General features: G+C 40.2%; 1 protein-coding gene across 3 annotated transcripts; it reads left to right on the top strand.

The window, feature by feature from the left end:
- The first annotated feature begins 36,034 nt into the window (after window positions 1-36,034).
- On the top strand, window positions 36,035-71,331 carry stard5 (StAR-related lipid transfer (START) domain containing 5). Of its 3 annotated transcripts, none has more exons than XM_036130176.1 (6): window positions 36,035-36,085; window positions 66,182-66,231; window positions 67,797-67,929; window positions 68,254-68,371; window positions 69,565-69,658; window positions 69,760-71,331. In XM_036130176.1, the coding sequence occupies exons 1-6, from the start codon at window positions 36,053-36,055 to the stop codon at window positions 69,908-69,910; spliced, it is 579 nt and encodes a 192-aa protein (XP_035986069.1). In that variant the 5' UTR covers window positions 36,035-36,052; the 3' UTR covers window positions 69,911-71,331. The 3 variants fall into 3 exon arrangements, with proteins under 3 accessions (XP_035986069.1, XP_035986070.1, XP_035986068.1); XM_036130177.1 differs by lacking the exon at window positions 36,035-36,085 and adding an exon at window positions 36,819-37,089 and having other exon boundaries at window positions 69,797-69,887; XM_036130175.1 differs by lacking the exon at window positions 36,035-36,085 and adding an exon at window positions 36,830-37,089 and having other exon boundaries at window positions 69,760-70,996.
- The last annotated feature ends 758 nt before the right edge of the window (window positions 71,332-72,089 follow it).

Below are 72,089 nucleotides of genomic sequence, written 5' to 3'. Positions count from 1 at the left end.
TGAGATCATTTTGTTTTGAGTGAGTGGGGGAGAGACTGCTTGGATCCGCGGAGATTGATGTCTGTGCGCTAATGGGTTTTTGTGTGTAAGTCTGTTGTGTAGATGATTTGTGCGTATGACAGAGCTGAGAATAGCAACTGAAGCGTAAGAGAATTACGGTGCATTTGATCAGGATATTAGTGTGAAAATAAATGGAATTGTGCAGCATGGATATCAATGGATTCATGACAGCTGTAAAAAAATAATAGAGTAGGTCTTTTTATATTGTATGTTTATAACTTTATAAACTTGGCAAACAGCATATGGGGAGATTAATATGGAGAAGGGAGCTGGATGGAATATGGACTTTTTATTTTACACTGAGCTGAGGCAAACCTCGGGGGGACAGTTGACCTAAAGCAGGACAATAGATATGATAAACAAACCTGACCATGATGAAAACATCTGATGTGTTGGGCGGAGAATTAACGGTTCCTGGTGACACCCCCAGGAACAACACATTATTAGAAAACACCCATCAACTATGCGCGTCATCTGTTACTACACCTACAGCCCCAAACATCGCTGAAAACAGCCGAGGATTGGTCACTGATAGTTGATATGTCCCGCCTGCTGCTCAGAGCGCAGCCCTCCCCTCTAGAGGAGACTTGCTGTCTCTGCATTTGACAAACTTAGGGACCGCTCAGAATATGTGTTTGAGAAAGAGAGTAAATAATAAATGAATAATAAACTTATATCTGTGTTTGTATAAAGCATAATTTACTAGTGTGGTTTATTGCAAAAGTGCATATTAAAATTCCAAATGAGTTTTATACTTTCAGAAATATAAAAGATAGAATACGAGATTAATTGAAATTAAAATTTTAATAGTTTGAAAGGCCTAGTTTGAATATAATACACTAGACTTAAAACTGGTTGATCTAAGGAAAGCAGGAATTAGCTCATTAACAACTTCTGCTAATTGTAGGTCTAGGAATCACCAGTTAGCAGAAACAAAAGTTAAAAGTTAAAATGGAACTTAAAGCTGTTTGGTAAAAGTACAACCCGTTGATTAGATAGATTTTATCAGCCCTACGTCTAGTCATGTATCAGTTTTAACAGTTATCCTCAGATGGAGTTGCTGATGTTTAAGAATTTATGAAGAATGTTACTGGTTTAAATTGTTTTACCACAGAAGTTAAACTTTGCAGAGCGACAGAAATCAACAGAACAAAAAAGGATTTGGAAAAAATTAAGGCAGATCCCAAAGTATTTCTTAATGTAAACACACATTCTCTAAATTAGATAATTGTTGATGGCGAGCATCATGACTGTCAAGCTTTAGCCGAACAGACAGCCAAAAGCAGGGCTGATCTGAAGGACGTTCCCCTGACTGAGGAGAAACATTGTTTGTAGATGGCTCATCCAAAAAGGATGACAAAGGCAAAAACAGAACTGGCTACTCTGTAGTGACCGCTGACACAGTACTAAAAGCTTTTTCTTTGCCACAAACTACTCTGCCCAAGCTGCAGAATTAGTGGCCTTGACTGAGGCCTGTAAACTCATGAAAGAAAAAAAAATAAAACAAAGTAACCATTTACACTGACAGCCTGTATGCCTTTGCAACCACACACCATTTGCCCAACATTGGAAAAATAGAGACATGATAATATCGACTGGAAAACCAGTAACTCATGCAAATTTGTTAAAAGAACTCCTTCGAGCCGTACACACACAAATAAAACTGACCCTATTTCTAAAGAAATGCTTTTGCAGACGTACTGCCAAACAGCTGCAATGACAGACACTTTCGTGTGCACACTTTCTATGGACCCTGGCCTTTAACTCATGATGTTAAGGGAATGCAAAACCAGGCCCCACAACAAGAAATAAAACTGTGGCAGCGCAATGGTGCTGTACGGACAGATGGCTTGTACACCTGACCAGCAAATAACCCATTCTGCCTAAAAATCTCTATAAATGGGCAGCAATTTTGAGTCATGGGAAGTCCCATGTTCACACGAGGGATGGTGGGGCTAATAAACAAAGTATACACACCTATGGGTTTAACTCTTATGGGGTTTATAAACAAGTATACACCACCTATGGGTTTAATTCTTATTCAAAAATTTTTTGTAGATCATTTCTGATATGTGCAAAACCAATGCTCAGGGGAACCTGAGACCAAAAAGAGGTCAGTTTCCAAAACCTGATTATCCTTTCAACATCTACACATGGACTTTATTGAATTAAGTCCTAGTGAAGGGAAAAATTTTGTCTGGTAATAGTTGATTCATTTTCCAAATGGATAGAACTATTTCCCACAAAACATCCAGATGCGTTAACAGTGGCAACAGCTTTATGTAAAGACATTATCCCTCGCTATGGGATACCAAAAAAAAATCTACAGTGATAATGGATCACATTTTGTGAACCAAATCATTGTTAAAATAGGCCGCCTTTCATATAGACTTAAAAAACCATTGTTCATATCATCCTCAGAGTGCGGCTTAGTTGATAGAACTAACGGAACAATAAAGAACAGACTAAGAGTGCATGGAAGAAACAGGAAGGCCGTGGACTCAGTGCCTAGACCTTGTTAAACTGCACATAACATTACTAAGCCACAAATGGCCTGAAACACCCTATGAAAGGGTGTTTGTAAACCATATAACTGCCCTATTTTGAGAACAAATGGGAAACTGATGATGAAAGCACTCTAGCAGACTATATGAGAAAAATGCTGGAAAAACACAAACAAGTGACAGAAACAAACTGACAGTGTTACAACTTCTGTGTCTCCACGGGAAAACCATTAGTTGAACCAGAGGGACTGGGTTCTGATAAAAAGCATAAAGAAGAAACATTGGCATTCACCTAAGTGGGAAGGACCTTTCCAGGTTTTGCTGAACCACTGGAACTGCTGTAAAGATTGCAGAGCGGAGCACATGGATTCACTTAAACACATTGCAAAAGAATCATTAAACATAACTTAAGTCACAATTTCCATTATTGCATTCAATTTGACTATATTAGTCTGCCTCCTAGTGATTGCTTTGTGGTATCTGTTGTAGTATTGTAATTCTTCAACGACCCTCAGAGTAGTCCGTTGTACAAAGGGGGTTGTATTTCTAGTATACATCGTCTCAAATCGGTGAAGATTGTCCACACCTCTGCCGAGGGGTCTTTAGGAAGGATTTCAATCTGCAAACAGAATGCTAACTGAAAAGGGGAAAAGACTTGTGTGGTTGGGGATAGCCATCCTAACCGTGGCAGCAGTAGTTATATGGCTATGGGAAGCTCAAATTCCTCATGGAACTAAAAGAGCCAGAGAACCAAGAAGAGTGGGCCACTACAATCCTAATCCTTCCCAAATTATGAAACTATTACAAAATCCATGTAAAGAGTCGAAAGATGACAAAAGAACTGAAGAGCTATATTTTTGTTATCAGAATAATAAGATCCGGACTGTGATTAGTTTTAATAAAGACTAATTCAAGATAGGAGGTTACAAAGCTTCTGATTGGAAAGGTTACAAATGGTATTTAGATGGCACAGGAATGAAACAGACAGGGCACAATTGGGAAAATGTGTTTGAGACAACAGATCATACGTGGAGACAAAACACATATGGTACGAGTAACATTGCCAGACAGTGGAAAGGAAAGGTGAAACTAACTGATGCCAGTAATACTATTTTCCTGACGAAAAATACCACCCATAAACCTTTCGGAAAACCAGCCAGTTTCAGAAAATTTAAAGATCCTCCCTGTCATGGTTTAGCCCTGTGTATTTGGCGCCCTCACCAGACAGATCCGTGCATTACCCTTGTTTTCTGCCCAAACCTGACAACAATAATGATGCCTGAAGTTACTTTAGGACAAAAAAAACTGTCTCTCCAATAACTCCACACATATATGTAGATCCTACTGCAGATGATTGGTTCAAAAATTACCACAGGAATGTCCGGAAAAAGCAATAATTGGCTTTTAATGGTGGAACAAGCTGCTCATACTGTATCACAGGTTTGTTTAGTTTGTATGGGTCCCAGAACCCTTGCTACAGGTTGTACCAGCAACAATGACTCCTGAATGTCTGACTGAAATAATGAATAACACAGTGCCTTCTGGAAACTGTACATTCTGGGACACTATTTACCCTCTAACTACTGAAGATAAAGGAAAACCGCTGTTTTCACAAAACATGTGGCTCCAGGTAACTTCACATGTGTAAATAGAACTGGATCAGGCAAAAAATTAGGAAAGTTAAATGAGACCCAGTGTACAGAAATACTTTCAGTAAACATAACTTTCAAACCTGTAGCACGTAGTGACAATCTGGTGGTGGTGTGGGGATAATAGATTGTTTGACAAACTCCCTTATAACACCATTGGCCTTTGTGCATCTGTGACATTGATTTTGCCAGTTTCTATAACTCCACTTACAGTACGGGAATTATTGACCGCGGGGAAAAGTGTTTTTCCACAGCGCTTGGCAAAAAAGAAACAAGAGAGCAGTACAAGGTTGGAGTGAGGACGATCCAACTTATATTGATAGCATAGGAGTTCCCCGCGGAGTTCCAGATGAGTACAAAATCGTAAATCAGATTGCAGCAGGATTTGAATCTTTTATTTGTTGGTGGTGCACTATAAATAAAAACATAGACAGAATCAACTACAATCCATTATAACGTTCAGAGATTAGGTAATAAAACAGAACAAGGTTTTGCAGCCATCCATGAACAACTGTCAGCTACCTCTTATAATGGCTTTCCAGAACAGAATTGCTGTTGATATGCTCCTAGCAGAAAAAGGAGGTGTCTGTGCCATCTTTGGAGAACAGTGTTGTACCTTTATTCCAAATAACACACTGCGGCAGATGGCAGCTTGACAAAGGCCCTAGAAGGCCTCCGTTCCTTAAACAGCAAAATGAAAGACCATTCTGGAGTTGATACATCTATGTGGGATGGCTTTGGAGAAGTGTTTGGAAAATACAAACAGCTAGTGGTATCAATTTTAATGTCTATTGCTGTGTTTGCAGCTATTCTGACCTTATGTGGATGTTGCTGTATTCCGTTTATAAAAGCATTGTGCACTAGAGTGATAACAACAGCCATACAGCCCGTAAAAGAGGAAATGTATGCGCTGCTTGCAACTGAAAAAATCATCAGCTGATTCTGAAAATGAAGACGAAGAGACATCTCTTAATTTTCCAGACCTGTATCCTGATCCCGACGACTGTGACGACCTCTGGGTGTAACCTTTAAGTTGTGAATGAATTTATGGTTGAAAATCTGACAAGAAGAGACCAATAAAGGATGAAACATAGCTTAAAGTGAATAAACAGGAGGGTAATGTTGGATTTATTATAGTTATTCTACTTTTAATCTATATTCTAGTTATATTATGTTTCACTTATAACAACTAAATCACTATGCAATCTTATATTTATACTTATTACTGAAGTGTTATTTCTCCTTGTATCAGAACACAAGCATGCGAGCAGTTGCAGGTTGCACCCAATTGTATCTTGCAGCTGCCTGTGGAAGATAAAGAAGTTACTCCCATAACAATGAATGCTGTTGTTGTGTATTGGTTCCCTGCCTAATAGATTTCAACTGGTTTGTTCCCCTTCCCTCAGCAGTTGAAATCCTGTGTAACTAGGGCGTTCCAATTTTCAATAAAAAGCCTGGCGAGCGGAGACTGCTTCAGAGTGGTTTGGAGGATTGTAAACTGAACGGTCTCCGAGCACTCTCCTTGCAAGATCAATTTAACTGATTCTCTGTGTCTTCTTTGTGCAGGTTGCTGAATAAGATGTTTGGTGTTTAAACCTAACAGTGGAAACACTGCTTACACCTTGTGGGGAGACCTAATTTGGTCCCTCTTACACCTAAATAAGTCATTTTTGCTTCTCTAATGCAAAAGGCCACTGAAAGAATGTAATGGTTATAATTCACTTCTCACAGCTCAGAAAGGCAGAAATTTGATGCCAAATATGCTGCAAACTTACATTCTATGTGCCCGGTCATTAGTAACATCAGAACACTGTTTAAACTCACTGAAATTAATATTTAACATGATTCAGACGGTTTGGGCGCTAAAACAGAAAGGAGCTGTTAAACAGCTAAGGTGTGTGGAAACACTGCTTAGACCTTGTGGGGAGACCTAATTTGGTCCCTCTGACACCTAAATAAGTCATTTTTGCTTCTCTAATGCAAAAGGCCACTCAAAGAATGTAATGGTTATAATTCACTTCTCACAGCTCAGAAAGGCAGAAATTTGATGCCAAATATGCTGCAAACTAACATTCTATGTGCCCGGTCATTAGTAACAGCAGAACACTGTTTAAACTCAGTGAAATTCATATTTAACATGATTCAGACGAATTTGGGCGCTAAAACAGAAGAGAGCTGTCCAACAGCTAAGGTGTGTGGAAACACTGCTTACACCTTGTGGGGAGACCTAATTTGGTCCCTCTGACACCTAAATAAGTCATTTTGGCTTGCTCTAATGCAAAAGGCCACTGAAAGAATGTAATGGTTATAATTCACTTCTCACAGCTCAGAAAGGCAGAAATTTGATGCCAAATATGCTGCAAATGAACATTCTATGTGCCCGGTCATTAGTAACAGCAGAACACTGTTTAAACTCACTGAAATTCATATTTAACATGATTCAGACGGTTTGGGCGCTAAAACAGAAGAGAGCTGTCCAACAGCTAAGGTGTGTGGAAACACTGCTTACACCTTGTGGGGAGACCTAATTTGGTCCCTCTGACACCTAAATAAGTCATTTTGGCTTCTCTAATGCAAAAGGCCACTGAAAGAATGTAATGGTTATAATTCACTTCTCACAGCTCAGAAAGGCAGAAATTTGATGCCAAATATGCTGCAAATGAACATTCTATGTGCCCGGTCATTAGTAACAGCAGAACACTGTTTAAACTCAGCTGAAATTCATATTTAACATGATTCAGACGAATTTGGGCGCTAAAACAGAAGAGAGCTGTCCAACAGCTAAGGTGTGTGGAAACACTGCTTACACCTTGTGGGGAGACCTAATTTGGTCCCTCTGACACCTAAATAAGTCATTTTGGCTTCTGTAATGCAAAAGGCCACTGAAAGAATGTAATGGTTATAATTCACTTCTCACAGCTCAGAAAGGCAGAAATTTGATGCCAAATATGCTGCAAACTAACATTCTATGTGCCCGGTCATTAGTAACAGCAGAACACTGTTTAAACTCAGTGAAATTCATATTTAACATGATTCAGACGAATTTGGGCGCTAAAACAGAAGAGAGCTGTCCAACAGCTAAGGTGTGTGGAAACACTGCTTACACCTTGTGGGGAGACCTAATTTGGTCCCTCTGACACCTAAATAAGTCATTTTGGCTTCTCTAATGCAAAAGGCCACTGAAAGAATGTAATGGTTATAATTCACTTCTCACAGCTCAGAAAGGCAGAAATTTGATGCCAAGATATGCTGCAAATGAACATTCTATGTGCCCGGTCATTAGTAACAGCAGAACACTGTTTAAACTCACTGAAATTCATATTTAACATGATTCAGACGGTTTGGGCGCTAAAACAGATAGGAGCTGTCCAACAGCTAAGGTGTGTGGAAACACTGCTTACACCTTGTGGGGAGACCTAATTTGGTCCCTCTGACACCTAAATAAGTCATTTTGGCTTCTCTAATGCAAAAGGCCACTGAAAGAATGTAATGGTTATAATTCACTTCTCACAGCTCAGAAAGGCAGAAATTTGATGCCAAATATGCTGCAAATGAACATTCTATGTGCCCGGTCATTAGTAACAGCAGAACACTGTTTAAACTCACTGAAATTCATATTTAACATGATTCAGACGAATTTGGGCGCTAAAACACAAGAAAGCTGTCCAACAGCTAAGGTGTGTGGAAACACTGCTTACACCTTGTGGGGAGACCTAATTTGGTCCCTCTGACACCTAAATAAGTCATTTTGGCTTCTCTAATGTAAAAGGCCACTGAAAGAATGTAATGGTTATAATTCACTTCTCACAGCTCAGAAAGGCAGAAATTTGATGCCAAATATGCTGCAAATGAACATTCTATGTGCCCGGTCATTAGTAACAGCAGAACACTGTTTAAACTCACTGAAATTCATATTTAACATGATTTAGACGAGTTTGGGGGCTAAAACAGATAGGAGCTGTCCAACAGCTAAGGTGTGTGGAAACACTGCTTACACCTTGTGGGGAGACCTAATTTGGTCCCTCTGACACCTAAATAAGTCATTTTGGCTTCTCTAATGCAAAAGGCCACTGAAAGAATGTAATGGTTATAATTCACTTCTCACAGCTCAGAAAGGCAGAAATTTGATGCCAAATATGCTGCAAATGAACATTCTATGTGCCCGGTCATTAGTAACAGCAGAACACTGTTTAAACTCACTGAAATTCATATTTAACATGATTCAGACGAATTTGGGCGCTAAAACAGATAGAGAGCTGTCCAACAGCTAAGGTGTGTGGAAACACTGCTTACACCTTGTGGGGAGACCTAATTTGGTCCCTCTGACACCTAAATAAGTCATTTTGGCTTCTCTAATGCAAAAGGCCACTGAAAGAATGTAATGGTTATAATTCACTTCTCACAGCTCAGAAAGGCAGAAATTTGATGCCAAATATGCTGCAAATGAACATTCTATGTGCCCGGTCATTAGTAACAGCAGAACACTGTTTAAACTCACTGAAATTCATATTTAACATGATTCAGACGAATTTGGGCGCTAAAACAGAAGAGAGCTGTCCAACAGCTAAGGTGTGTGGAAACACTGCTTACACCTTGTGGGGAGACCTAATTTGGTCCCTCTGACACCTAAATAAGTCATTTTGGCTTCTCTAATGCAAAAGGCCACTGAAAGAATGTAATGGTTATAATTCACTTCTCACAGCTCAGAAAGGCAGAAATTTGATGCCAAATATGCTGCAAATGAACATTCTATGTGCCCGGTCATTAGTAACAGCAGAACACTGTTTAAACTCACTGAAATTCATATTTAACATGATTCAGACGAATTTGGGCGCTAAAACAGATAGAGAGCTGTCCAACAGCTAAGGTGTGTGGAAACACTGCTTACACCTTGTGGGGAGACCTAATTTGGTCCCTCTGACACCTAAATAAGTCATTTTGGCTTCTCTAATGCAAAAGGCCACTGAAAGAATGTAATGGTTATAATTCACTTCTCACAGCTCAGAAAGGCAGAAATTTGATGCCAAATATGCTGCAAATGAACATTCTATGTGCCCGGTCATTAGTAACAGCAGAACACTGTTTAAACTCACTGAAATTCATATTTAACATGATTCAGACGAATTTGGGCGCTAAAACAGAAGAGAGCTGTCCAACAGCTAAGGTGTGTGGAAACACTGCTTACACCTTGTGGGGAGACCTAATTTGGTCCCTCTGACACCTAAATAAGTCATTTTGGCTTCTCTAATGCAAAAGGCCACTGAAAGAATGTAATGGTTATAATTCACTTCTCACAGCTCAGAAAGGCAGAAATTTGATGCCAAATATGCTGCAAATGAACATTCTATGTGCCCGGTCATTAGTAACAGCAGAACACTGTTTAAACTCACTGAAATTCATATTTAACATGATTCAAACGATTTGGGCGCTAAAACAGATAGGAGCTGTCCAACAGCTAAGGTGTGTGGAAACACTGCTTACACCTTGTGGGGAGACCTAATTTGGTCCCTCTGACACCTAAATAAGTCATTTTGGCTTCTCTAATGCAAAAGGCCACTGAAAGAATGTAATGGTTATAATTCACTTCTCACAGCTCAGAAAGGCAGAAATTTGATGCCAAATATGCTGCAAATGAACATTCTATGTGCCCGGTCATTAGTAACAGCAGAACACTGTTTAAACTCACTGAAATTCATATTTAACATGATTCAGACGAATTTGGGCGCTAAAACAGATAGAGAGCTGTCCAACAGCTAAGGTGTGTGGAAACACTGCTTACACCTTGTGGGGAGACCTAATTTGGTCCCTCTGACACCTAAATAAGTCATTTTGGCTTCTCTAATGCAAAAGGCCACTGAAAGAATGTAATGGTTATAATTCACTTCTCACAGCTCAGAAAGGCAGAAATTTGATGCCAAATATGCTGCAAATGAACATTCTATGTGCCCGGTCATTAGTAACAGCAGAACACTGTTTAAACTCACTGAAATTCATATTTAACATGATTCAGACGAATTTGGGCGCTAAAACAGAAGAGAGCTGTCCAACAGCTAAGGTGTGTGGAAACACTGCTTACACCTTGTGGGGAGACCTAATTTGGTCCCTCTGACACCTAAATAAGTCATTTTGGCTTCTCTAATGCAAAAGGCCACTGAAAGAATGTAATGGTTATAATTCACTTCTCACAGCTCAGAAAGGCAGAAATTTGATGCCAAATATGCTGCAAATGAACATTCTATGTGCCCGGTCATTAGTAACAGCAGAACACTGTTTAAACTCACTGAAATTCATATTTAACATGATTCAGACGAATTTGGGCGCTAAAACAGAAGAGAGCTGTCCAACAGCTAAGGTGTGTGGAAACACTGCTTACACCTTGTGGGGAGACCTAATTTGGTCCCTCTGACACCTAAATAAGTCATTTTGGCTTCTCTAATGCAAAAGGCCACTGAAAGAATGTAATGGTTATAATTCACTTCTCACAGCTCAGAAAGGCAGAAATTTGATGCCAAATATGCTGCAAATGAACATTCTATGTGCCCGGTCATTAGTAACAGCAGAACACTGTTTAAACTCACTGAAATTCATATTTAACATGATTCAGACGAATTTGGGCGCTAAAACAGAAGAGAGCTGTCCAACAGCTAAGGTGTGTGGAAACACTGCTTACACCTTGTGGGGAGACCTAATTTGGTCCCTCTGACACCTAAATAAGTCATTTTGGCTTCTCTAATGCAAAAGGCCACTGAAAGAATGTAATGGTTATAATTCACTTCTCACAGCTCAGAAAGGCAGAAATTTGATGCCAAATATGCTGCAAATGAACATTCTATGTGCCCGGTCATTAGTAACAGCAGAACACTGTTTAAACTCACTGAAATTCATATTTAACATGATTCAGACGGTTTGGGCGCTAAAACAGATAGGAGCTGTCCAACAGCTAAGGTGTGTGGAAACACTGCTTACACCTTGTGGGGAGACCTAATTTGGTCCCTCTGACACCTAAATAAGTCATTTTGGCTTCTCTAATGCAAAAGGCCACTGAAAGAATGTAATGGTTATAATTCACTTCTCACAGCTCAGAAAGGCAGAAATTTGATGTCAAATATGCTGCAAATGAACATTCTATGTGCCCGGTCATTAGTAACAGCAGAACACTGTTTAAACTCACTGAAATTCATATTTAACATGATTCAGACGAATTTGGGCGCTAAAACAGAAGAGAGCTGTCCAACAGCTAAGGTGTGTGGAAACACTGCTTACACCTTGTGGGGAGACCTAATTTGGTCCCTCTGACACCTAAATAAGTCATTTTGGCTTCTCTAATGCAAAAGGCCACTGAAAGAATGTAATGGTTATAATTCACTTCTCACAGCTCAGAAAGGCAGAAATTTGATGCCAAATATGCTGCAAATGAACATTCTATGTGCCCGGTCATTAGTAACAGCAGAACACTGTTTAAACTCACTGAAATTCATATTTAACATGATTCAGACGAATTTGGGCGCTAAAACAGAAGAGAGCTGTCCAACAGCTAAGGTGTGTGGAAACACTGCTTACACCTTGTGGGGAGACCTAATTTGGTCCCTCTGACACCTAAATAAGTCATTTTGGCTTCTCTAATGCAAAAGGCCACTGAAAGAATGTAATGGTTATAATTCACTTCTCACAGCTCAGAAAGGCAGAAATTTGATGCCAAATATGCTGCAAATGAACATTCTATGTGCCCGGTCATTAGTAACAGCAGAACACTGTTTAAACTCACTGAAATTCATATTTAACATGATTCAGACGGATTTGGGCGCTAAAACAGATAGGAGCTGTCCAACAGCTAAGGTGTGTGGAAACACTGCTTACACCTTGTGGGGAGACCTAATTTGGTCCCTCTGACACCTAAATAAGTCATTTTGGCTTCTCTAATGCAAAAGGCCACTGAAAGAATGTAATGGTTATAATTCACTTCTCACAGCTCAGAAAGGCAGAAATTTGATGCCAAATATGCTGCAAATGAACATTCTATGTGCCCGGTCATTAGTAACAGCAGAACACTGTTTAAACTCACTGAAATTCATATTTAACATGATTCAGACGAATTTGGGCGCTAAAACAGAAGAGAGCTGTCCAACAGCTAAGGTGTGTGGAAACACTGCTTACACCTTGTGGGGAGACCTAATTTGGTCCCTCTGACACCTAAATAAGTCATTTTGGCTTCTCTAATGCAAAAGGCCACTGAAAGAATGTAATGGTTATAATTCACTTCTCACAGCTCAGAAAGGCAGAAATTTGATGCCAAATATGCTGCAAATGAACATTCTATGTGCCCGGTCATTAGTAACAGCAGAACACTGTTTAAACTCACTGAAATTCATATTTAACATGATTCAGACGGATTTGGGCGCTAAAACAGATAGGAGCTGTCCAACAGCTAAGGTGTGTGGAAACACTGCTTACACCTTGTGGGGAGACCTAATTTGGTCCCTCTGACACCTAAATAAGTCATTTTGGCTTCTCTAATGCAAAAGGCCACTGAAAGAATGTAATGGTTATAATTCACTTCTCACAGCTCAGAAAGGCAGAAATTTGATGCCAAATATGCTGCAAATGAACATTCTATGTGCCCGGTCATTAGTAACAGCAGAACACTGTTTAAACTCACTGAAATTCATATTTAACATGATTCAGACGAATTTGGGCGCTAAAACAGAAGAGAGCTGTCCAACAGCTAAGGTGTGTGGAAACACTGCTTACACCTTGTGGGGAGACCTAATTTGGTCCCTCTGACACCTAAATAAGTCATTTTGGCTTCTCTAATGCAAAAGGCCACTGAAAGAATGTAATGGTTATAATTCACTTCTCACAGCTCAGAAAGGCAGAAATTTGATGCCAAATATGCTGCAAATGAACATTCTATGTGCCCGGTCATTAGTAACAGCAGAACACTGTTTAAACTCACTGAAATTCATATTTAACATGATTCAGACGAGTTTGGGCGCTAAAACAGATAGGAGCTGTCCAACAGCTAAGGTGTGTGGAAACACTGCTTACACCTTGTGGGGAGACCTAATTTGGTCCCTCTGACACCTAAATAAGTCATTTTGGCTTCTCTAATGCAAAAGGCCACTGAAAGAATGTAATGGTTATAATTCACTTCTCACAGCTCAGAAAGGCAGAAATTTGATGCCAAATATGCTGCAAATGAACATTCTATGTGCCCGGTCATTAGTAACAGCAGAACACTGTTTAAACTCAGCTGAAATTCATATTTAACATGATTCAGACGAATTTGGGCGCTAAAACAGAAGAGAGCTGTCCAACAGCTAAGGTGTGTGGAAACACTGCTTACACCTTGTGGGGAGACCTAATTTGGTCCCTCTGACACCTAAATAAGTCATTTTGGCTTCTCTAATGCAAAAGGCCACTGAAAGAATGTAATGGTTATAATTCACTTCTCACAGCTCAGAAAGGCAGAAATTTGATGCCAAATATGCTGCAAATGAACATTCTATGTGCCCGGTCATTAGTAACAGCAGAACACTGTTTAAACTCACTGAAATTCATATTTAACATGATTCAGACGAATTTGGGCGCTAAAACAGAAGAGAGCTGTCCAACAGCTAAGGTGTGTGGAAACACTGCTTACACCTTGTGGGGAGACCTAATTTGGTCCCTCTGACACCTAAATAAGTCATTTTGGCTTCTCTAATGCAAAAGGCCACTGAAAGAATGTAATGGTTATAATTCACTTCTCACAGCTCAGAAAGGCAGAAATTTGATGCCAAATATGCTGCAAATGAACATTCTATGTGCCCGGTCATTAGTAACAGCAGAACACTGTTTAAACTCACTGAAATTCATATTTAACATGATTCAGACGAATTTGGGCGCTAAAACAGAAGAGAGCTGTCCAACAGCTAAGGTGTGTGGAAACACTGCTTACACCTTGTGGGGAGACCTAATTTGGTCCCTCTGACACCTAAATAAGTCATTTTGGCTTCTCTAATGCAAAAGGCCACTGAAAGAATGTAATGGTTATAATTCACTTCTCACAGCTCAGAAAGGCAGAAATTTGATGCCAAATATGCTGCAAATGAACATTCTATGTGCCCGGTCATTAGTAACAGCAGAACACTGTTTAAACTCACTGAAATTCATATTTAACATGATTCAGACGAATTTGGGCGCTAAAACAGATAGAGAGCTGTCCAACAGCTAAGGTGTGTGGAAACACTGCTTACACCTTGTGGGGAGACCTAATTTGGTCCCTCTGACACCTAAATAAGTCATTTTGGCTTCTCTAATGCAAAAGGCCACTGAAAGAATGTAATGGTTATAATTCACTTCTCACAGCTCAGAAAGGCAGAAATTTGATGTCCAAATATGCTGCAAATGAACATTCTATGTGCCCGGTCATTAGTAACAGCAGAACACTGTTTAAACTCACTGAAATTCATATTTAACATGATTCAGACGAATTTGGGCGCTAAAACAGATAGGAGCTGTCCAACAGCTAAGGTGTGTGGAAACACTGCTTACACCTTGTGGGGAGACCTAATTTGGTCCCTCTGACACCTAAATAAGTCATTTTGGCTTCTCTAATGCAAAAGGCCACTGAAAGAATGTAATGGTTATAATTCACTTCTCACAGCTCAGAAAGGCAGAAATTTGATGCCAAATATGCTGCAAATGAACATTCTATGTGCCCGGTCATTAGTAACAGCAGAACACTGTTTAAACTCACTGAAATTCATATTTAACATGATTCAGACGGATTTAGGGCGCTAAAACAGATAGGAGCTGTCCAACAGCTAAGGTGTGTGGAAACACTGCTTACACCTTGTGGGGAGACCTAATTTGGTCCCTCTGACACCTAAATAAGTCATTTTGGCTTCTCTAATGCAAAAGGCCACTGAAAGAATGTAATGGTTATAATTCACTTCTCACAGCTCAGAAAGGCAGAAATTTGATGCCAAATATGCTGCAAACTGAACATTCTATGTGCCCGGTCATTAGTAACAGCAGAACACTGTTTAAACTCACTGAAATTCATATTTAACATGATTCAGACGAATTTGGGCGCTAAAACAGAAGAGAGCTGTCCAACAGCTAAGGTGTGTGGAAACACTGCTTACACCTTGTGGGGAGACCTAATTTGGTCCCTCTGACACCTAAATAAGTCATTTTGGCTGCTGTAATGCAAAAGGCCACTGAAAGAATGTAATGGTTATAATTCACTTCTCACAGCTCAGAAAGGCAGAAATTTGATGCCAAATATGCTGCAAATGAACATTCTATGTGCCCGGTCATTAGTAACAGCAGAACACTGTTTAAACTCACTGAAATTCATATTTAACATGATTCAGACGAATTTGGGCGCTAAAACAGAAGAGAGCTGTCCAACAGCTAAGGTGTGTGGAAACACTGCTTACACCTTGTGGGGAGACCTAATTTGGTCCCTCTGACACCTAAATAAGTCATTTTGGCTTCTCTAATGCAAAAGGCCACTGAAAGAATGTAATGGTTATAATTCACTTCTCACAGCTCAGAAAGGCAGAAATTTGATGCCAAATATGCTGCAAATGAACATTCTATGTGCCCGGTCATTAGTAACAGCAGAACACTGTTTAAACTCACTGAAATTCATATTTAACATGATTCAGACGAATTTGGGCGCTAAAACAGAAGAGAGCTGTCCAACAGCTAAGGTGTGTGGAAACACTGCTTACACCTTGTGGGGAGACCTAATTTGGTCCCTCTGACACCTAAATAAGTCATTTTGGCTTCTCTAATGCAAAAGGCCACTGAAAGAATGTAATGGTTATAATTCACTTCTCACAGCTCAGAAAGGCAGAAATTTGATGCCAAATATGCTGCAAATGAACATTCTATGTGCCCGGTCATTAGTAACAGCAGAACACTGTTTAAACTCACTGAAATTCATATTTAACATGATTCAGACGGATTTGGGCGCTAAAACAGATAGGAGCTGTCCAACAGCTAAGGTGTGTGGAAACACTGCTTACACCTTGTGGGGAGACCTAATTTGGTCCCTCTGACACCTAAATAAGTCATTTTGGCTTCTCTAATGCAAAAGGCCACTGAAAGAATGTAATGGTTATAATTCACTTCTCACAGCTCAGAAAGGCAGAAATTTGATGCCAAATATGCTGCAAATGAACATTCTATGTGCCCGGTCATTAGTAACAGCAGAACACTGTTTAAACTCACTGAAATTCATATTTAACATGATTCAGACGAATTTGGGCGCTAAAACAGATAGGAGCTGTCCAACAGCTAAGGTGTGTGGAAACACTGCTTACACCTTGTGGGGAGACCTAATTTGGTCCCTCTGACACCTAAATAAGTCATTTTGGCTGCTGTAATGCAAAAGGCCACTGAAAGAATGTAATGGTTATAATTCACTTCTCACAGCTCAGAAAGGCAGAAATTTGATGCCAAATATGCTGCAAATGAACATTCTATGTGCCCGGTCATTAGTAACAGCAGAACACTGTTTAAACTCACTGAAATTCATATTTAACATGATTCAGACGGTTTGGGCGCTAAAACAGATAGGAGCTGTCCAACAGCTAAGGTGTGTGGAAACACTGCTTACACCTTGTGGGGAGACCTAATTTGGTCCCTCTGACACCTAAATAAGTCATTTTGGCTGCTGTAATGCAAAAGGCCACTGAAAGAATGTAATGGTTATAATTCACTTCTCACAGCTCAGAAAGGCAGAAATTTGATGCCAAATATGCTGCAAATGAACATTCTATGTGCCCGGTCATTAGTAACAGCAGAACACTGTTTAAACTCACTGAAATTCATATTTAACATGATTCAGACGAATTTGGGCGCTAAAACAGATAGGAGCTGTCCAACAGCTAAGGTGTGTGGAAACACTGCTTACACCTTGTGGGGAGACCTAATTTGGTCCCTCTGACACCTAAATAAGTCATTTTGGCTGCTGTAATGCAAAAGGCCACTGAAAGAATGTAATGGTTATAATTCACTTCTCACAGCTCAGAAAGGCAGAAATTTGATGTCAAATATGCTGCAAATGAACATTCTATGTGCCCGGTCATTAGTAACAGCAGAACACTGTTTAAACTCACTGAAATTCATATTTAACATGATTCAGACGAATTTGGGCGCTAAAACAGAAGAGAGCTGTCCAACAGCTAAGGTGTGTGGAAACACTGCTTACACCTTGTGGGGAGACCTAATTTGGTCCCTCTGACACCTAAATAAGTCATTTTGGCTGCTGTAATGCAAAAGGCCACTTAAAGAATGTAATGGTTATAATTCACTTCTCACAGCTCAGAAAGGCAGAAATTTGATGCCAGATATGCTGCAAATGAACATTCTATGTGCCCGGTCATTAGCAACAGCAGAACACTGTTTAAACTCACTGAAATTCATATTTAACATGATTCAGACGGTTTAAGCGCTAAAACAGATAGGAGCTGTCCAACAGCTAAGGTGTGTGGAAACACTGCTTACACCTTGTGGGGAGACCTAATTTGGTCCCTCTGACACCTAAATAAGTCATTTTGGCTTCTCTAATGCAAAAGGCCACTGAAAGAATGTAATGGTTATAATTCACTTCTCACAGCTCAGAAAGGCAGAAATTTGATGTCAAATATGCTGCAAATGAACATTCTATGTGCCCGGTCATTAGTAACAGCAGAACACTGTTTAAACTCACTGAAATTCATATTTAACATGATTCAGACGGATTTGGGCGCTAAAACAGATAGGAGCTGTCCAACAGCTAAGGTGTGTGGAAACACTGCTTACACCTTGTGGGGAGACCTAATTTGGTCCCTCTGACACCTAAATAAGTCATTTTGGCTTCTGCTAATGCAAAAGGCCACTGAAAGAATGTAATGGTTATAATTCACTTCTCACAGCTCAGAAAGGCAGAAATTTGATGTCAAATATGCTGCAAATGAACATTCTATGTGCCCGGTCATTAGTAACAGCAGAACACTGTTTAAACTCACTGAAATTCATATTTAACATGATTCAGACGAATTTGGGCGCTAAAACAGAAGAGAGCTGTCCAACAGCTAAGGTGTGTGGAAACACTGCTTACACCTTGTGGGGAGACCTAATTTGGTCCCTCTGACACCTAAATAAGTCATTTTGGCTGCTGTAATGCAAAAGGCCACTGAAAGAATGTAATGGTTATAATTCACTTCTCACAGCTCAGAAAGGCAGAAATTTGATGCCAAATATGCTGCAAATGAACATTCTATGTGCCCGGTCATTAGTAACAGCAGAACACTGTTTAAACTCACTGAAATTCATATTTAACATGATTCAGACGGTTTGGGCGCTAAAACAGATAGGAGCTGTCCAACAGCTAAGGTGTGTGGAAACACTGCTTACACCTTGTGGGGAGACCTAATTTGGTCCCTCTGACACCTAAATAAGTCATTTTGGCTTCTCTAATGCAAAAGGCCACTGAAAGAATGTAATGGTTATAATTCACTTCTCACAGCTCAGAAAGGCAGAAATTTGATGCCAAATATGCTGCAAACTAACATTCTATGTGCCCGGTCATTAGTAACATCAGAACACTGTTTAAACTCACTGAAATTCATATTTAACATGATTCAGACGAATTTGGGCGCTAAAACAGAAGAGAGCTGTCCAACAGCTAAGGTGTGTGGAAACACTGCTTACACCTTGTGGGGAGACCTAATTTGGTCCCTCTGACACCTAAATAAGTCATTTTGGCTGCTGTAATGCAAAAGGCCACTGAAAGAATGTAATGGTTATAATTCACTTCTCACAGCTCAGAAAGGCAGAAATTTGATATCAAATATGCTGCAAACTAACATTCTATGTGCCCGGTCATTAGTAACATCAGAACACTGTTTAAACTCACTGAAATTCATATTTAACATGATTCAGACGAATTTGGGCGCTAAAACAGAAGAGAGCTGTCCAACAGCTAAGGTGTGTGGAAACACTGCTTACACCTTGTGGGGAGACCTAATTTGGTCCCTCTGACACCTAAATAAGTCATTTTGGCTGCTGTAATGCAAAAGGCCACTGAAAGAATGTAATGGTTATAATTCACTTATCACAGCTCAGAAAGGCAGAAATTTGATGTCAAATATGCTGCAAATGAACATTCTATGTGCCCGGTCATTAGTAACAGCAGAACACTGTTTAAACTCACTGAAATTCATATTTAACATGATTCAGACGAATTTGGGCGCTAAAACAGATGGGAGCTGTCCAACAGCTAAGGTGTGTGGAAACACTGCTTACACCTTGTGGGGAGACCTAATTTGGTCCCTCTGACACCTAAATAAGTCATTTTGGCTGCTGTAATGCAAAAGGCCACTCAAAGAATGTAATGGTTATAATTCACTTCTCACAGCTCAGAAAGGCAGAAATTTGATGCCAAATATGCTGCAAATGAACATTCTATGTGCCCGGTCATTAGTAACAGCAGAACACTGTTTAAACTCACTGAAATTCATATTTAACATGATTCAGACGAATTTGGGCGCTAAAACAGAAGAGAGCTGTCCAACAGCTAAGGTGTGTGGAAACACTGCTTACACCTTGTGGGGAGACCTAATTTGGTCCCTCTGACACCTAAATAAGTCATTTTGGCTGCTGTAATGCAAAAGCCACTTAAAGAATGTAATGGTTATAATTCACTTCTCACAGCTCAGAAAGGCAGAAATTTGATGCCAGATATGCTGCAAATGAACATTCTATGTGCCCGGTCATTAGCAACAGCAGAACACTGTTTAAACTCACTGAAATTCATATTTAACATGATTCAGACGGTTTAGGCGCTAAAACAGATAGGAGCTGTCCAACAGCTAAGGTGTGTGGAAACACTGCTTACACCTTGTGGGGAGACCTAATTTGGTCCCTCTGACACCTAAATAAGTCATTTTGGCTTCTCTAATGCAAAAGGCCACTGAAAGAATGTAATGGTTATAATTCACTTCTCACAGCTCAGAAAGGCAGAAATTTGATGTCAAATATGCTGCAAATGAACATTCTATGTGCCCGGTCATTAGCAACAGCAGAACACTGTTTAAACTCACTGAAATTCATATTTAACATGATTCAGACGAATTTGGGCGCTAAAACAGAAGAGAGCTGTCCAACAGCTAAGGTGTGTGGAAACACTGCTTACACCTTGTGGGGAGACCTAATTTGGTCCCTCTGACACCTAAATAAGTCATTTTGGCTGCTGTAATGCAAAAGGCCACTTAAAGAATGTAATGGTTATAATTCACTTCTCACAGCTCAGAAAGGCAGAAATTTGATGCCAGATATGCTGCAAATGAACATTCTATGTGCCCGGTCATTAGCAACAGCAGAACACTGTTTAAACTCACTGAAATTCATATTTAACATGATTCAGACGGATTTGGGCGCTAAAACAGATAGAGAGCTGTCCAACAGCTAAGGTGTGTGGAAACACTGCTTACACCTTGTGGGGAGACCTAATTTGGTCCCTCTGACACCTAAATAAGTCATTTTGGCTGCTGTAATGCAAAAGGCCACTGAAAGAATGTAATGGTTATAATTCACTTCTCACAGCTCAGAAAGGCAGAAATTTGATGCCAAATATGCTGCAAACTAACATTCTATGTGCCCGGTCATTAGTAACATCAGAACACTGTTTAAACTCACTGAAATTCATATTTAACATGATTCAGACGAATTTGGGCGCTAAAACTGAAAAGAGCTGTCCAACAGCTAAGGTGTGTGGAAACACTGCTTACACCTTGTGGGGAGACCTAATTTGGTCCCTCTGACACCTAAATAAGTCATTTTGGCTGCTGTAATACAAAAGGCCACTGAAAGAATGTAATGGTTATAATTCACTTCACACAGCTCAGAAAGGCAGAAATTTGATGTCAGATATGCTGCAAACTAACATTCTATGTGCCCGGTCATTAGTAACATCAGAACACAGTTTAAACTCAGTGAAATTCATATTTAACATGATTCAGACGAATTTGGGCGCTAAAACAGAAGAGAGCTGTCCAACAGCTAAGGTGTGTGGAAACACTGCTTACACCTTGTGGGGAGACGTAATTTGGTCCCTCTGACACCTAAATAAGTCATTTTGGCTGCTGTAATGCAAAAGGCCACTGAAAGAATGTAATGGTTATAATTCACTTCTCACAGCTCAGAAAGGCAGAAATTTGATGTCAAATATGCTGCAAACTAACATTCTATGTGCCCGGTCATTAGTAACATCAGAACACTGTTTAAACTCAGTGAAATTCATATTTAACATGATTCAGACGAATTTGGGCGCTAAAACATGAAGAGAGCTGTCCAACAGCTAAGGTGTGTGGAAACACTGCTTACACCTTGTGGGGAGACCTAATTTGGTCCCTCTGACACCTAAATAAGTCATTTTGGCTGCTGTAATGCAAAAGGCCACTCAAAGGATGTAATGGTTATAATTCACTTCTCACAGCTCAGAAAGGTAGAAATTGTATGCCAGATATGCTGCAAATGAACATTCTATGAGCCCGGTCATTAGTAACAGTAGAACACTGTTTAAACTCACTGAAATTCATATTTAACATGATTCAGACGGTTTGGGCGCTAAAACAGATAGGAGCTGTCCAACAGCTAAGGTGTGTGATAACACTGCTTACTCCTTGTGGGGGTCACCTTGCGACCTAATTTGTTCCCTCTGACACCTAAATAAGTCATTTTGGCTGCTGTAATGCAAAAGGCAACTCAAAGAATGTAATGGTTATAATTCACTTCTCACAGCTCAGAAAGGCAGAAATTTGATGCCAAATATGCTGCAAACTAACATTCTATGTGCCCGGTCAATAGTAACATCAGAACACAGTTTAAACTCAGTGAAATTCATATTTAACATGATTCAGACGAATTTGGGCGCTAAAACAGAAGAGAGCTGTCCAACAGCTAAGGTGTGTGGAAACACTGCTTACACCTTGTGGGGAGACCTAATTTGGTCCCTCTGACACCTAAATAAGTCATTTTGGCTGCTGTAATGCAAAAGGCCACTCAAAGGATGTAATGGTTATAATTCACTTCTCACAGCTCAGAAAGGTAGAAATTGTATGCCAGATATGCTGCAAATGAACATTCTATGAGCCCGGTCATTAGTAACAGTAGAACACTGTTTAAACTCACTGAAATTCATATTTAACATGATTCAGACGGTTTGGGCGCTAAAACAGATAGGAGCTGTCCAACAGCTAAGGTGTGTGATAACACTGCTTACACCTTGTGGGGGTCACCTTGCGACCTAATTTGTTCCCTCTGACACCTAAATAAGTCATTTTGGCTGCTGTAATGCAAAAGGCAACTCAAAGAATGTAATGGTTATAATTCACTTCTCACAGCTCAGAAAGGCAGAAATTTGATGCCAAATATGCTGCAAACTAACATTCTATGTGCCCGGTCAATAGTAACATCAGAACACAGTTTAAACTCAGTGAAATTCATATTTAACATGATTCAGACGAATTTGGGCGCTAAAACAGAAGAGAGCTGTCCATGATGCACTTAAGTAAATGTTTAACTGAGTAAAAGTATTGTTTAAATTGCACATACTTTTCTTAAAAACGCTGAGGTTATTCATAATATATTGTGTAAGAGTGAAATTCATTTAATATAAAAACCAACAAAAAGTCCACTTTTATTAGTTCTATTTAATCTTGCAATGAGTTTACTCGTGTGGCCCCGTTGAGATCAGATTAAGCTGTATGCGACCCCTAAACCAAAATGAGTTTGACACCCCTGGTTTAAGGGGTTAAAAAAAATATTTTGGCATGAAAATTTATATTTATTTACAAGAGGATAGATAGGGCATTGGGACTTGCTCTACAGCCGATCCCGCGACCTGACGTCACAAACTGGGAGGTGGCAGTACTGTTCTTCGCCAAGATGGCGGCCCACATAAAAGGACCTTCAAATAAAAATTACTCTTAATTAAAAAAGCTCATCATTTATTGAACAGTTTGTAATCATTTTATATTTAAAGTACTTTCAGCAGTTTGAATTCTGATTTTGACCGGACTTCTCCTTTAAACTAGAAAAAGCTGTTCCTGCGAAACAGAGAGTGAGAATGCTAATCTGCAGAATGATTTGAGCAAAAGATGCAGAACATCCATGCAGAAGAGAAAAACTAGCTGAAAAACGAAATCAAAGAAGAACCAATTTCAACATGAAAGAACAAAAGCTGAAGGATTAAAAGAATTTTATGAAAGAGCTAAACCAGTTAAACAATAGTAGTAGTAGTAGTAGTAGTAGTAGTATCAGTAGTTGTAGCAGTAGTATCTGTCATGCTCGCCTTTATGTGTTTGGCCCACATGCAGAAAACACTCGGGGAAACAGGTCAGATCTCAAGAGCCTTTATTATAACAGAGCCGCGGGGCCACGAGGAAGATCTGTCACCGTAGATCGGGACGCAACGGGGAACCAAAGCCTGGAGATCGGGTCAGTCTGAAGGAGAGGGAGACACGATTAATTGTGGGTGAAGCTAAGGGGAATCTACAGAGAATCGTAAGCTTACCACAAAGCACGGGAACCGAACTGAGGAGGAAGTGGTTTGGACTCAGCCCTGCCTGCGGGTGGAGTGTCAGGCGTCCGGGAGAATTGTGAGCGGAGGCGGATGTGGGTCCGAGCAGCACCGGGGAATCCAGGGATCCAGAGCAGCGGGAGGAACCAGGTGGACGTCCGCGGTTGTCTTGGATCCGGATGGAGGGGAACCGACTCGGAAGGAACCAGAGGGTACTTAACTTCCACCATGAAGGGGAACACGGGAGCACGAGAGAAGACGTCGGAGCACAAGAGGTACCTGGGAAACACAGAGGAGGGTTTTTAGAATCTTTCTTAACCTAGTCAGGTGAGAGGCAGTGGCCGATTACGCATACCACAATGGCAACACTCTGGCATCCTCCCTCTGTTCAAGCACAATAAACAGCAGTGTGTGTAACAACTAAAGAAGTCGAACAATATGAAAAATTTGGACAATCTGAATAATCCGACTGCAACAGAATGATAATAAAGAAAAACAAAAAAACAATAAGTGAGAATGCTATATAGCACTGAAATATCCCGAGTTATAACGCTTCCACAGCAATGACTGTCCTTTTGACATATGAGATCCTGATCTCATAATTATGACATATTATTTAATAATTATTACATATTATCTCGTAATTATGAGAAAAGATATTATAATATTGAGATCAGATCTCGTAATTATGACATCTTATCTCGTAATTATGACATCTTATCTCGTAATTATTAGAAAAGATCTCATAATTACGAGATAAGATGTCATAATTACAAGATCAGGATCTCGTAATTATGAGATAAGCTGTCTGATTTTTTTTCTTTGGTGAAAGCAATACGCTTCTGTACTGAACTGCCTCAAAGGGTCAACAAAAAATTAAAGCAATAATAGCATAGCAAAGGGAAACCCTCACCTTTTCCTTTTCAGGCAGCTGTGGCTAAGAATCTGAATATTTAATAGCCTACAGTCTTTGCTTTTCCATCTTTCCAGCGGTCTTCAGAACTCCTGCCTGGCACAGAATATTTAGTTTTATAAAAGTTTTTTGTTGATAAATGCACAGACCTCTCAACTTTTATCAAATGTTAAGAGTGAGATTATGCTAATTTTGGGGGCTGGGCTTGTTTGGGGGTGGGGCTAACTGGACCCTTGAAGAGCCGGTGGAGTCTCAACTCCATTTCATTTTTATCACACCAGATATTGAAGTAGACATATATTACTTTTGTTAAAAAGAGAAAGAGACGTATTAATACTTTATTGTTCAGTTAATGGATTAAAACATAAAAAATACACAATTGTTCAAATAACACTGAATAAAATAAAGTAGTTTTAAGTTATTGACCGAATTATTACACTGTTACACATTCATCTATGGGTTGTTTATAATTGTAGTTCTATAACCTGATTGGTGGATCAGGCTGAGTTTCATCAAGCCTTTATGATCAACATTTTCCCCTCAGCAGCAACACTGAAGCACACAGAGGTTCCCGCTGCATCTTTACGCATGATCCAGCTGCTGATGTCTTACTCTTTTCAGCTCAATGCACTTCTAGACTGTTACAGTTTATAACCATTATCATCCCCTTTCACAGCGACAGGTTTCTCATCTCAGTCGCAGCGCTGACAAGTCAAATCTCTATTGCTCTCGTCAGTGCGCTCTGGGCGGTGAGGTTGGTGGATTTTACCCCCATTGGTGTGCTGTGGGGAAATTGCATAACTAAATACTGTAAAGGGCTCCTATAAAGGGAACAGGGGTACTGACAGGTCTGAGATGAAGCCCCTGATGTTACAAGTTCTTTAAAATGACCCTTAAAAGTGCGCACCTGAATTAAAGCGCAAGGCAGCACGCCCACCGAAGCGCCACTGATTCTATGTTGTTAAAAACAAGAGCATGAAACACAGCTACTAACTCTCCTATTGACTTTACCTGGCGCATATTGCTACCAATGTGAGGACATTAAATGTAGTGATTCACGTTTTTAATGGTTAATGGTGATAAAACCACCTGCACCGAGGGAAAGGAGGGGGGGAGAGGAGCAAGCGCCGAGGCACAGAAATACGGTGCATGTAGTTAAAAAATGCAGAATTAATAAAAACGAAACTTATAAACAGACTAAGTGTCTTTTTAAACGGCATCTGGATAGCAGAACTGTTTTATGATCCTGCGTGCAGCCATGGAGCAGCTCCACCCCCTCCCCTCCCCTCCCCAGTTCCAGTACAACCGTCCAGAGATAGGGAGGGAATCAAAATATGTTATTTGTTATGAGACAAGCTGCACTGCCTTTCCTGTCAGCTTTTAAGTCTTTTGCTGGCTCCACATAAATCCAATTTTCCAAATTATTGGGCTTTTTCACGCTTCACTTCCAGATTTTATCCCATCTCCCCTTGAGTTCAACCACCAAAGTCAGTCTGCGTTCCAACACAGGCAGCTTTTCGGCTTCGCTCCATTCACCTGCCAGGTTTGTCCGTTCACAGCCACAGTGAGCGCGTCATGCAGCTGGCAGCCTGATCAAGGCCAAATGGCTCCGACATCCGCTGTATTTGCCAATACTTCAAAAATCCACAAAGACCAATAAGTAGAGATCCCAGTATCCTTAATCCAATGTGAAAATTTCAAACGTCCAGGAATGACAAGGTCGAAAGACAGACTGTTTTCCTCCAGGAATTTAGGGTGTATCTTACAAAATAAGTGAAATCACTCTGATCACTCTTCCTGCTGCTCTGTTAACACAAACTGCAGTAGGAATTACGAATGGCCACAAGCTGTGAAAGAAGCCGAAACAGCTCAGCAGAAGGTGGAGTTTTGTCGTCCGCAGCCCAGATAGGCTTTGTGATTTGTATGTGTGAGAAATACCATGTTTGCATGTGAAATGCCATGTGTTGCGTGTGAGCGTGTGAAGTCAGTGCGTGAGAGTTGAGAGCCCTGATTATACTTCAGAATTAGATGCTATTTTGAGATGCTAACATTGGTTACTTACATTTCTGAAGTTCAACAAATCAAAACAGTCTCTCCTGCTTCTTTACAGAACTGCACTCAGCGGCTTTCACCTATTTTAGTGCAGCTAATAGTTAGTTTCTTAACTGGGACTAGTTACGTAGTCTGGTATTAATTGTGTTAACCGCAGTATCACGGTATCTAGTGCATGTATGCACCACTGAGCTATATTATACACTGGAGTGCTAATAGGCCGCTGTTAGAACGAGTCGCTTTGAAGCCACCAGCCACCATATTGGTACTCCCTATTTTCCCCCAGTAACTAGGGAATATGTGCGCTACAGCATCGAATAATGAGGATTTTCTCATGTTCGGGGGGGGGGGGGTTATTCATATTATATATATATAATATGAATAACATGTAAAATATGTCAGCACCTAATTTCCGAGTAGTTGATAGTGTTAGTGCATCCACTGACTGTAGAATTACCTGTGAAACGTTTTCACACAACCAGAAAACTGCTTGTTGTTGCAACCAAATCCTATGGGATTCTGTGAGAGTAGGGAGTGGCAAGATAGCGGCCAGTGACTTCAGTTTTTCGGCAAAATCAGCACTCCAGTGTATTATATGGCTCAGTGGTATGAACGCACACACGCACTAGAAAACAGCCAATCAGAAAGAGGGAAGGCGGAATTTAAGGTAGCACAACCAATGAGAGTGGAGTTAAAAAAAATGCACAGAGCACAGTCATGTGTGCTGCAGATTTAAAGGGACAGCAAAGACCACTGGGCAGGCAGTAAGACGGAGCTGCGAGAGGAGAGTGAGGGCACGTTATTTGGATCATGTAACCGGCCATGGTAGATCTAAATTATTATTATTTTGCACATGCACACACACACACATAAAAAAACACTGATGAAAGGGCATTTTGGACATCAATGGGCAAGGGGGCAGGTGCTCAAGCACCCTCGGCCCCCTCTGCACGTCCCTGCATAGTGCCTCCTTTCCCCTCTTCCCTCCTTTAAATAAGCGATAAGCAGAATTAGTTCCGGTTCAAAAGTCAAACTGTGCAACTGGTACCTACCAAAGCCATAGAGAGAAAGAGTTGCGACATTCCCATTGGACTACGCTTTTTTCCGCCTACTTCCGGGGTACGCAGCCTCGCGCAGTTCCAAAAAGCCATTCTATGGCGTTGGACATCATTCACTTCCATTGCTGACTGTCGAGTAACTTCTGAGGTAAGTTGATTAAATAGCTACCTGTTTTGAATTGTCAACTGTCTATATTGTATCATAGGCCATTTATGATGCATATACTGATGTTTTGTTGTATGTACACAGCGTAATTATATATATATGTTTTATCTTGGTAGACCACCGATGGGCCTGCTAGTTTGTTAGCTTGACTTCGCCCTCTGTAAAGGTAGCACTAACGTTATATCCAGGCGTAAATTGATTAGCTACCTCTTTTGAATTGTCAACTCTGTATATTATATAATTTAATTATTAATATATAAATAATATTTATGGTGCATATGCATATATTTATTTGTATGTGCACAGTGCAATTTATATATATTTTCTTAACTTGGTAGACAACAGATTTTCAGTCATTGCCTGCTACTTAGTTATCTCGATTTTGCCAGCTGTGAAGAAGGTATCGCTTCACCAGAAATTACAAAGTTAATTAGTGAATCTCGGACATCTTTTATTAAGTAAGTTATTGATGTTAGATTACTAGGATCATTAAGGTTGACTAGGACATTTTTTTAGGTTGTCTCTGCTGAACCTGGCAGTGTTAGCCAGTCAGCTGAGTACTGTGTATCTGATGCTAGTAGAAATAAGGTTTGTTTAATTACACCCTTGAAAGGGCTGTTTAGTTGTATTGCATGTAGGAATACAAATTATTCCACACAAAAAATTATCATAAGCCATAATGAGCTTTAAAATGTTTATTACTCAGACAGTAGTGTGACTAATTTGTTCCCCAAACACTGATGCTGCAGGCGGCTGCTGCTGGAGGCGATGACTGCTTGAGCTGGCTGATGTTGGTGAAGGATGGTGATGGCGGCTGCTGCTGGTAATGGTGGCTGCGGCTGCTGGTGGCGGCTGCTGGCAATGGTGGCTGCGGCTGCTGGTGGCGGCTGCTGGTAATGGTGGCCTCTGCTGGTGCTGGCAGCTGGTGGCGACTGGTGCTGGCTGGTGTCTGCTGGTGGCGACTGCTGAAATAAGAGGAGACTGGAGGCTGTGGAGACTGCGGACGGTGTGCGGGGAATGGAGAGGCCGAGTACATCCATGGCTACCAGTAAGGTGTTCGGCAGTAGCCTAGATGGTATGACCTTAGGTGAGGAGGTCCGCTGTGTGGAAATCGCCTTCTTGGTCTGACTCTTGCTGCCAAGGTACCCCTTATTACGGCTGTTTGCCTTCCTCTCAGCTCCGATGCACTTTGAGTGAATCCTTAACCTCAGCCTGATGTATGTTGAAAGGATTTTTTTTCAGCTCTTGGCATGAGGGAAAGTTGCTGTCCAGACTCATGGCCTCCCTTTCCAGCTGTTCCACTACATTGAAGGATTCCATAAGGGAATCACTCGTCTTGGAACGGAAGAGCTGCGCCACGTGCTGCAGGAGAGTGAACAGCTCATCGGATGGCCGGTATAATGCAGTGGAGCCCCCCCCCTCCAAAAAAAAAAAAAAAAAAAACTGGTTAGGATACCTGTTCTTAACGCCTGTTTACACATTTGTTCTTGTTTGTAATGAATCAGAATCGGACCCAAGATTCAACCATGACAGGTCAGTGACTTTACAGACAGTTTATTGATAAGCAGGGTAAAACCAGCTTCGGCTCTCGGGTGTGCTGCTCTCGTAACGGCCGGAGCTTCCCTGGAAGCAGAGGGACAGGTCAGAGACTGCTGAGGCAGGTTAGCAAAGAAACAAACTGACTAACCTGATAACGGGAGTAGCCAGGGCATGGAGAAACAGCTGGGAGATGGGAATGGACTGTTGAGCGGTCGGCAGCAGGCAGACGACGAGGGGTTTTCCAGGGGCGAAAATCCAGAGACAGTCCAGGTCCGGTAACGGTAGTTCACAACTCCAGCAGAGGGGAAATCCAAAGAGGGTCCAGATCCAGGTCCGAAATCCAACAGAACAGGCTTAAAGGGGACAGGCAGGTTTCAAACTCACAGGCAGGCCGAGATCAGAAACACAGGGAATCAGTCCAGAATCCAGAGGCTGCAAGGCAGAACTCAGGCAGGCGGGAGAACCAGAACAGGATCAGGCAGGCTCAAAAAACAGGGGCAAAACAGGTCGGGCAACAGGCAGGCAGGTTTTCTGGGATAGTGCTGGAAAGTTCTCACCGGTTGGCTCGAAGACGATCTGGCACTGGAGACTGACAAGAATTCAATTCAATTTTATTTATATAGCGCCAAATCATGAAACATGTCATCTCAAGGCACTTTACAAAGTCAAGTTCAATCATATTATACAGATTGGGTCAGATTATACAGATTGGTCAAAATGTCCTATATAAGGAAACCAGTTGATTGCATCAAAGTCCCGACAAGCAGCATTCACTCCTGGGGAACCGTAGAGCCACAGGGAGAGTCGTCTGCATTGTACATGGCTTTGCTGCAATCCCTCATACTGAGCAAGCATGAAGCGACAGTGGGAAGAAAAACCACCCATTAACGGGAAGGAAAAACCTCCGGCAGAACCGGGCTCAGTATGAACGGTCATCTGCCTCGACCGACTGGGGTTACAGAAGACAGAACAGAGACACAACAAGAGAAACAAAAAAGCACAGAAGCACACATTGATCTAGTAATCTGTTCTACATTAGATGGAAGTAGCGGGTGAGCCGTCTTCTCTGGATGATGTCATAGTTAACAGAACGCCAGACCAGGTGTACCTACTATGAAGAAAAAGAGAGAGAGCAAAAAGTTAAAAGCTGAAATGACGACAGTCATTTCAATGTAATACAATGCAAAACTGGAGAACAGTAGACTGAAGAACAGTAGAAATCAGTAGAGTGAGAAAATTAGACCCTGATGTCCTCCAGCAGCCTAGGCCTATCACAGCACAACTATAGAGATAGCTCAGGGTATGAGCCACTCTAACTATAAGCTTTGTCAAAAAGGAAAGTTTTAACATTAGTCTTAAAAATAGATAGGGTGTCTGACTCACGGACCAAAACTGGGAGTTGGTTCCACAGGAGAGGAGCCTGATAGCTAAAGGATCTGCCTCCCATTCTACTTTTAGAGACTCTAGGAACCACCAGTAGACCTGCAGTCTGAGAGCGAAGTGCTCTGTTAGGAACATACGGGGTAATCAGAGCTCTGATATATGATGGAGCTTGATTATTAAGGGCTTTATACGTTAGGAGAATTTTAAATTCTATTCTTGATTTAACAGGAAGCCAATGAAGGGAAGCTAAAATTGGAGACATATGATCCCTCTTGTTGATTTTCATCAGAACTCTTGCCGCAGCATTTTGAATCAGCTGAAGACTTCGAACTGCATTTTGTGGACTTCCTGATAGTAAAGAATTACAATAGTCCAGCCTTGAAGTAACAAATGCATGGACTAGTTTTTCAGCATCACTCCTGGACAGAATGTTTCTAATTTTGGCGATATTCCGGAGGTGAAAAAAGGAAACTCTGGAAACCTGTTTAATATGGGATTTAAATGACATGTCTTGGTCGAAAACAACACCAAGATTTTTAACTTTATTACCAGAGGCCAAGTTAATGCCATCCAGATTAAGGGATTGATTAAGAACTTTATTTTTTGAAGACTCTGGCCCAAAGATTACAACTTCTGTCTTGTCAGAATTTAAATGCAGGAAATTTAAAGTCATCCAGCTTTTGATGTCATCAAGACATGACTGCAGTCGAAGTAACTGATTGGATTCATCAGGATTTATGGATAAATATAGCTGAGTGTCATCAGCATAACAGTGGAAATTAATCCCATGCTGTCTGATAATTTTGCCAATCGGAAGCATATATATAGTAAATAGAATTGGTCCAAGGACTGAACCCTGTGGTACTCCACAAGTGACCCTAGAGTTTGAGGAAGATTTATTATTAACATGAACAAACTGGAATCTGTCCGACAGATAAGATTTAAACCAGCCTAATGCTTTTACCTTAATCCCTACAGTATGCTCAAGTCTTTGTAGGAGAATATTGTGATCAACTGTATCAAATGCAGCACTGAGATCTAACAGGACAAGTATAGACACAAGTCCATTATCTGAGGCCATGAGAATATCATTGGTGACCTTCACCAGAGCTGTTTCAGTGCTATGATGAGCTCTGAAGCCTGACTGAAACTCCTCAAGTAGGTCATTACTTTGTAAATGTTCACATAGTTGATTAGCAACTACTTTCTCAAGAATTTTAGATAAGAAAAGAAGATTAGATATAGGTCTGTAATTTACTAACTCATCTTGATCAAGAGATGGTTTCTTAAGTAAAGGTTTAATAACAGCTACTTTAAAAGCCTGTGGTACATATCCATTTACCAAGGATAGATTAATCATGTCTAAAATAGGACCACTGATCAGAGGGAATACCTCCTTAAACAACTTGGTTGGGATTGGGTCTAACATACAGGTAGAAGGTTTAGATGAAGCTAAAATTTTAGATAGCTCAGAAAGCTCTACTGCTTTTAAACAGTTCAGACACTGCGCAGGTTCTAAGGATTCCTCCAATGCTGCCTCACTTACTGAGGATGAGGTAATCATGTTTGGGAGGATGCCAATTATTTTATTTTTAATGGAATCAATTTTATTTATGAAGAATCCCATAAAATCATTACTGCTAAGAGCTAAGGGAATGGATGGATCAACAGAGCTGTGGCTCTGGGTAAGTTTGGCAACTGTACTGAAGAGAAATCTAGGATTATTCTTATTCTCCTCAATTAATGATGAAAAATATGCTGCTCTAACTCTGCGAAGGGTCTTGTTATACAACAATAGACTGTTCTTCCAGATTAAGTACGATTCCTCTTGGTGTGTAGAGCGCCATTTTCTCTCCAATTTCCTAACATTGTGCTTCAAGGAACGCAGCTCTGAATTAAACCAAGGAGCCAGCTTCCTGTGAATAATCACCTTCTTTTTCAAGGGAGCTACATTGTCTAATGCAGAACGCAATGACGAAGTCATACCGTTTACAAAGACATCTATTTGTGAATTGGAAGAAACAACATTGCTGCCATCTACAGGGCATTTCTGCAATACGGAGGATATTAAAAAGGGGACAGACTCTTTAAGCTTTGATACAGCATTATCCGATAAAGATCTACTATAATGGAACCCTCTTTTGGGGGTGGAGAACTCAGTTAGATTAAACTCAAATGTTATTAAAAAATGATCAGATAGGACAGGGTTGTGAGGAAATACTGTTAATTCTTCACAATCAATGCCATATGTCAGCACAAGGTCTAAAGTATGGAGCCAAGAGTGCGTCGGTTTATGCACATTTTGAGCAAAACCAATTGAATCTAGGATAGTTTTAAAGGCTACACTAAGGTTATCACATTCTGTGTCAACATGGATGTTAAAATCACCCACTATAATAGCCTTATCCGTATTTAACACCAAATCAGATAAGAAATCTGACAACTCATCCAAAAACTGAGTGTAAGGGCCTGGTGGACGATACAAAACAACAAACAGAAGAGGTTTTATTGCTTTGCAGTTTGGATGAGGGAAACTGAGGGTTAAATGTGCAAAAGAACTGTAGTTATTAATTGGCCTGGGACTAATTAATAAATCAGACTGAAAGATGGTTGCCACTCCTCCTCCTCTTCCCACAGATCTGGGAATGTGGAGATTTGAATAATTGGAGGGAGTTGACTCATTTATTCTAACGTAGTCCTCTTGTAGCCAGGTTTCTGTGAGACAAAACAAATCAATCTGTTTATCAGAAATCTATTCGTTAACTAAGAAAGTCTTTGGAGGGAGAGACCTTATATTTAATAGACCACATTTAATTGTTTTATTTTTAGGTTCAAGGTGAACCGTATTGATTTTTATTAGGTTTTTAAGATTTGTTCCTTTTAGATAAGTTTTTGATCTGTTAAGTTTTGGCCGTGGGAAAGACACCGTCTCAATAGGATAATGGATGGGTAACAGTACAGAAGCTGCAGAGAGGTGTGTTAAACTACGGCTCTGCTTCCTGGTCTGGACCCTGGGTTGTCAGCATTTAGGAGGACTAATAAATCCGGCCAGATTTCTAGAAAGAAGAGCTGCACCATCCAAAGTAGGATGGATGCCGTCTCTCCGGATCAGACCAGGTTTTCCCCAGAAAGTTCTCCAGTTATCAATGTAGCCCACGTCGTTTTCAGGACACCACCTAGACAACCAGCGGTTGAATGATGACATGCGGCTAAACATGTCATCACTGGTCAAATCAGGCAGGGGACCAGAGAAAATTGCTTTAGCAAACTCACACACCGAAGCAACACCAACTTTAGTGACCTCCGATCGGCGTGATCGGGTGTCATTACTGCCAGCGTGAATAACAATCTTACTGTATTTACGCTTATCCTTAGCCAGCAGTTTTAGGTAAGATTCTATGTCGCCCGTTCTGGCCCCTGGCAGGCATTTAACTATGGTCCCTGGTGTCTCTAGTGCCACATTTCTGACTATTGAGCTCCCAATAACCAGGATTGGCTTCTCAGCGGGTGTGTCGCTGAGTGGGGAAAATTTGTTTGAAACGCAGACGGGTTGGTGGTGAACTGGGAGCTGAAATCTAGAGCTATGCTTCCTACGAACTGTCACCCAGCCGGCCTGCTTACCCGGCTGCTCGGGTGCTTCTGGAGGACCACTAAGTGAACTAACACTAGGTCTATGTGGCTCCGCGCTAGCAGAGGGGCGGCTATCAGCTGGTCTTTCCATAGCACGGAGCCGGGACTCTAATTCTGACACCCTCGCCTCCAAAGCTACAAAAACACTACATTTATTACAAGTACCATTATCACTAAAGGAGGCAGAGGAATAGCTAAACATCTGACACAGAGAGCAGGAGATAAGGGGAGACTTAATCAGAGACGGAGAAGCTGAAGTAATAGTAGGAGAGGAAGCCATTGTGGAGCTAAAGCTAGGCTAGGCTAAAGCTAGGCTAGCACCCTTCTACCACGCCAAGAGAGCAAACCGTGAAGCACGAGGAGTTCCCAAGCGTGATGTGCAGCAACAGAAAATGTTTTAAAAGTGCTTATGTGTTAGAAACAGATGTTACAGCAAAGAGATTAAAGATAAAAGCGAGAGAATCTGGAGCAACAAACCGTTGCTCACGCAGTGAAAACAGGAAGTGATACAATACGCCTTACCGCAAACAGGAAGTGACGTCAGCCACAAGTCATCCGTGTGTTTAGAACAGGGTTTTTATGCAGCTGGAGACAGGTGGAGCCAGTAGAGGTTGATTGCAGATAGGTGGAGACTGAACAGGTGTGACTCATTAAGAGCAGGATCAGCTCCAGTGCCAGAATCATCACACTTGTTCACACATACTGTATGTATGTTTGTTGATATTATTCATGTTTGTTCCTTGTTCATGCTTGTTCCCATTTTTTTTGTTCCACACTGTTCATTTTTATCTTATGCCAGGTACCTTTATTATTAATGTTGTCCTTCCTTTCAGCCCTGATGCACTCTGAAGCCTGATGTATGTGGAGGATTTTTTAAAAATTTATTAATCACTTATAATATTCCTCCATGTTCCTTCACTTTGTTCTTGTTTTTCCAGTTATGTGATGGACGGTTGTACTGGAACTGACTTTTCAATTGCAATACAAATTGTAATTGACAATAAAATTTTATTGATTGATTGATGGATTGATTTTTCCAGTTTGTTCTTGTTTTTCAGTTTTCACTCAGTATTTTTTATTAAACAATATTTGATTCCTTCATCCAAGCTTAATGAGTAGTTATTCTTTAATATATTTGATTCTTTGTGTATGGCTTAGTATTAAAATTATCATTGTTGTGTGGCCAACTCCTGCCTCATCAGAAAAAGTGGGTGTAAATGCTGAATGGACTGTTCTTTCTCAAATAAGCAAAAAGCAACAACGGAGTCCAATGGGAGTGTTGCCTGTCACTGTTCTCTATCACTCTCTCTGCAGCTAACCTTACTCTTACTCTGTGCATTACCCAGAGACATAGAGAAAAATCTTAATAGCTCTGCACTTACCTATAGACCCAAAACATATAAGCATAATGCTTTTGATAATATGTGAATGGCTTAATCTTAAAATTATATTCTTATTCTTAACATGATCATGTTTCACATTGTGATCTGGGGGTGACCACTTATCAGAAGTGAGCTAGCTGCTAGGCGAATGCTGAATGGACCACGGCAGACCTAACGCTACCACGAAGGTAAGCTAATGGCTGAATCGGAATTTATAAGCAAAATCACGGTAATCAATAATACAGCCCAGTCATGACATTAACTGACATTAACAAATATGTAATCATGCAGTAACAGCTGAGAAAGTAGTAGGGTGTACGTTTATATATATATTTACCGTTAAATAACGCAATCGCTGCTGTCTGTCCCATAGAAGAACATGAAAGCCAGCGTATGTTTTGGAACTATAGCGGTTTACACGAACCACGTGACTGCCCTGGCGGTGACATCAAAGAGTGTCGCAACTCTTTCTCTCTATGGCTTTGGTACCTACCATTTCTGGTAGGTTAATGTTGTTGTGTTCTTCAATTTGCAGTTGTGGTTTGCACTTCAGGGCCACCACACCGGTTCCCTTTGTTACAGAAACACTGCTGCTACGAATAATAATAATAATAATAATAATAATAATAATAATAATAATGAATATAAATTAACAAAACAAATTAAATAAATAATACTAACAATGTCTGTATGCAGCACTTTCATTATAGTCAAACTATATTTCTCTCCAAAGCCAAAATGTTAGAAGATATTTTCCACTTAATCAGTCTTTATGATCAGTCTTACATGAGGTTTCTTTTGTGTTTTTCCTGGTAGCTATCAGTATACTGATACCCTGCTTCATTGTTGCAATAGTTAGCCTTGTAATTGAGGCACTGTTGGCCCTCTGTACCTAAGATGCCGCTGCTCCGTTTCATTCATTTGGGCTAATGCTAGCTTGCTTAGCCGTTAGCCTTCACTGAAGCCGGGGTCAGCTTTGCACAGCTCAGCTTTAACATGATTGTGTTTCGTCTTTAAAAATAATAAGAGGAGGCTTTGCGTCGACCACCGAGCTGCTGAAAAGCCTTTATCTCCAGGAGAAACAGCCTGCCGGGTAACTGCCATGGATTATAAAGACAAAGCTAAATCGGTGGCAGACTGCCTGCTGAGCTACAGGAGGGACGAGTCTGGGTGGAAGGTCTGCAGGAAATCGGTAAAAGCTTGCTTTCAGAGCTGTGAACATGCATCCTATCTGTGTCCGACGAGTCCTGCTCTGCCTGGGAATAGTTTTCAGCTGTCATGCACCGAGAATAGGAGCGACATGAAATGCTCATCCATACAAATTCTAAACTTCCGGAGTCGACTTTAGTTAGATGTGTCGTTTGGGGTTTCTGTCTGTTTGTGTTTTGCTCCAAGGATTCGTACGGTTCTGTTCAATGTTGACCTGAGATTGTTTCAGTCTGAGCGCCCTGTGTGGGTCAGTCACCTGGATAAATTACAGCGTTAAATCATTACTGGTTTGCTAAAGACACTTAATTCTTCGTTACACTCAGGCCTTGCAGCCAGGCAAATAACACAAACCAGAAATTTCATTTTAATTTCTCTTGGGTATATTTTTGTTATTACGGTAATGCTTAAAACGTTTTTTTGCTTACTGTTTGTTATACTGGATAGTGGTACTTTATAAATGTATGGCCTATGGCAGGCATGTCCATAGTGCGCTGCTTTGAAAAAATGCTTTGAATTCAATTATTCAAATTTGATAGTAACAGCAAGTGTTTTCAAAGAACAACTGACCCAAATACTGTTCTTATGTTGAAAGAGTTCAGTTTATTATTGTTAAAGAGGCAAATGAAGTTGTTCAAAAATAATTAGCAAACTGGATGACTAGCTTTTAATACGACAAATGAGCAAAACCCTTTTTTTAATTTTGGGTCTACAATGATTTACACATTTATTTCTTCTAAAAAAGATGACTTATTTATTTAAAATAAACATATTTTGTAGAGCAGGTAAAACATTAACATAATTATTTTTGGTTTAAAATTTTTTTTTGTAAATCTTTTGGCCCTCGAGTTCCTTGGACTTAAGAATTTTGGCCCATGCACCGAAAGGTTTGGACAACCCTGGCCCATGGTTTAGTATCACTGCTCTCACAAAAATGTTTAACACAAAATTATGCTCAAAGAATACATGATCAGTGGAAGGAGATGTGGTACAAAGGCAGCAGCAAATTATTAATTTGCCAGATGCAGTGTAGTCCCAAGGACCTTGGAGAAAATCTTTAATGTAGTTCTTAAGTAAATATTAGGCCTATCATTTGGAACTTGCACATCTTTAATCATCATTAAGCCCTTTTCCACCAGCTCGGTTTGGCTGGGCTCTACTGGGCTCCACCTGCTTGGAGCATTTGAGCAAAGCATTTCCACTGACCCTGCTCGGTTTGGGCCGCCCAGCTCCGTTCCTCCCTAATCAGTTTATCTTTGCCAATTTGTGTTTCAACTGGCCTACAAATGCCTGGAAGAGGGAAGCGCCTCCTAGGGCCGGCTCTAGACCCTGACTTCCCCGCTTGCGACATTCGCACTTTAAAAAAATCTGCAAGAAATTTCATATAATAAAAAGATAAATCAATATAAATAAAACATAAAAGAAAATACAGATAATGTTTCTATAATTGTGTATGCATGATTGTCTTGGATATTTTAAGAATAAAAAAATCTACTGGCATAAATATCTGGATCACACATCATCCTGAACTAATAATAAAATAAGGCACAGCTTCTCTACACCTGCACGCCCGCCGACAGGGGGGGGGGGGGGGACAAACGGGTCAGTTGTCCCGGGCCCAGGACGGGGGGGGGGGGGGCAAAACTGACACTGACTGACCATTAAAATGGTCAGTGTCAGTCAGCACGCGCGCTGCAGTCAGCACATGTGTCAAGGCTGCACTCTGCTGCTCCCCCTCCACTCTCGTACATGGCTCAGTGGCGCCAGCCAATCAGCATGCAGGCTCAACACACAAACAATCGCGCTGCTGAGAGAGACCGCAGCAGCGGAGAAACATGAACAGGGAAAGTAGCGCCGTTTGGCTTTATTTTAATACCGTAAATGAAATCAAGCTGTATGTTTTGTAAAAAGCCGGTTAATTTCAGTGGAAATACAACAAATTTATCTAAGCACGTGAAAAACCATGAGCAAGAAAACGTCGAGCCACAGAAACGGAGAGAGGAGACGAATCTTGTCTCATTGCCCCGACAGACCCACTGACTGACGTCACTGAATGAGGCGTTTCAGTCCTCCAGAGAACATCCAGGTAGATAAGAGTGGTCTTCTTCAGCAGCACTTCATGTTAACTTTCAAAGTAGATATTATCTATCATATGTTACTGGAGCCCATACAGAAAATGTAATTTAGACCTTGAAAGAACCCAGCACATATATTAAAAAGTGTTATTTTAGATAAGATAACATTAGCTAATGATTTATTTATCCCACGACGGGAAAATTTATAGGATTAAAGCAACAGGCAGGTGCACACAACACAGACAAAATTACATAAGGATTGAAAGATATAAGAGGTGGATTCAGAAAAAAAACACTATGAACATAACATTATTATTATGTAATTGTAATAATAAAAGAAAAATCACAAAACCTGAAAGGTCAACAGTTTCATGATACATCAAGCTTAAGGACTGGCTAATATACAGCAGGTCAAAAAAGGCCATGTTTTGGCTGCAATGCTTGCTGTTCTATGAAGAAAAGATCAACTAGTGCACTAAATTCAATAGATCAGTTGAAAATATCCAATATAAAATACAGAGATTTCCAGGACATGAAGTATACAGTTAAGTTGACTTTTTTGGTGTGTGTGTGTGATGGCGGCGGCAGGTGTCAAAGGGGGGCCCAAAAAGACTGCGTTGTCCCGGGCCCTAGCAAAGCTGTCAGCTGGCCTGCTGCTTTTAATGTGCTCCACTTTGGCTCACAGAGTACCCCTAGCGTACACGGTGGATCGACCAGGGGCCGTCAACAAAATTTTAAACCAAACACTCTTTAGAGACAAAACTTAACAGCTTTCAGTGTGTTTAAAATAAAAGCCTCTGCAAATCCTGATACAGCCCATCTGCGTATAGAAAGCTTTCTCCTTTTTCTTTTCTTTTCCATCAGGCATGGTTCATGGGTTATAAATGGTAAAATAATATTTCGGTTCAACCCACTCTGTTCATATTGGTCCTTAATATTAATGCTGTCACTCTTCAGTTTTTCTATGAGAAAAACCTTCTCATTTCTCCTAGCCCTTGGTCAATCACTGAAAAGCAGTGTATTCATGTCCAATCTCCTCTGGAGTCAGCTCAGTTTGGGAAGAAACTGTTGCTCAAATGCTCGCAAAGCAGGCGTAGCGGAGTAGAGCGTGCCAAACCGAGGTGGTGGAAATTGGGCTGGTGTGTTGGGATGCTACTTCTTTGGATGCATTTCCACAGCAGAGCGTTCTGTAGTGCAGCTCAAAGGGGTCTGTTCGTCAGCTTAATAAAAGCTAGCGTTAGCTAATGTGGTTTGGGAGGTTTATAGCTGCGCTGGTGCACGTTCAAGAGGTTTGACTTTTCTATGTTGCTCTCAAACATCAGTGTTGTGCTGTTTCGTATCGTACTGACCGTTACGCTAATTTTTAATGAGCATAACAGTCTAATTTCAGCATAACTTTGGCAACAGTTTAATATATTCAGTAAGACTATAAGGATTCACTACAAGTCTGCACTTGAGTGGACCAAACCACAATTAAACAGGGAAAAGGAAAAACACATGAAAACTAAATAGAAAAACTAAACTAAAATCATTAATCAAATTTACAAACACCTCTATATAATAAAATGGTCTGCAACATAAACCATGTAATACAAGAGAAGTCAAAAAGTTACTTAAAGAAAAACAAAGCAATACTCCTAAAGAAACCCTCTAATTGGTAGAACCCAGTCAGACAATCAGTGACATCACTCAGACACTTAAGCAGGAAGTACTGGGCCGGCCCCTCCCATACTCCTGCAGATCTACAAGGGACAAACAATGGTGAGTAAAAAGGTAAACAAATATGAATATACTTTGAAACCAAATAAACAAATTCAACCAATAATCCAGGACTAGCTTTAACATAAACACATAGATGGAAACTGCAACCTAATGCTAACACAAACAAACCCAGGATAGTAAGTGCAGCAGAGCTGCAAACTAATGTTTAAATTTAAGCAATATGGCCATCTACAGAAAGTAAATGAATCAGAAATCAGAAGGGACAAATGGTGAACACAAACTGAACCACTTTGTCACAAGAGACAAACCTCTTCTGTAAGCCTCCTCCTGATTGGGCCTTGCAGACACGATCACACAGGAAGTAGTGTCAGGAAGCTTTTGACTGATAGCTCGCCATCCATAAATGTTAATACTTTGTTTTTACTTTATATTATACTAATGTTTTAATCTGAAGGACATTTTAATTAGTTCACCTAAATTTTATTTAACAAAGCTAAATTGATCAAACTGTATAACCCTATCTTATTTCTATAACGTGGAGTTAAGGAATAGATTATTTTCTCATCATGATGCAAACCAGGTGGAAGCTCCCAGAGAGGGTTCGGACATAACGCTAGTCCGCTCTGCTCTTCTCTCTCCTCTTTGTCTCTTCTCTGGGTACTGTTTTTCATATGTTGTCTTCTGGGTCCTGCTGATTTGCGCAGTAAGATGGACTGATCCAATGTAGTGGACACTCAAGGGTGGATCCCAAGACACATATTACAATAACCAATTTTTAAGGGATTTTAATAAAAGTAATTTACTCAAAAACATAACGTGCTAAAAATAATATCTATATTAAACACATTTTTATAAAAGGAGTTTTATGCGGTCCCCAGGGACTTGGGGCCTTAGGCAACCATCTAGTTTTACCTAGTGGAAAGTCTATCTCTGAAATGAGTACCCAGATCCGTTATGTTAACAGTTTAATATATTCAATAAGACTATAAGGATGCACTAAAAGTCTTCACTCCTTCGGCAATAAGCACAATTCAAATAGGAGTCACCTAGTTATTTTTTTTCCCCCTCTGAATCAAAACTATTTAAATACAAATTCAGCAAAGCTTTTGGTGCACTTTATCTTGGATTCAACTAACAAGTGCATCCAAATTTTGACTGATTTTAGTATGAATAAGCCAGTGTATGAATTGGGCTTCATAAATAAATTTGCTTGCCAGTCTACTGTGTATTTGTTTTTATGAGTTACAAAAAACTGTGACAGTACTGTTATCCCCACTCTATCCAAGTTAAAAATAAAATTAACTAATGTGAAGACACATTAACAGTATGTAAGGGTTAGTTTTCAAGAATTACATTAGTTTAAAAATAAAAACTTTATCAACCTGTTACATGTTTTATTTATTTTAGCACATTGGGGAGCAACGTTGTGAACTGTGAGCCATTGACAAAACTACTTTTGCTTATTTTACTTGGTAATTCAAATAATATTCCACCTATCTCTAAAAATCAGAATTTATAATTAAATCTGATGCACAAGGTAGGATACACAAAAAGGGCCTATCATAAGCTCCTGTGGAAATGTTTAGGTACCTTCTTTAAAGCATTAGCTGTGCCTCTGATTTTCCTGGAACCCATGCTCTCCTGCAAGTTTAACATTTTCTATGGTCTTGCATCACTGGGATGATAACCATTTAAAATGTCCAAATAAATCCAGGGATATTGTCTGAATCAGACATTAGCAGCCAGATAATAGTGCATTACTTATGCATCACCCCACCCCACCCCACCCCACACACACACCAAAAAAGAAAAGTAACTGTATTAATTTGTTTAGGTTGCTCTGAGTCTATCAACAGGCTACAGGCAAGAAGCTCACACTCTGGATAGATCGTCAATTCATCACAGTTTAAAGTACTTACCCTTGAGCATAATTATTTCAGTATATATTTGGGCCTGGAAATACATTTCAACAAACCATTCAGCTTTTATTGCCCTCTGACAAAAACTTTTGTTTTTGTATTGGATAAAAAAGCAAAGTCATGGCCATAATGGGCAATGTTTATTTATGTTGGGTCCAAATATGTCATTGTTCATTTATAGGCTACTCAGCACCTGACAAAGCTGTAATCACATATTCACAACATAGTAGAAAAAGTTCTGTAGTATCACTCTCGGCTTCATTTTGAAGCAGCAACTGCACCTCAGCCAGTTGCTGTTCATTAAGTGGACATGGAAATTCAGGGACCACTATTCCACCATGCACATGTCCATCATAATCAGCAGCAACTTCCCAGTCAATGTCAGGCTCTTGGATGTCCTTATTAAAACAAAAACAAGAAAATTGAGCAGTTACTGCACAAATAAATAATACAATAAGTCTTGTGTTGAGTTTTGTGACCTTCTACATATTCTACACAAAGGTTTTCGTTTAAGTAAAGTCCCGTGAAATGTCTGTCACATTATACCCTGGAAGCGTTACAGTAAGATTGTAGCAAGGGACATGAACATTAGTTTGGAACACACATTTATTTTATGATGGGGTTACTAGCAGATCAAAGCAGATCTAAGCTGCAATCAGGAATAAGGTTTTAACCATTTTACAGAGTGAAATCACAACTCCCCTTCCCTGCTAGGAATAATTTTTAAATAACAATGAAAATTACAACTGCAAGCGGTGATGATCGGCCCTCGTAGCCAAGCGCCGCTCTGGCCTATGGGCCACCGCTAGGGTACGCGCACCTCCAGCCACCGCAGAAGCTGTCACGCATTTTCCTCGCCCGTCCACCATACAATACACACGTACGCGTTGGGCAGAGCTCCCCCACGACTCACAAAAAATCTGGTGCAGATTGGTCGATGCAGCGAGGAGATACAGCCGTTGAATAATGATAATGCATTTGGCCACCGGACCAGACTAAAGCGTTCGGCGGGCCGGATTCGGCCCACAGGCCGTACGTTTGACACCCCTTGTTTAAACATTAGTATACCAATTTAATTAAAGGTATCTTACTAGCTGTTAATCCAGCTTCATGTGAAAAGTTAACAAAACCTTTTTAGCTATTCAAAGTTAATTGTTATTTCATGTGTTTAAGGGTTTCGTTTCTTGCATTAAGACAGCTTTTATGAAAGTTTGACATCTAAATTGGTGAATACACACCCAAAAGTAATAATGTAAAAGTTACACTTTAGCAATTGGAATATTCTACATGCGTATGTTGTGTACCAACTTTCGTAATTCCTGACAGAGCACTTCACTCTTAGACTGCAGGTCTTCTGGTGGTTTCTAAAATCTCTAAAAGCAGAATGGGAGGCAGATCCTTTAGCTATCAGGCTCTTCTCCTGTGGAACCAACTCCCAGTTTTGTTCCGTAAGGCAGACACCCTGTCTACTTTTAAGACTAATCTTAAAACTTTCCTTTTTCCATCCATCTATCCATCGCCTTCCACTTATCCAGGGTCGGGTCGCGGGGGTAGCAGCTTCAGTAGGGAGGCCAAGACATCCATCTCCCCAGCCACTTGTGCCAGCTCCTCCGGGGGAATCCCAAGGCGTTCCCAGGCCAGCCGAGAGACATAGTCCCTCCAGCGTGTCCTGGGGTTTCCCCTGGGCCTTCTCCCGGTGGGATGTGGCCGGAACACCTCACCAGGGAGGCCTCCAGGAGGCATCCTGACCAGATGCCCGAGCCACCTCAACTGGCTCCTCTCGACTTGGAGGAGCAGCGGCTCTACTCTTAGTCCTCCCCAGGTGACTGAGCTCCTCACCCTATCTCTAAGGGACAGCCCAGACACACTACAGAGAAAACTCATTTTGGCCACTTGTATCCGGGATCTCGTTCTTTCGGTCACGACCCAAAGCTCATGACTATAGATGAGGGTAGGAACGTAGATCGACCGGTAAATCGAGAGCTTCGCCTTTTGGCTCAGCTCTCTCTTCACCACAATGGACCGGTACAGCGCCCGCTTCACAGCAGACGCCGCACCAATACGACCGTCGATCTCCCGCTTCATTTGTGAACAAGACCCCAAGATACTTGAACTCCTCCAGTAGAAGCTGGCTCTTGGGACTTTCCTTTTTGACAAAGCTTATAGTTAGAGTGGCTCATGTTACCCTGAGCTACCTCTATAGTTATGCTGCTTAGGCTACTGGAGGACATCAGGGGCTATTTTTCTCACTCTACTGACTTCTGCTGTTCTCCAGTCTACTGTTCTCCAGTTTTGCATTGCATTACATTTAAATGACTGTTGTCATTTCAGCTTTTAACTTTTTGCTTTCTCTTTTTTCTTGATAGTAGGTACACCTGGTCTAACGTTCTGTTAACTGTGACATCATCCAGAGAAGATAGATCACCCGCAATTACCATTTAATGTAGAACAGATTACTGGATCAATGTGTGCTTCTGTGCTTGTTTGTCTCTCTTGTTGTGTCTCTGCTCTGTCTTCTCTAACCCCCAGTTGGTCGAGGCAGATGACCGTTCATACTGAGCCCGGTTCTGCTGGAGGTTTTTCCTTCCCGCTAATGGGTGATTTTTCTTCCCACTGTCGCTTCATGCTTGCTCAGAATGAGGGATTGCTGCAAAGCCATGGACAATGCAGATGACTCTCCCTGTAGCTCTACGCTTCTCCAGGAGTGAATGCTGCTTGTTGGGACTTTGAAGCAATCAACTGGTTCCCTTATATAGGACATTTTTGACCAATCTGTATAATATGATTGATTTTGACTTTGTAAAATGCCTCGAGATGACATGTTTCATGAATTGGCGCTATATAAATAAAATTGAATTGAATATTAGCTGTTAATCCAGCTTTATATCAAAAGTTAACAAAACCTTTTTAGTTCTTTAAAGTTAATTGTTATTTCATGTGTTTAAGGGTTTTGTTCCTTGCATTAAGACAGCTTTATGAACATTTGACAGGTAAAGTGGAGGATAAACACCCAAAAGAAATACTGTAACATTAACACTTTATCAATTGGAAATATTGCTAAAATGTTACTTAGCAATATTCCACATGTGCCCTCTCGTAATAAAGTAAAAAATTTTGGTGTTATTTTTGACCAAGACATGTCAGTGAAATCCCATATTAAAAAGGTTTCCAGAGTTTCCTTTTTTCACCTTCTAAATTAGAAACATTCTGTCCAGGAGAAATGCTGAAAAACTAGTTCATGCATTTGTTACTTAAAGGCTGGACTATTGTAATTCTTTACTACTATCAGGAAGTCCACAAAATGCAGTTCAAAGTCCTGATCCAAAATGCTGCAGAAGGAGTTCTGATGAAAATCAACAAGAGGGATCATATTTTTCCAATTTTAGCCTTCCTTCACTGGCTTACTGTTAAATCAAAAACATAATTTAAAATTCTTCTTCTAACGTATAAAGCCCTTAAAAATCAAGCTCCATCATATATCAGAGCTCTGGTTACCCCTTATGTTCCTAACAGAGCACTTTGCTCTCAGACTGCAGGTCTTCTGGTGTATCCTAAAGTCTCTAAAACTACAATGGGAGTTAGATCCATTAGCTATCAGGCTCATCTCCTGTGGAACCAACTCCCAGTTTTGGTCCGTGAGGCAGACTCCCTGTCTACTTTTAAGACTAATCTTAAAACTTTCCTTTTTCCATCCATCTATCCATCGTCTTCTGCTTATTCTGGGCCGGGTCGCGGGGGTAGCAGCTTCAGTAGGGAGGCCAAGACATCCCTCTCCCCAGTCACTTGGGCCATCTCCTCCGGGGGAAACCCAAAGGCGTTCCCAGGTCAGCTGAGAAACATAGTCTCTCCAGCGTGTCCCAGGTCTTCCCCTGGGCCTCCTCCTGGTGGGACGTGCCCAGAACACCTCACCAGGGAGGCGTCCAGGAGGCATCCTGACCAGATGCCCGAGCCACTTCAATTGTCTCCTTTCGACGTGAAGGAACAGTGGCTCTACTCTTAGTCCTCCCCGGATGACTGAGCTCCTCACCTTATCTCTAAGGGAGAGCCCAGACACATTATGGAGAAAACTCATTTCGGCCGCTTGTATACGGGATCTCATTCTTTCGGTCACGACCCAAAGCTCCTGACCATAGATGAGGGTACGAACATAGATCAACCAGTAAATCGAGAGCTTGGCCTTTTGGCTCAGCTCTCTCTTCACCACAACGGACCGGTACAGCGCCCGCTTCACAGCAGACGCCGCACCAATCCGCCTGTCGATCTCCCGCTCCATCTTCCCCTCATTCCTGAACAAGACCCCAAGATACTTAAACTTCTCCACTAGAAGCTGGCACTTGGGACTTTCCGTTTTGACAAAGCTTACAGTTAGAGTGGTTCATGTTACCCTGAGCTACCTCTATACTTATGCTGCTATAGGCTTAGGCTACTGGAGGACATCAGGGTCTATTGTTCTTCAATTTTGCATTGCTTGTTGTCATTTAAGCTTTTACCTTTTTTGTTATCTTTTTCTTCCAAGTAGGTACACCTGGTCTTGCGTTCTGTTAGCTGTGGCATCATCCAGGGAAGACAGATCAACTGCTACTACCATCTAATGTAGAACTTCTGTGCTTTTTTGTCTGTCTTGTTGTGTCTCTGCTCTGTCTTCTGTAACCCCCAGTCTGTCGAGGCAAATGAGGTTAATACTGAGCCCGGTTCTACTAGTGGTTTTCCCTTCCTGTTAATGGGAATTTTTTTTCCCCGCTGTTTCATGCTTGCTCAGTATGAGGGATTGCTGCAAAGCCATGGACAATGCAGACGACTCTCCCTGTGGCTCTATGCTTTTTCAGGAGAGAATGCTGCTTGTCAAGACTTTGATGCAATCAACTGGTTCCCTTAGATAGAATTTTTTTTTACCAATGTGTATAATCTGACTTAATCTGTATAATCTGATTGATTTTGACATTGTAAAGTGCCTTGAGATTACATGTTTCATGATTTGGCGCTATATAAATAAAAATTTTAATGCATTGAACAAGAAGTTTGTCAGTTTTCAAGCATGATTTGTATATCTGTTCAACTTAACCCTTTATCGCCATTTGTATCATATTTGCTAAATAGGTTTCTAGGGACTCTTTTATTTGAACTTGAGCAATATTTACCTCAACAACCTGTTAGATATAATTTGATACATGTATTCTGCACCCTATTGGATTATCATTGCACTGCAGGCAGTGGAACGGCTTTTTTTCCCTTTTCAAAATGTCTGTTCACATGAGCTGGGTCGCACGCGATTTGCAGGAAAGTTTTTTCCGGTTTTAGGGGGGTTAAGGCAACAATAACCAAAACATTCTTATTCAGTTTTTTAGATTAATGCTTTATGTTTTGAGACATTGCCCAATTACTCAGAAAAATATTATTTATATCACAGTTAAACCGTGTTAAAATGTGTGTATCATATTTGATACTGCAGGTATATAAGTTACTTCATCACTGAACAGTCATGCAACATTTTTGTAAAGTAATGTATGTCCTTCCTGCCTCAATTCAGCCACATACAATTTTTTAATCAATAGTTATTGTTAAATGCCATTTCATAATACATTTTGGATTCTTTCACCATAACAATCATTCTAAAACCACACTCTTTGGGTTTTGAGCAGCAGTTTATGTAATTTTAGATGTCAAAAAGAATTGAGGAAGAAGAGACAGAAAATGTCATCAACATGATATTGGATGGCAATTAAAGTGACATAAAGCAGCTAGCAGAAGATGAGGATGATGATGATGAGGACTGGACTTCCAGTTCTCATCATGATTGAGCAGTGATGAGTGATGTAAAAAGTTATAGGTTAAAAAGAACTAAAGGAAAAACTGCCTGAAGTGTTCTTTAGTTTCTAGATGTTATGGGCAAGATTTGTTCATTTATATATATATATATATATATATATATATATATATATATATATATATATATATATATATATAAGCCATATTGTTGTGAGCCAAAAGTTTCAACAAAAGCCTACCGTATCAAATGTGATACAAAAATAATATCATAAAAATAAGGATATGGCAAAAAAAAAAAAAAATGGATTTTTTTTTAGGCTTAAAAAACATCAACATTCTAAAAAATTTTAATTGTCTGACTATTTTTTGATTGGTCAGGCTTTAAAGGGTTAAATATATTTCAAAACCAAAGACCTTATTTACCAAGTGAACTTTTGTGGTCTCTTGCTGCCACCTGGTGGACAAGTTTGAGCAGATTCCAATGCTGTCAATTTACAAAGATTAAATATATTTCCTGTTGTCAGGGGGCGCGGCCTTACTAATGTCATCATTTGACAATTGGATATTGTAGGAGACCTGATGGTGATCAACTACTGAAAGTTTGGTGGCTCTGTAAGTTTTTGTGTATGAAATATAACAGTTTTGTGTTTCATGGCGAGTAGGTGAACTTTGACCCCTGCTAACCCCCCTTTACCATGCTCAAAAACTCACCGTTTTGATAACTTTTAATTGGCCATGCCTTATGATCAGACTGCCCGAGTTTCAAGCCGAGTGCTCGATATCTCTGGGAGGGGTTCGATCTTATACCAATGCTGTAAACCTAGGTCAAATTACGACCTTCAATCTAAAATGGCCAACTTCCTGTGATACTTGCACTATGACATTAATTGTAAATTCTGAGCGTCTTGTTGAGCTCTACAACTATAACAAATCTCATGTCTCTACGATGAAGTAAGTGAATAGCAAAGGGTCCTTTGAAAATTGCTAGGTGGCACCGTTGAGGCATTTTTCTTTTGATTTTTGTGACAACCTTAAAATACAACATTTTTAAACAGTCACCATGCATCTGCAAAGTTTGGTGAGTTTTTTAATATGATAAAGCCCCCAAAAAGGCCCCTCTTTAGGGTGGCAGATTAATAATAATATTAATTAAAACCGCAAGCGGTGATGATCGGCCCTCGCAGCAAAGCGCCGCTCTGGCCTATTGGCCACCGCTGGGATTTGCGCACCGCCGGCCGGCAGCCACCGCAGATGCTGTCACGCATTTTGCCCGCCCGTCCACTGGGCGATTCACACGAACGTGTTCGGCAGCGCTCCCCCACGACTCTCAAAAAATCTGGTGCAGATCGCTCGATGCAGCGAGGAGATACAGCCGTTGAATAATGATAATGCATTTGGCCACCGGACTGGACTAAATCATTCAGCGGGCTGGATTCGGCCCGCGGGCCGTAGCTTTGACACCCCTGGTTTAAACATTAGTATACCAATTTAATCAAAGGTATCTTACTAGCTGTTAATCCAGCTTAATGTGAAAAGTTAACAAAACCATTTTAGTTTTTTAAAGTTACTTGCTATTTCATGTGTCTAAGGGTTTTGTTTCTTGCATTAAGACAGCTTTTATGAAAGTTTAACATCTAAATTGGTGGATACACACCCAAAAGTAATGTAAAAGTAACACTTTAGCAATTGGACTATTGCCAAAGGAACACTTTAGCAATATCGCGGGGGTAGCAGCTTTATAAAGGAGGCCCAGACATTCCTCTCCCCGGCCACTTGGGCCAGCTCCTCAGGAGGAATCCCAAGGCGTTCGCAGGTCAGCCGAGAGACATAGTCCCTCCAGCGTGTCCTGGGTCTTCCCCTGGGCCTCCTCCCGGTGGGACGTGCCCAGAACACCTCACCAGGGAGGCATCCAGGAGGCATCCTGACCAGATGCCCGAGCCACCTCAACTGGCTCCTCTCGACGTGAAGAAGCAGCGGCTCTACTCTGAGTCCTCCCCGGATGACTGAGCTCCTCACCTTATCTCTAAGGGAGAGCCCAGACACACTACGGAGAAAACTAATTTCGGGATCTTGTATCCGGGATCTCGTTCTTTCGGTCACGACCCAAAGCTCGTGACCATAGATGAGGGTAGGAACGTAGATCGACCGGTAAATCGAGAGCTTGGCCTTTTGGCTCAGCTCTCTCTTCACCACAACGGACCGGTACAGCGCCCGCTTCACAGCAGACGCTGCACCAATCCGCCTGTCGATCTCCCGCTCCATCTTCCCCTCATTCATGAACAAGACCCCAAGATACTTGAACTTCTCCACTAGAAGCTGGCTCTTTGGACTTTCCTTTTTTAAAAAGCTTATAGTTAGAGTGGCTCATGTTACCCTGAGCTACCTCTATAGTTATGCTGCTATACGTTTAGGCTACTGCAGGACATCAGGGTCTATTGTTCTTCAATTTTGAATGACTGTTGTCATTTCAGCTTTTAACTTTTTGATTTTTCTTTTTTCTTCATAGTAGGTACACCTGGTCTGGCGTTCTGTTAGCTGTGGTATCATCCAGGGAAGACAGATCACCCGCTACTACCATCTAATGTAGAACTTCTGTGCTTTTTTGTCTGTCTTGTTGTGTCTCTGCTCTTTCTTCTGTAACCCCCAGTGTGTCGAGGCAGATGAACGTTCATACTGAGCCCGGTTCTGCTGGAGGTTTTCCTTCCCGTTAATGGGGAGTTTTTTTCCCCGCTGTTGCTTCATGCTTGCTCAGTAGGTAGGATTGCTGCAAAGCCATGGACAATGTAGACGACTCTCCCTGTGGCTCTACGCTTCTTTAAGAGAGAATGCTACTTGTCAAGACTTTGATGCAATGAACTGGTTCCCTTATATAGGATTTTTTTTGACCAATGTGTATAATCTGACCCAATCTGTATAATCTGATTGATTTTGACTTTGTAAAGTGCCTTGAGATTACATATTTCATGAATTGGCGCTATATAAATAACATTGAATTGAATCATCTCTTTAGACCAATCTTTAGACCTATCACATTTTATGAGACAGTTATCTCATTTTAAAGATATAATCATCTAACGTTATTACTCTTAGCAAGTTAAAGCTCCATAAAAATTTTAGACCAGCTTTTAGTTCCACTCTTTTATTATGCACATCTAGGCTACCTATTAGTGATGGGTCCGGCAACACCGATGCATCGGCGCATGTGTCGGTCTCATAGAGCGAAACCCGTGTCGATGTGTGTATTGCTACGGAAAAGTCACGTGACCGATACAGGAACTGTTTCGGTCACGTGACCGATACAGGAACTGTTTCGAACTGACTGACGCGCCAAACTGTTTCTGTTCCCTCTAAGCTGCACCCGTGTGCATTCGCGCACAGCAGCGCGCACAGCAAAGCTATGCTGCGCAGTAAATAAAATCCAAGCTGAACTGTAAACAAAATAACGGTTAATAATGGTTAATTTTTAACCATTTTGCATCTCTGGTGTGATGGTGTACCACAGTCTCGCTCTGTGAGCGCCAGGTGCTGATCGGAGCGCACCACTGATGGATGGGTTAGGCAGACGCCTTTACGGTTGGGCGGGTTGCGCTGTGCGTCTTTGTTCTGAGCGTCGTTTCAGAAAAAACGGCTGATCTACACTGAGTAGAAAGCTGCTACTCTGAGTAGTTCTTCCTCCCTTTGTCATACTCAGCATTTCCGATTTCAGAACAGATAATATCAGTCAGGTAACTAAACACAGCGCCCGATCAACCATTTGTAAAAAATAAAAAAGCCAGTCCACAAGCATCCTCCTTCACATTATTTATTGACTGTATCTAAAAAAAAATCAAATATATGTTTAATTCAGATGAAAATATAAAATAATACAATGCGGCATACAATCATTTAAATTGTATTGTGTATACTTGGTCATCAAATCAGTGTCAGTTAACGCTGTCAACCAGGTTGCCTGTAGGGATTTTTAAGGTCCAGCAGGTGTCAGTATTCAGTGACACAGTATCGGCACAGTATCAATACAGTTTGCCAATGTGTCGAAACGTTTCATGACGCCTCATCGACCCATCACTACTACCTATAAATATAAAGTATGGCATGCCAAAAAACATTTTCAAGAAACGGCAATTTTAGTAATTGCCTTGTAATTTTATATCTAAGCATTAAAAATGATAATATTTCACCAATTTTCACAGCAAGATGGAAATAACAACTATCCAACATTTTAAGATTTTGTAAAAACTTTTTTCCTCTTTTACCTACCTTTTGAAATTAATACTTGTTTCTACTTCTCCAAAATTAAACTTCAAGAAAACTATTGTGCTGTCCTGGGGCCATATGCAGCTAGACAGCTGGGACAAAAGTTCCCCACACAAAGCTTCCTTTTCTTGCGTTCTCTGAATAACCTTTATTCACAAATCTGGCTTTAAACATTCTTTTTGTAAAAAGACGAATATTTTCCAAGGCAGAAGCGTGTAGAACAAATTCAACTTCAACATTAGCAGTTTCCCTAGCTTCATCGCTGAAAAGCAGCTTTTACCAGAGCAAAATACATCAAAGATCTTTTGTTTAAGGTGAGAGCACTAACTATCTCACATAATTCACATAGAGATCTAACAAAGTTGTGATGTCTCACTCTGATTAAATATGAACCCAAAACGTTTCTAACTGTTTTTACCATGGATTTCCTCTGACTAATAATTAATTTATATCTTATTTATGTAATGTATTCACAACATGAATTCCTTGCTGTCTTAACAAAAGGCAGAACAACTATAACGTTACTTTCTATAATTATTACAGGTTCTGCTGAGATGTCAAATTCTGGAGAGTGCTTAGACACCCTGACACACAAATATGGATTTAACTTAATTTCATGTGCACTCGTGAACTTGTTTTAATTGATTTAGTTTTCTTGATGTACTGTAGAGCGTGATGAGGTCTGTTGTGGTATTGTGTGCACTGGATTGAGGGGACAGTTGGTGTTGTCTGTCAAACCCAATCTTCTTAAGCTGCAAATTCAGTAAAGTTACAAGTTTTCTTGCAACCTCTCATATGGAACTAGTCTAAAAAAATAAATAAACTGATAATTAGAAGATCAGTTTGTACATCCACACCAACTCTAGAACCAAAGCCGTATTCAGCTGGATCTTATCCTGACAAAATGTCCCAATTCAGTCAAATAAACTCCAAAAGCTTAGAGGAGATCATTCAGCAGCTAAGTTCCTCCTCATGCTGTCTTGATGCTCTACCCACAGTTTTCCTTAAGAAGGTTTTGCCTGTCATAGCGGCTGATTTGACTCAGATAATAAACACGTCCCTTCTGTGAGGTGTTTCCCCCTAGTCCCTAAAAACAGCAATTATCAAACCACTGTTAAAAAAGAACAATTTAGACAAACTTCTACTCCAGAACTACAGGCCCATCTCAAACCTCCCCTTTATCAGTAAGATTATTGAAAAAGCTGTGTTTCAACAATTAAACACCTTCTTAACAACGACCAGCCGCTTTGACGTTTTCCAGTCTGGCTTCCGTGCTCACCACAGTACAGAGACCGCCCTTATTAAGGTGTTTAATGACATCCATATAAATACAGACTGCGGAAAAACCACCATGCTGGTTCTGTTGGACCTCAGTGCAGCATTTGATACTGCTGATCACTCCATCCTGTTAGAACGCCTGGAGAACTGGGTCGGCCTCTGTGGTACATCTCTCCATTGGTTTAAATCCTACTTAAAGGACAGGGAATTTTTTGTATCAGTAGGTAACTTTACATCGAAGATTACAAAAATCACATGTGGGGTTCTCCAAGGGTCCATCCTGGGTCCCCTCCTATTCAATATCTACATGCTCCTCTAGCTCAGATCATAAGAAACAACAACATCAGCTACCATAACTATGCAGACGACACACAGCTCTACATCACCATGTCACCAGGTGACTATGAACCAGTTCAAGCACTGAGTAAATGCCTAGAAGAAATCAATACGTAGATGTGCCAAAATTTTCTTCAGTTGAATAAAAACAAAACAGAAGTAATAATTTTTGGACCAATAGAGGAGAGATCAAAGGTTAGCACACAGCTTCAGTCGCTTCAGCTAGGAACCACTGATCAGGCCCGAAATCTTGGAGTAGTAATGGTCTCAGACCTGAACCTCCAAAAGCATCTAAAGACAGTTACAAGGTCAGCTTTCTATCACCTGAAAAACATTTCCAGGATTAAAGGACTAATGTCTCAGCAGGATCTGGAAAAACTAATCCATGCGTTTATATTTAGTAGAATTGATTACTGCAGCGGTGTTTTCACAGGCCTGCCTAAAAAGTGGATCAGACAGCTGCAGCTGATCCAGGACGCTGCTGCCCGCGACTAAGAAAGTAGAGCACATCACCCCAGTTCTAAAATCCTTCGATGGCTCCCTGTATATCAGAGAATAGACTTTAAAAACTTCTGTTCATCTATAAATCCCTGAATGGCTTAGCACCTAAATACATCAGACTTGTTATCAGTGTATTAACCATCCAGACCATTAAGGTCTTCTGGCTCTAGCCTACTCTGCATACCTAGAACCAGAACTAAACAAGGAGAAGCAGCATTTAGTTCCTATGCTCCACTGATCTGGAACAAACTTCCAAAAAATTGTAAAGGTGCGGAAAGCCTGAGTTCCTTTAAATCAAGATTAAAAACACATTTGTTTAGGATTGCCTTCAACTGTTCTAGTTAACTGAATCACCACTTTTTTGTTCTTTTTTCTATCTACATTTTATTCCTACTTGCTTTTATTCTGTTTTATTTTGCTATATTTTAATCATGTAAAGCACTTTGCATTGTCTTTGTACTGAATTGTGCTATATAAATAAATTTGCCTTGCCTTACTGAACAAGACAACTTGGTTTATTTGTGGTCTCTTGCTGCCACCTGGTGGACAGGTTTGAGCAAATAATGCTGTCAAAAGATTAAAAATATATGGTTTGATGTGACTTCCCCACGCCACCACGCCGCCCTGCTCCATGGAATCCACTTGGGGCTGGAATCCACAACACACCAATATGTCTTCTGTCTCTTGACACAGTTTCATGTTGATTAGCTCAGAGGGGTAACATAGCGACCGCTTACAACAAAACATGACACTTCCTGTTGTCAGGGGGCGTGGCCTAAGCAATGTCATCATTTGACCATTGGATATTGTAGAAGACCCGATGATGATCAATCACAGAAAGTTTGGTGCCTCTGTGTGTTTCTGTGTAGGAGATATAACAGTTTTATGTTTTGTGGCGAGTAGGTGAACTTTGACCCCTGCTAACGCCCCTTCAACATGCTCAAAAACTCACCGTTTTGATAACTTTTAATTGGCCATGCCTTATGATCAGACTGACCGAGTTTCAAGCCGCTCGCTCGAAATCCCTAGGAGGAGTTCGATCAAGTACCAATGCTGTAAACGTCAAAATTGAGGTCAAAATCAGACCTTCAATCTAAAATGGCCGACTTCCTGTGATATTTTCACTATGACATTAATTGTAAATTCTGAGCGTCTTGGTGAGCTCTACCACTGTACCAAATTTCATGTCTCTACGATGAAGTAAGTGAATAGCAAAGGGTCTTTTGAAAATTGCTAGGTGGCGCCGTTGAGGCATTTTTGTTTTGATTTTTGTGACGACCTTAAAATACAAAATTTTTAAACAGTCTTCTTGCATCCGCCAAGTTTGGTGAGTTTTTGAGTATGATAAAGCCCCCAAAAAGGCCCCTCTTTGGGGTGGCAGATTAATAATAATAATAATAATAATTAAACAACACAGATACAATAGGCCTTCGCAGCGCTTCGCTGCTCGGGCCTAATAATAATTAACACTACAGATACAACAGGCCTTCGCAGCGCTTTTCTGCTCGGGCCTAATTAACACTACAGATACAATAGGCCTTCGCAGCGCTTAGCTGCTCGGGCCTAATAATTAACACTACAGATACAATAGGCCTTCGCAGCGCTTTGCTGCTCGGGCCTAATTAACACTACAGATACAACAGGCCTTCGCAGCGCTTTTCTGCTTGGGCCTAATTAACACTACAGATACAATAGGCCTTCGCAGCGCTTAGCTGCTCGGGCCTAATAATTAACACTACAGATACAATAGACCTTCGCAGCGCTTCGCTGCTCGGGCCTAATAACGTGTGCATTTGGACATCCATCCATCCATCCTTTTTCTGACCCACTTAGTCCCTTGCATTTGGACAGTAGAAGGAAAATAAAGGGCATTATGTAACCTAACAATGTAAACTCCCAGCTGAGGTTGAAACTATGAATCTCCCTGGTAAGAGAAAACAGTGTTTACCGCATCACTTTATAGCTTGAGATAATAAACTAACAAGTAATTCAATTCAATTCAATTTTATTTATATAGCGCCAAATCATGAAACATGTCATCTCAAGGCACTTTACAAAGTCAAGTTCAATCATATTATACAGATTGGGTCAGATTATACAGATTGGTCAAAAATGTCCTATATAAGGAAACCAGTTGATTGCATCAAAGTCCCGACAAGCAGCAGTCACTCCTGGGGAACCGTAGAGCCACAGGGAGAGTCGTCTGCATTGTACATGGCTTTGCTGCAATCCCTCATACTGAGCAAGCATGAAGCGACAGTGGGAAGAAAAACCACCCATTAACGGGAAGGAAAAACCTCCGGCAGAACCGGGCTCAGTATGAACGGTCATCTGCCTCGACCGACTGGGGTTACAGAAGACAGAACAGAGACACAACAAGACAGACAAACAAGCACAGAAGCACACATTGATCTAGTAATCTGTTCTACATTAGATGGTAGTAGCGGGTGAGCCGTCTTCTCTGGATGATGTCACAGTTAACAGAACGCCAGACCAGGTGTACCTACTATGAAGAAAAAGAGAGAGAGCAAAAAGTTAAAAGCTGAAATGACGACAGTCATTTCAATGTAATACAATGCAAAACTGGAGAACAGTAGACTGAAGAACAGTAGAAATCAGTAGAGTGAGAAAATTAGACCCTGATGTCCTCCAGCAGCCTAGGCCTATCACAGCACAACTATAGAGATAGCTCAGGGTATGAGCCACTCTAACTATAAGCTTTGTCAAAAAGGAAAGTTTTAACATTAGTCTTAAAAATAGATAGGGTGTCTGCCTCACGGACCAAAACTGGGAGTTGGTTCCACAGGAGAGGAGCCTGATAGCTAAAGGATCTGCCTCCCATTCTACTTTTAGAGACTCTAGGAACCAGCAGCAGACCTGCAGTCTGAGAGCGAAGTGCTCTGTTAGGAACATACGGGGTAATCAGAGCTCTGATATATGGTGGAGCTTGATTATTAAGGGCTTTATACGTTAGAAGGAGAATTTTAAATTCTATTCTTGATTTAACAGGAAGCCAATGAAGGGAAGCTAAAATTGGAGAAATATGATCCCTCTTGTTGATTTTCATCAGAACTCTTGCCGCAGCATTTTGAATCAGCTGAAGACTTCGAACTGCATTTTGTGGACTTCCTGATAGTAAAGAATTACAATAGTCCAGCCTTGAAGTAACAAATGCATGGACTAGTTTTTCAGCATCACTCCTGGACAGAATGTTTCTAATTTTGGCGATATTCCGGAGGTGAAAAAAGGAAACTCTGGAAACCTGTTTAATATGGGATTTAAATGACATGTCTTGGTCGAAAACAACACCAAGATTTTTAACTTTATTACCAGAGGCCAAGTTAATGCCATCCAGATTAAGGGATTGATTAAGAACTTTATTTTTTGAAGACTCTGGCCCAAAGATTACAACTTCTGTCTTGTCAGAATTTAAATGCAGGAAATTTAAAGTCATCCAGCTTTTGATGTCATCAAGACATGACTGCAGTCGAAGTAACTGATTGGATTCATCAGGATTTATGGATAAATATAGCTGAGTGTCATCAGCATAACAGTGGAAATTAATCCCATGCTGTCTGATAATTTTGCCAATCGGAAGCATATATATAGTAAATAGAATTGGTCCAAGGACTGAACCCTGTGGTACTCCACAAGTGACCCTAGAGTTTGAGGAAGATTTATTATTAACATGAACAAACTGGAATCTGTCCGACAGATAAGATTTAAACCAGCCTAATGCTTTTCCCTTAATCCCTACAGTATGCTCAAGTCTTTGTAGGAGAATATTGTGATCAACTGTATCAAATGCAGCACTGAGATCTAACAGGACAAGTATAGACACAAGTCCATTATCTGAGGCCATGAGAATATCATTAGTGACCTTCACCAGAGCTGTTTCAGTGCTATGATGAGCTCTGAAGCCTGACTGAAACTCCTCAAGTAGGTCATTACTTTGTAAATGTTCACATAGTTGATTAGCAACTACTTTCTCAAGAATTTTAGATAAGAAAAGAAGATTAGATATAGGTCTGTAATTTACTAACTCATCTTGATCAAGAGATGGTTTCTTAAGTAAAGGTTTAATAACAGCTACTTTAAAAGCCTGTGGTACATATCCATTTACCAAGGATACATTAATCATGTCTAAAATAGGACCACTGATCAGAGGGAATACCTCCTTAAACAACTTGGTTGGGATTGGGTCTAACATACAGGTAGAAGGTTTAGATGAAGCTAAAATTTTAGATAGCTCAGAAAGCTCTACTGCTTTTAAACAGTTCAGACACTGCGCAGGTTCTAAGGATTCCTCCAATGCTGCCTCACTTACTGAGGATGAGGTAATCATGTTTGGGAGGATGCCAATTATTTTATTTTTAATGGAATCAATTTTATTTATGAAGAATCCCATAAAATCATCACTGCTAAGAGCTAAGGGAATGGATGGATCAACAGAGCTGTGGCTCTGAGTAAGTTTGGCAACTGTACTGAAGAGAAATCTAGGATTATTCTTATTCTCCTCAATTAATGATGAAAAATATGCTGCTCTAGCTCTGCGAAGGGTCTTGTTATACAACAATAGACTGTTCTTCCAGATTAGGTAGGATTCCTCTTGGTGTGTAGAGCGCCATTTTCTCTCCAATTTCCTAACATTGTGCTTCAAGGAACGCAGCTCTGAATTAAACCAAGGAGCCAGCTTCCTGTGAATAATCACCTTCTTTTTCAAGGGAGCTACATTGTCTAATGCAGAACGCAATGACGAAGTCATACCGTTTACAAAGACATCTATTTGTGAATTGGAAGAAACAACATTGCTGCTATCTGCAGGGCATTTCTGCAATACGGAGGATATTAAAAAGGGGACAGACTCTTTAAGTTTTGATACAGCATTATCCGATAAAGATCTACTATAATGGAACCCTCTTTTGGGGGTGGAGAACTCAGTTAGATTAAACTCAAATGTTATTAAAAAATGATCAGATAGGACAGGGTTGTGAGGAAATACTGTTAATTCTTCACAATCAATGCCATATGTCAGAACAAGGTCTAAAGTATGGAGCCGAGAGTGCGTCGGTTCATGCACATTTTGAGCAAAACCAATTGAATCTAGGATAGTTTTAAAGGCTACACTAAGGTTATCACATTCTGTGTCAACATGGATGTTAAAATCACCCACTATAATAACCTTATCAGTATTTAACACCAAATCAGATAAGAAATCTGACAACTCATCCAAAAACTGAGTGTAAGGGCCTGGTGGACGATACAAAACAACAAACAGAAGAGGTTTTATTGCTTTGCAGCTTGGATGAGGGAAACTGAGGGTTAAATGTTCAAAAGAACTGTAGTTATTAATTGGCCTGGGACTAATTAATAAATCAGACTGAAAGATAGTTGCCACTCCTCCTCCTCTTCCCACAGATCTGGGAATGTGGAAATTTGAATAATTGGAGGGAGTTGACTCATTTATACTAACGTAGTCCTCTTGTAGCCAGGTTTCTGTGAGACAAAACAAATCAATCTGTTTATCAGAAATCAATTCATTAACTAACAAAGTCTTTGGAGGGAGAGACCTTATATTTAATAGACCACATTTAGTTGTTTTATTTTTAGGTTCAAGGTGAACCGTATTGATTTTTATTAGGTTTTTATGATTTGTTCCTTTTAGATAAGTTTTTGATCTGTTAAGTTTTGGCCGTGGGAAAGACACCGTCTCAATAGGATAATGGATGGGTAACAGTACAGAAGCTGCAGAGAGGTGTGTTAAACTACGGCTCTGCTTCCTGGTCTGGACCCTGGATTGTCAGCATTTAGGAGGACTAATAAATCCGGCCAGATTTCTAGAAAGAAGAGCTGCACCATCCAAAGTAGGATGGATGCCGTCTCTCCGGATCAGACCAGGTTTTCCCCAGAAAGTTCTCCAGTTATCAATGTAGCCCACGTCGTTTTCAGGACACCACCTAGACAACCAGCGGTTGAATGATGACATGCGGCTAAACATGTCATCACTGGTCAAATCAGGCAGGGGACCAGAGAAAATTACGGAGTCCGACATTGCTTTAGCAAACTCACACACCGAAGCAACACCAACTTTAGTGACCTCCGATCGGCGTGATCGGGTGTCATTACCGCCAGCGTGAATAACAATCTTACTGTATTTACGCTTATCCTTAGCCAGCAGTTTTAGGTAAGATTCTATGTCGCCCGTTCTGGCCCCTGGCAGGCATTTAACTATGGTCCCTGGTGTCTCTAGTGCCACGTTTCTGACTATTGAGCTCCCAATAACCAGGATCGGCTTCTCAGCGGGTGTGTCGCTGAGTGGGGAAAATTTATTTGAAACGCAGACGGGTCGGTGGTGAACTGGGGGCTGAAATCTAGAGCTATGCTTCCTACGAACTGTCACCCAGCCGGCCTGCTTACCCGGCTGCTCGGGTGCTTCTGGAGGACCACTAAGTGAACTAACGCTAGGTCTATGTGGCTCCGCGCTAGCAGAGGGGCGGCTATCAGCTGGTCTTTCCATAGCACGGAGCCGGGACTCTAATTCTGACACCCTCGCCTCCAAAGCTACAAAAACACTACATTTATTACAAGTACCATTATCACTAAAGGAGGCAGAGGAATAGCTAAACATCTGACACAGAGAGCAGGAGATAAGGGGAGACTTAGTCAGAGACGGAGAAGCTGAAGTAATAGTAGGAGAGGAAGCCATTGTGGAGCTAAGGCTAGGCTAGGCTAAAGCTAGGCTAGCGCCCTTCTACCACGCCAAGAGAGCAAACCGTGAAACACAAGGAGTTCCCAAGCGTGATGTGCAGCAACAGAAAATGTTTTAAAAGTGCTTATGTGTTAGAAACAGATGTTACAGCAAAGAGATTAAAGATAAAAGCGAGAGAATCTGGAGCAACAAACCGTTGCTCACGCAGTGAAAACAGGAAGTGATACAATACGCCTTACCGCAAACAGGAAGTGACGTCACTTAGAAAATAAAAGTAGAAATAAATGAGGCCTCAGTGTTTCCCACAGGTATCACAGTATTCATTTGTGTACTGTGATACAGTCACTATCATTACTATGATGATATATCTTAATATTACAGTTGCCATTTATGAATTTATATTATAGCTGTATTGGCCAATTTTTTTAATTTTTGGTCTGCAATGTGTATAACATTTTCTGTACTTCACACTTATTTGATGATCATAAAACCTGTTTTATGATCATACTTCAAAAATAAGTTTTGATGTACACTTATTTGATAATCATAAAAGCTCAAACATGGGATTTTACAAAATGAGACAAAAACCTTAAGATTCTCTGGCTGATTTATCGGGTAAACCATCATTGTGATTTGCCAGAGCTGCTTCGGAGTTAGATTATCCGCCATCCTAATTGGATGGGGGGGGGGGGGGGGTCATACACTTTCCTTCATTATTCTTTGATGCTTTTACTAGTGTGATATTCCAGTCAGTACTGTTTGATAATATTCTATGTAAGATGTTTGCACTGCAACATAAGCAAAACAAACCAGAAAAGATAAAGGGCAAATCCGTCCCTTATTCCTAATCATGAAACTAACCCTTGGAGGAAATATCAAGAAGGTGATTAGTCTCTAGGTTGTGCAGTGGGCTGTAGTATTTTGAGATTTTGAGGTCACACAAGTTCTGACATCACGCTACAGCCGTTCAATCCTACACACCCAGAAAATAACATAATTATGTTTAACTTCAAAGACTTGTCGGATAATAAAATATCAGTATGGTTACAGTCAACATTTTTTTGTAATTATATCTGAAAGACATGCAGAAGCTTTAAACCTTTGATTGTGGACACTTTTTCCAGGGATGAAACATCCTTGATCTGTTTTTCACACACTGAACATGTATTGGGCTATTTCAACATTCTCTACCCCTTGGTCAGCTCTGTATGGAGGACCAAGTCTTCCATATCTAAAAATAAATACAGAAATAAATAAATGCTCAATAAATAAATAAGCATACAATTAATTGCCACCAAATTAATAAATGTAGGTAGAAATTAAATTATACAGTGAGACATAAATGTATATATCTCTTTTAATTAGCTTATTCTTTTATTCGCCTTTGTAATAATTACCTTATTTATTTATTGTGCATTATAATCTTCAACTTTATTTATTAATTACTTATTTTTTTAAGTATTTATTTTTGTGCATGTTATAATATTTTTGTCTGTTTTATTCTTCCTTTGTATTTTTTTACCCTATATATTTCTGTGATGCTATTTATTTCTGCCTGTCGTTTTTACATTTCTGCCTGTCCTTTTTACATTTCTGTATGCATTTCTGCCTCATTATGCAAATGAGGAGGGGCTGTGTCTTAAGGGCTCAACTTCTTCCCATTGGTTGGTTAGCATTTTACTGCGTCGGTCAAATCTACATGGCTTTTCCCCGCACTAAAGCATTGTTAAGTAATGTCAAACTTAGCAGTCAGACGTTCAGTGGCCGACCTCTTAAGGAAAGCTGCTAATAGACTGGAATAATTAGAACGCTGTACATTTGGGATTTGAATGTTTTTCTGTGGTTTCAGATTCGGCTTTTCCAGATAACTCATCGGCGGATGGTTTATTCTACAAAACAGACACCTCTTTGCAAACACAGCAAGGCAGACAGTCAGCTACAACCATAGTTTCCTCAAAACGAGTCTCCCATCGCGCTGGGTGAATTACATTGGACCCTATGCAGAGCTCGCTTGATAAGAAAATACTGTAGTTGATTATAAAAGTCCCGTTGACTCCACGGAGTCAACAGGATCTAGCTCATGGTTGATCCGGTTGAGGGACTCCAATTTCGGCCAGCGTCTCTCAGCTGCTCCCTCCTCCCACACGCGGTGATGCAGTTAGAGACCATCAAAAAACCTTTGAACCAAGCACTCTTGAGAAACAAAAATCAATAAATTCTGTATTTTATGACCACCTATGACAAAACTAATATAAAATCATGCCACTAAATAACATCTGTAAGGCACACTTGTTTTTATTCCATTTTAAGCTATTTTCAATTTTTAAGATTTATTCAAAGACAATAGTTGGCTGAAGTAGTAGAACAATTTCACAAAGAATTTGAGTGAGTGGGTCACATGACCTGGAAGCTATTGAAGAAAAGTCCAAATTTTTGTCTTGAAAATTGAAAATAGCTTAAAAATTAACGACAAGCTGTACCTCGTTACTGTCAAGCTAGTCACTCCACTGTTACCAAGAACCAGTTAATGCTAATCGGGATTCCTCTAAAAAGAGCGCTCCCGGACGAGCCCCCATATATGTCACGACCCCCTGTTGGTCTAGGGAAGTGGGGTCATGAACATATAGGCAGAAACCGGTAAGTTATTATAAAATTATAATTTATTTGATAACAAGAGGTGCAAGCAATAAACAAACAAAAGGAGGGTGGATGAGGGTGCTGTGAAAATAACAAACCAAACTAAATAAAAGAGATCCTCAAAAGGAGGATTGTGCCTAACTATACATTTAAACAGAGGAGATTCTTACTAAAAAACACAGAGAGCACAGCACCCACTACACCTAATGAAACTAACATAGGAAAACTCAGTGTGGCAGTCAGTAAGAACTCTGGCCCTAATTCCACCCTCTTTCCTGGCCTCAAGGTAATAAATGCACAAAAAGCAAACACAACAAAAGATACTGGCACAGGCTACTAAACACAAACCAAAATGGGTAACCATAAACTTAAATGAGCCACTCCACTAGACACAAATACATCAGCTAACAAACAATTTCTCATTCACACGAGGCACACAAGTCAATGGGCTGTGACAAGCTGCCTCAATCAACGGGTTGGCTCTCCTTATGAGCAGGAGGTGATTGTAGGTGGTGACGAGCCATTGGTTGAGGTGGAACCGAGGGAACCAATAGAGGGGATTGAGGTCAGCACCCTAGAAAGCAGGAAGTAGGCAGGTCTTTCTACAGGAACATGCAGCCTACTTAGAAATGAGAAAGAAAAAAGGAGGAAACACAAATATGACGGCAACAGCCGTGACAGCATTCATTAAAGATCCAATAGCATGACTAGGAAATTATACAGCATAAAACTCAGGCAAATTATTTACATCATGTATGTCTGTGTAACTTAAGGTGAAGATTCTAAATATGATAGATTTTTACCAGAACACATTTAACCAAGTTAGATTCTTCTATTTTTAGCATCAAAACCTGAGAATATCCCATTATTAATTAAATAAACAATTTACTACATTAGTCTACAGGTAGAAGATGCAAAAGATAAAATGTCCCACTGGTGTATGTCCACTTAATAAAACATTCAGATTTTTTTAAGAGATAAAATTAATGTTTTATTAGTTTATGCAGATATGTCAGCTAGGCTACCATCTGTACTGGGATAAGTGGATGGTGTCTAACCCGAGTTTCCAAGTTTATCTACGACTTCACACTGTGTCTAGCATTCTTTTTGAATGGGAACTGGGTAAATACAATTTCTGACCATTACAGTACATTGAATTAGCATTTTTCCGTAGCACTGTAAATTTGAGTGTCATCTCTGAATGTGAATATCATTAGTTTAATAAAATCAAGACGTTTGCTGTCACTTACATGCAAATCCTCAAATGTTGCTGACGTATCTCTATCCATTACTTATTGTCAAGGGATGAATGTCAATACTGCAATGCCAAAATGAACCACACACATGCACAAACAATCAGAGAAAGAGAGAGAATAATTTAAGCTGTGAAAAACACTACAAACATTGAAATACAAGTTAACATCAGAGTTAGTGTAACTGGTTCACCCTTCATTGTGTTCTGTTCGCGAGTGGCTCAAAGAAGGACAGAGGCTGAATCTGGGTTGACTTGACATTTAATCTCTCTCTGTTTGAAGAAGACAGACTGCGATGAGTAATTGTACAATTTGGTCCAAAACACCTTTCTGAACAAGAAAATTTTCTCCTCTCGAAGCAGTAGTTTTTCGCGCAGCGGTAGATAAACCATGCGCAGAAGTAGTTTAACAAACATGCAAATATGTTTATTTTGCTCGCGGGAATTATGACAAACGTGATTCCATAGTGGTGCCCCAGATTTTTGATTCTGAGTAGAAATTACTAATTGTATTAATAATTGCCATAGGCCATTTATCAAGGGTTTTTATTCATGAAAAAAACTAAATTTTGTTGCACAAAAATAGAATTCACCCCACTGTGGATTTTTAATTGTTTTTTCTTCTGCAGAATGATGTGGTTGTTTCTTGGCGGCCTTCGTCTGAGTTTCCTGGGAATGTGTAAGAACTCTCATGTTGTCTTCTTCTTTATTTATATCAGAGTTCTTGATCAGGGTTGTGAAACAGTCTATTTTTTTACCAATAAAAAAAGCTGGAAAAGCAAAGCTTAGCAGGATCCTTATGATTAAAAATGACAAGTTTGCAATGCGATTATTAACCTTACAAATTTATTTATTTATGGTACAATATTAGGTTATATTACCCTCTAGCATACATCCATGTGACAATAGTTAAATTTGTTGCAAAGATGAAAGAATGAGAGTTAGCGGTTAAGTGAACACAGATGACCTAATGTCCTGATGCATCTCAATAAGCCAGGTAGAAAAGTTAAAAAAGTTGAGTAGGTCCAATGAACTGGGTCTTCTTTGATGAAACGTTTTGTCTCTTCTCCTGGAGACTTTTTCAGTCAATAGGGCCGGACGATAATTTGATAACAATATATATCGACCAATAGACGTGTAGTGCAATAGAAAAAAAAGAGTCAGTAAAAAGTTCAATAGAAGAAAAGTTTTCCTTCCTTTTGCATTCGAGCCTTTCATGTAGGTTAATACCACTGCCATTACATCCTCCCAACCAATCATAAACATAGATCCAGGAACGCTCTGTCACCAGGCTCCACCCCATTCAAGAGTTCAGAGAGCATGTGTTTTTTTTTTTTTTTTTTCTTTATTAAAAACTTGCAGTTTTGGTAAAAAGTTGGTTGAGTAAATGGTTGAGTTTGAATTCAATGTTTGTGTTCTTTATCTAAAAATAGGCCATTAAGCAACAGCATAAAAATGGTCAGGGCTGCATTATATATATATATATATATATATATATATATATATATATATATATATATTAGAATTATCAATTTCGATCAATATGATTTCTAGTTTATCAATATGAAATGCTTTTTTGCTATATGTTGCAGTCCTAAGTCTGAACAAGTAAACTGAGCCTTAAAAGCAGTACCTTTCAATGGCAGACCTGTTGATCTACTATTTGAAGGTACTGGAGAATTCAGTATCCTCTGATCCTGCTCTCTGATTTGACATGTCCTACGACTTTGTGATTGAGTTTCTGTCAAACACTTCATCTTTGGTATACTACCACAAACAGCTTAATGTGGAATTTGGTGAGGAAATGTAACTGAACTTATTGCACAGGTAGCATCCTATCACAATACCAGGCTGAAAATCACTAGGCTTCAGGAAGCATAGTAGTCTTCAGCCCTGGGTACTGGATTTTGTTCACCTGTGGCCATGGAAGTGACTGAAACACTAGAATTCAAATGGGGTGGGGTGACCCAATATTTTTGGCAGTATAGTGTAGTTGAAATTAAATTACTGTTGAAACCTCTATTACGTATAAATGAAGTGGGAACACCTTGTTTTTTGTCAGAGAATTTTACTATCTGCTCAGTATCAGCAGTTAGGTAGTTACCTATGCTTTTCTTTCTGAATGCGGGCTGGAATATACAGTTTTTTATTTATTTATATATATATATATTGTGTTTAATAGTCTTTTGTTCTGACTTTTCTTCTGACTGTGCATGCTCTGCTTGCAACTGACTGACTTGGCAGTTACAAGGGTGAGGGCATTGTCAGCGGCAGTCCTGAGAAAGTATGGGAATGTCTGAAACCAGTTCCCAATGGGCTCCGAGTCAAGTGGGACAGTAATGTCAAAAGGTTTGAGCTTCTTGAACAGATCATGGAGGTGTGTTCCCTTTCTTACTCTGTCTCTGTAGTTTTAATAAAGATTTGTTGGACATGTATTGGCTTTTCATATAAACGTGTAACATATTAGAAGCCAAAATAAATAGAAGCCAAGCTGTTTCTATCTGATTTGGTTGTGTTATTCATCCAGTCCCCTTAAAACAAAGCATATTACGGCAACACCAGAGACATACATGCAAAAGCAAATAAACATGAAATCTGTCAGATATATAAACACATTTTTGGCACCTTGTTCCATCTGTCTTAATGCACTGATGTCAATTTTCTTTATTTAGCTTCATTTGTGTCTCCCACTTTTGTGCAGGATATATCCATCTGCCGAACAGTCACACCCTCAGCAGCTATGGGTATCATAGCGCCACGAGACTTTGTTGACGTCATTTTAGTTAAGCAATATGAAGATGGCAGCATTTCCTCTAATGGTATGTAATTTAACGTCTTCTTGATTCTTTACAAGCCTAATGAGGGTGCATTGTGGGATTTGACTAAGCTGTGGTTTCAATAAGCTGGAAAACAATACCTTTCTGAAAACGTTAAAGGAGATAAATGAAATTTTGACCACTGTCTGTAGACCAAAACAATTTAATAACATTTTATTTATATAGTGCAAATTCACAACACATGTCATCTCAAGGCACTTTACAAAATCTAATTTGATCATATCATCCAGACATATTGGTCAAAAAGTTTCCTATCTAAAGAAACCCAGCAGATTGCATCAAGTCTTGACAACCAGCATTCACTTCTCATGAAAGAGCGTAGAGCCACAGGGACAGTCGTCTGCATTATCGATGGCTTTGCAGCAATCCCTTATGCTGAGCTTGCATGAAGCGACATTGGAGAGGAGAACTCCCCTTTAACAGGGAGGAGAACCTCCAGCAGAACCAGGCTGAGGCCTCGACCGACTGGGAGTTGAGAAGACAGAGCAGAGACCCCCTGCTGTTTGCTTATTGCTGTGGAGTTAGATGATCCAATTCATTAGAATCAACATAGATTCCAATAAAAAAAATTCTTCTACATTTAACCCATCCCTTAGGAAGCAGTGGGCAGCCACTAAGGGGCTCCCAGGGAGCAATCTGAAGCTAAGGGTCTTGCTCAGGGACCCAAAGTGGCAGTCTGCAGAGGTCAAACGGTTACTTACAGCTTTCTCAGAATGCAAGTGCACAGCTCTAATCACTAGGCCACCTATCTCCCTATTGAGATATGATTTGTTAGTTGCTCATTTCTTTAAATTTGAGGGTGTTTTATTTCTTGAGGCTATCACCTGGCATTTTTCTAAGCTGATTCTGTATTTATCGTTTCCAGTTGATTTTTCAATTATTGTAAGAAAGAAACCTGTCTTTGCTTTTCTTAATGATCTTACCACAATTCTCAACATGGTGAAGTAATAAAGCTGGTTTTGATTTTGTTGTATCTCTTCATAACCTCAACAACTTTTGTTCCGGTGACAGTATTTCACATAGTTTTTGCAATTTCTGTGTGTGTTGGCAAGATTATACAAACACTAGCAAATGTCATCTAGCATAGAGGTGGTGATATTTAGCCTTGGTCACACACCAATATGATTTTGTTAAGCTGACATGTATTCTAATGCTTTTCATATGAATTCCAACAGCGACAAATGTGAGTCATCCCCGTTGTCCTCCCCAGCCTGGCTATGTGAGAGGATTCAACCATGCATGTGGCTGCATTTGTATTCCAGTCTCGGGGTGAGATTACTGACTCACAACATGTATGTGTATCTTATTTTATTAAAATATTTTTTGTTTGTTCAGTTTCTCTCTCTCTTTGTGTTAAATTGCATTTGCAGGGAACCCAGCAAAACTCAGGTGTTGACTTTCTTCCAGACAGATCTGGGTGGCCTCCTTCCACGCTCTGTGGTCGACTCATTCTTCCCTTCCAGCATGGCTGAGTTCTATAGCCACCTGACCAAGGCAGTTAAATCCCTCAAGGACCATTGAGACAAAGAGTAACAAAGGCTGGTTCTGTTGGGCCTACTCATCATGCCACATGTTCTATTTCAAAGAATGCAACAGAAAATATTAGATAGTGATGCAAAATATCTAATTCTAGTCAATCCACTAGATGTTGGTTAGAGTATGAATTCTTGCAGGAGGGATCCTGTAAATGTTTAACAGCTAACACTCATGTCTAGAATGAGAAAAAAGGTCATGCATATCAGAAAGCCTTTAACTTTACTTACTACATTTCCAACAGTTGAGTTTATTTGCCCTTTCCAAAGACTGAAGATGCATTCAAAGTGATTTCTTTTTAAATATATGCAGTGATATATAAACATAGCATACTTCCTGTAGCTAAATATTAAAGCTCAAGATGTTTTTACCATCTGTTAGCATACCTCTAAGTATGCAGGTAAAAGTATGCAGACCTCATTAACCTTTTGCCCTATATTAGTATTAGAGGTGGCATGTGAGTGCCTTTTTTAAACAAGAGACTTGTCCTCTTTTTATCCTAATGCACTTTGAATAGAAAATTAAATTTGACTTTATTTTGAAGTTCAATGAATCCCTTACACAGCTAGTTGTCTTCTATAGATCATAGATCTATAGACTGTTTTTTGTCCATAGATCTGAGTTTTATATTTAAAATTGTTTTATTCATTGCCTTCCCCTTAGAGACAATGTTGATGTCTTTAATTATCTGGCCTCCAAAGCATCATATATGTGTCAAAACAGACTTTTTCCTAATTGTAGGTACTGTATATGCTACAAGCATTTATTTAGTTAATTTTTTTTCCTACTGTCTGGGACTTGGGAAATTGCTGTGCTGATGCATGTTTTGTTGTTAATTCTATTTTTTTAATTGTAAACTGGGATATATGCATGGAATTTAGTGTACAACCATTTTTCTTTAATAATTATTTTTGATAGCTCAGGACTACTGAGCTAATTTTCCTATTTTTTTCTTGCTGCTGAGAGATGAGCTCACATAAACCCAGGCTGAGGGTTTAAAATCATGGCTTGTTGAGATTCTTTAACACAAAAATATAGAGGATATGAAAAATTCAATCAAACATTTAAATATTATTGGAATTATGGGAGAGAGAGACAAACAAGTGGTGTACATTTTTCAGCTGTCTTATTAAATATAAATGACTAATGTAAACATTTAATTAGGAAGATTTCCACTGTGGCTGACTATTTTAACCATCCAGTGTTGTAATTTTCCATTCCAGTGTTTATAGTGCTTACATGTGCATGTCCAGACATTTTCCAGTCTGTGGCCTGTCTGTGTGCCTGGCCCCACCAGATGTTGCTGTGGAGCTCTATGTTCACAATAATCAATGAGACAGGATAATTCTTTACAGAGTAATATTGTAAAAAATAAAGATTCCGTTACCAATAAAATGCTGTTATAAACATTTGTGTCTATATATCTAAGTCTGCCAGAAAACTGACAAGCTCAGTAGGCTAAATCCTGTTGAGGCGCCTTGATATTGGGGCCAGCCCACCGTTTTTTTAAATAACGAACATCTGAAATCACAGTGTGCATGCCCAACACGCTCTCACTAGACAGCCGTGGAGCACAAATACTACGGCCCCAACCTCGGATCATCCAATCAAAATACTGGAAATGCCCACGTTACGTTTACATTATGCCAGAAAGTGTGCAACAATCTAGTGTTGGTTGTCTTTGCTAGCTCATTAAAGGATTTATGTGAATCTTTTCTGATCAACAAATTAAAGGTATACTATGCAACCGGGGTTGATTTTCCAGCGAGGCTCCCCCCAGAGGGCGAAAGTAAAAGTGCACTGTCATAAAGATGCTCAGCTGTGCGTCAAGCCAGGCGAGGTTGTTTTGAGCTTAGCAGACAGGCGAGCGCAACGAAAAGTTGAAAAAACGGCAGTACAAACAATGACTAACACAGTGAAAGTATGAACATCAGGGTTTCCCGCAGCGCTATCTTGGCGAGGCGGCCGCCTCGTCAAACTCACGCTACCGCCTCGCCAACATTCAAAAATAGAATAAAAATAAAATAATAATAATATTAATAATAAAAAAAAAACGATATGCTTGCATGTTTATTTGACGTTAACACGCGGTTCTTTGTTGTTGCTTTCGCGCGTGCATATAGTTAATGGCAGGGCAAAAACACATGGAGTTCTCGCCGTAAAGCAA

Source organism: Fundulus heteroclitus, unplaced genomic scaffold (genome assembly GCF_011125445.2).
Source record: "Fundulus heteroclitus isolate FHET01 unplaced genomic scaffold, MU-UCD_Fhet_4.1 scaffold_288, whole genome shotgun sequence".
Taxonomy (NCBI): Eukaryota; Metazoa; Chordata; class Actinopteri; order Cyprinodontiformes; family Fundulidae; genus Fundulus; species Fundulus heteroclitus.
The sequence above is the reverse complement of the archived record's forward strand: the minus strand, read 5'-3'. Positions and strand labels throughout refer to the sequence as shown.

Coding starts and splice junctions, on each gene's coding strand:
- stard5 (XM_036130175.1), top strand. CDS start 37,000: ATGGATTATAAAGACAAAGCTAAATCGGTGGCAGACTGCCTGCTGAGC. Junction 66,232..67,796: donor TCTGAGTTTCCTGGGAATGT/GTAAGAACTCTC, acceptor CTGACTTGGCAG/TTACAAGGGTGAGGGCATTG. Junction 68,372..69,564: donor TGGCAGCATTTCCTCTAATG/GTATGTAATTTA, acceptor GAATTCCAACAG/CGACAAATGTGAGTCATCCC.